The following is a 72089-nucleotide window of genomic DNA, read 5'->3' on the forward strand; positions in this document are numbered from 1 at the left end:
TAAGAGTAACCCGTCCTTACTGTACAGGTCACATCTTCCCCAAAAAAGGTCCCAGTTATCCAGAAACTTGAAACCCTGCCCCTTACTCCACCCCTTCAGCCACATGTTAATCCTCCACCTCATTCTATTTCTATTCTCACAGTCACGTGGCACAGGGAGTAATACAGAGATTACCCCCTTTGCGGTCCTTCTTTTTAACTCCCTACCTAACTGCCTGTACTCACTTTTTAGGGAAATAGCAAATATAGAAAAAGAATTAGCAATGAAGGAAGACACAACTAAAAGAAGAGAATTGGCAGATAAAAAAAAATAAAATATGAAACACTACAAACATATAAGGTGGAGAAGAACATAATGAAGACAAAACAGAAATATTATGAACTAGGAGAAAAAACGCACAAAATTCTAGCGTGGAAGCTTAATACAGAACAAACAAAGAGAATGGTATTGGCATCAAGGAAAAAAGACAAACAAATCACATATAATCCAACGGAGATTAATGAAAACTTCAGAGAATTCTACGAACAATTATACCAAACGGAAAACGAAGGGAAAGAAGACAAAATAGATGAATTTTTAACTAAAATTCAACTACCAAAATTACAAACAGAGGAACAAAATAAATTAACAGAATCATTTGAAATAGTAGAAATACAAGAGATAATAAAAAAACTACCGAATAATAAAACACCAGGAGAGGATGGATTCCCAATAGAATTCTATAAAACATTTAAAGATTTATTAATTCCTCCTCTCCTGGAAGTAATCAACCAGATTGATAAAACACAAAGCTTACCAGATTCATGCAAAACAGCAATAATTACAGTAATACCAAAGACAGGGAAAAATCCACTCGCACCAGCGTCATATAGACCAATATCTTTACTTAACACAAATTATAAGATAATAGCTAAACTATTAGCAAACAGATTAGCCGACTATTTACCAAAAATAGTAAATCTAGACCAAACTGGATTTATTAAAAAAAGACGAACAACAGACAATATTTGTAAATTTATTAACTTAATTCATGCAGTAGAAGGAAATAAAGGTCCAACAGTAGTGGTTGCTTTAGACGCAGAGAAGGCCTTTGACAGAGTAGAATGGAATTATTTATTCAAAGTACTACAAAAATTCAGCTTACCAGAGAAATATATTAATTGGATTAAAGCATTATATTAGGAGCCATTGGCGAAAGTGACAGTAAACGGATATATATCAAAACAATTTAACTTAAGCAGATCAACAAGGCAGGGATGCCCACTATCGCCCTTATTTTTCGCATTAGCTATAGAACCACTAGCAGAACTGATAAGAACAGAAAATAAAATAAAAGGGATAAAAATAAAAGACAAGGAATGTAAAATCAGTTTATTTGCAGATGACGTTATAGTATACTTAACAGAACCAGAAATATCAATAAAAGAATTACATAAGAAATTGAAGGAATATGGAGAAGTGTCGGGATACAAGATTAACGCAAATAAAAGTGAAGCAATGCCAATGAATAATGCGGATTTCTCAAAATTTAAGAAAGAATCACCATTCAGAAGGCAAATGCAAGCAATACGATATCGAGGTATACAAATATCTATATCTATATAAACTCAATTATTATCCACTAATGAAAAAATTACAGGACGACTTAGAACATTGGAAAGACTTACCACTAACACTAATAGGAAGGATAAACTGTATTAAAATGAACATTTTTCCAAGGATATTATACCTATTTCAGGCATTGCCAAAACACTTGACGGAGAAATTCTTCAAGGAGTTAAAGAAAATAATAAGGACATTTTTATGGAAAGGGGGGAAACCAAGGATAGCACTAGATAAATTAACAGAATGGTATAAACAAGGAGGCTTACAACTGCCAAACTTTAAAAATTATTATAGAGCCGCACAATTAAGATACCTATCAGATTTTTATCAAACAAGGGAAAAGCCAGATTGGACTAGATTAGAACTAGATAAAATAGGGGAGAAGATACCTGAACATATATAAATGGGATGAAAAATTGGTACAATGTAGGAATTTTCCAGCGTTACATCATCTGCTCAATATTTGGAAGAAGATTCATGTAGAAAGGAATAAAACAAATTACCAACTACCAAAACTAATACTGACGCAAAATCAGCTAATCCCTTTTACAATAGATAACCTTTCCTTTAGAGAATGGGAGAAAAAAGGGATCAAAAGAATAGAAAATTGCTTTTCGGGAAATAAGTTATTATCCTTTGAACAAATGAAGGATAAATATAATATAACTCACGATACAGTGTTGGCATACTATCAACTGAAATCCTTCTTGAAGGACAAATTGGGAAGCAGTTCTGAGGTTACCAGAGGGAAGTAATTTTGAATATGTGATTACAGACACAAAGATAATCAAAAAATTTATAACAAACATGTATATTAAACTACAAGAAAAGGAGAATGAGGAAACAAATGGTAAAACTAAACAAAAATGGGAACAAGATCTAAACATAAAGATAAAGAAGGAAACATGGGAGAAGTTATGCTCTGGAACTATGAGAAATACAATAATTATGAGGTTACATAATGATACAATATAACTGGATATACAGGCTATATATTACACCTCAAAAGTTAAATAAATGGGACCCAACAGTATCTGACAAATATTTTCGCTGTAAAAAGGAAATGGGAACAACAATTCATGCAATCTGGACATGTGAGAAAGTGAAAAAATGTTGGGAAGATCTAAACCAGATATTAAATAAAATCACAAAAAGCAATATCCCAAAAAACCCAGAGATCTACCTCCTAAGTAACATAAAAAACAAAGAATTTGGACTTGATTTGGATGGTGCACATCAAAGATTTATTATGATAGCCCTAGATGTAGTAAAATAATGTATTATGTCAGCCTGGAAATTAGAAGATAACTTGAGAATACAACAATGGTATATAGAAATGAATAAATGTATTCCATTAGAAAAAATAACATATAATTTAAGAAATAATATTACAATATTTGAACAAATATGGGAGCCATACATGAAACATAATAGAGAAAACCTACCGGGAACATCTACCACCTAAAATGACAGAAGGAGAAGAGAATGAAAAGAACTGACTCAGTGGAATTTCTTGTTTATTTTTATTGAGTGACAACATTGTTCGACGGGTTTAATGTATCTTAGATTCTGAACTTTAAATGAATGGGAGGGGAGGTAGGGAGGGTGGGATGGGAAGAGGGGGGGGGAAACGACACTGTATATATTTGAAAAGAAATATGTATGTATCTTGATCAATGTGGTTTATAGTGTGAAAAATAAAAATTAAAAAAAAAAACCAGAATGATAAAACACAAAGCATACCAGATTCATGCAAAATAGCAATAATTACAGTAATATCTGAATGGCAACTAAAGCGGCATCATCTGCAAAGAGTAGTTCACAGACAAGTTGCTCTTGTGTCTTGGTGTGAGCTTGCAGGCGCCTCAGATTGAAGAGACTGCCATCCGTGCGGTACCGGATGTAAACAGCATCATGCTGAAGAAGATTGAAAAGAGGGTTGGTGCGAGAACACAGCCTTGCTTCACGCCATTGTTAATGGAGAAGGGTTCAGAGAGCTCATTGCTGTATCTGACCCGACCTTTTTGGTTTTCGTGCAGTTGGATAACCATGTTGAGGAACTTTGGGGGGCATCCGAGGCGCTCCAGTATTTGCGCTTGACATCCTGTTTTGCGGAAACTGCCAAAATGTTTGGCTTGGAAGTCAGCCTGAAGAAAATTGAGGTCCTCCATCAGCCAGTTCCCCACCATGACTACCAGCCCCCCCACATCTCCATCAGGCACACAAAACTCAAAACGGTCAACCAGTTCACCTATCTTGGCTGCACCATTTCATCGGATGCAAGGATCGACAATGAGATAGACAACAGACTCGCCAAGGCAAATAGCGCCTTTGGAAGACTACACAAAAGAGTCTTGAAAAACAACCAACTGAAAAACCTCACAAAGATTAGCGTATACAGAGTCGTTGTCATACCCACACTCCTGTTCGGCTCCGAATCATGGGTCCTCTACTGGCATCACCTACGGCTCCTAGAACGCTTCCACCAGCATTGTCTCCGCTCCATCCTCAACATTCATTGGAGCGACTTCATCCCTTACATCAAAGTACTCGAGATGACAGAGCCCGACAGCATCGAATCCACACTGCTGAAGATCCAACTGCACTGGGTAGGTCACGTCTCCAGAATGGAGGACCATCGCCTTCCCAAGATCGTGTTATATGGCGAGATCTCCACTGGCCACCGTGACAGAGGTGCACCAAAGAAGAGGTACAAGGACTGCCTAAAGAAATCTCTTGGTGCCTGCCACATTGACCACCGCCATTGGGCTGATATGTGCGGCTCAATAATAATTTTTAAAGTTGGGCAGTTGTAAGCCTCTTTGTTTATACCATTCTGTTAATTTATCTATTGCTATCCTCAGTTTCGCCCCTTTCCATAAAAATTTCCTTATTATTTTCTTTAACTCCTTGAAGAATTTCTCTGTCAAGTGTATTGGCAATGCCTGAAATAGGTATTGTATCCTTGGGAAAATGTTAATTTTAATACAGTTTATCCTTCCTATTAGTGTTAGTGGTAAGTCTTTCCAATGCTCTAAGTCGTCCTGTAATTTTTTCATTAGTGGATAATAATTGAGTCTATATAGATGGCCGAGGTTTTTATTTATTTGTATACCTAGGTATCTTATTGCTTGCATTTGCCATCTGAATGGTGATTCTTTCTTAAATTTTGAGAAATCCGCATTATTCATTGGCATTGCTTCACTTTTATATGCGTTTATCTTGTATCTCAACACTTCTCCATATTCCTTCAATTTCTTATGTAATTCTTTTATTGATGTTTCTGGTTCTCTTAAGTATACTATAACGTCATCTGCAAATAAACTGAGTTTATATTCCTTGTCTTTTATTTTTATCCCTTTTATTTTATTTTCTGTTCTTATCAATTCTGCTAGTGGTTCTATAGCTAACGCGAACAATAAGGACGATAGTGGCCTTGTTGATCTGCTTAATTTAAATTGCTTTGATATATATCCATTTACTGTCACTTTCGCCAATGGCCCCTAATATAATGCTTTAATCCAATTAATATATTTCTCTGGTAAACTGAATTTTTGTAGTACTTTGAATAAATAATTCCATTCTACTCTGTCAAAGGCCTTCTCTGCGTCTAAACAACCGCTACTGTTGGAGTTTTATTTCCTTCTACTCCATGAATTAAGTTAATAAATTTACAAATATTGTCTGTTGTTCGTCTTTTTTTAATAAATCCAGTTTGGTCTAGATTTACTATTTTTAGTAAATAGTCGGCTAATCTGTTTGCTAATAGTTTAGCTATTATCTTATAATCTGTGTTAAGTAAAGATATTGGTCTATATGACGCTGGTGCGAGTGGATCTTTCCCTGTCTTTGGTATTACTGTAATTATTGCTGTTTTGCATTAATCTGGTAAGTTTTGTGTTTTATCAATCTGGTTGATTACTTCCAGGAGGGGAGGAATTAATAAATCTTTGAATGTTTTATAGAATTCTATTGGGAATTCATCCTCTCTTGGTGTTTTATTGTTTGGTAGCTTTTTTAATATCTCCTGCAATTCTTCTATTGCAAATGGTTTTATTAATTTATTTTGCTCCTCTGTTTGTAATTTCGGTAGTTCAATTTTAGTTAGAAATTCATCTATTTTGTCTTCTTTCCCTTCGTTTTCATTTTTATATAATTGTTCGTAGAATTCTCTGAAGTTTTCATTAATCTCTGTTGGATTATATGTGATTTGTTTGTCTTTTTTCCTTGATGCCAAATCCATTCTCTTAGTTTGTTCTGTCTTAAGCTGCCATGCTAGAATTTTGTGCATTTTTTCTCCTAGTTCATAATATTTCTGTTTTGTCTTCATTATGTTCTTCTCCACCTTATAAGTGTGTAGTGTTTCATATTTTATTTTTTTATCTGCCAATTCTCTTCTTTTAGTTGTGTCTTCCTTCATTGCTAATTCTTTTTCTATATTTACTATTTCCCTTTCCAACTGCTCTGTTTCCTGATTGTAGTCCTTCTTCATCTTGGTTACATAACTTATTATTTGCCCTCTGATGAACGCTTTCATTGCGTCCCATAGTAAAAACTTATCTTTCACTGATTCCGTATTTATTTCAAAGTACATTTTAATTTGTCTTTCAATTAATTCTCTAAAATCCTGCCTTTTAAGTAGCATGGATTTAAATCTCCATCTATACATTCTTGGAGAGATGTCCTCTAACTATTGTCAATATCAGGGGTGAGTGGTCCGATAATATTCTAGCTTTATATTCTGTTTTTCTTACTCTATCTTGCATGCGAGCTGATAACAGGAATAGGTCTATTCTTGAGTATGTTTTATGTCTACCCGAATAATATGAATATTCCTTTTCCTTTGGGTGTTGTTTCCTCCATTTATCCAAAAGTTGCATTTCTTGCATCGATTTAATATTAAATTTGGTTACTTTGTTCTTTCTGTTAATTTTTTTCCCAGTTATATTCATGTTTGAATCCAAATTAAGGTTGAAATCCCCTCCTATTAGTATTTTCCCTTGCGTGTCTGCTATCTTCAAAAAAATATCTTGCATAAATTTTTGATCTTCTTCGTTAGGTGAATATACATTGAGTAAATTCCAAAACTCCGAATATATCTGACATTTTATCATTACATATCTCCCTGCTGGATCTATTATTTCCTCTTCTATTTTAATTGGTACATTTTTACTGATTAATATAGCTACTCCTCAAGCTTTTGAAGTATATAACGCTGCTGTTACATGTCCAACCCAATCTCTCTTTAATTTCTTGTGCTCCATTTCAGTTAAATATGTTTCTTGCACGAATGCTATATCAATTTTTTCTTTTTTTCAGTAAATTTAGCAGTTTCTTCCTTTTGATTTGGTTATGCATTCCGTTAATATTTAAAGTCATATAGTTCAACGTAGCCATTTCATACTTTGTTTATCTTTCCTTTCCGTTTAATCTTCATCACCTTTCCTTCTTATCCATTTCTGCTTTCTTGTTTTGAACACTTTATAAGACAACATTTCTAAAACCTCAAACATTTCCCTTATTCTCCTATCTAAAATTTCTTTAATCCCACTATCCCCTCCCCTTCCTGAGTTGCCCTTTGTCCCTTGTCTGGCAACCACATCTCCCCTCTCCATTTGGATTTGCGAATTCACTCGCAAGCGTCAACTGATTTCGCAGTGACCGTAACTCCTCCCCACCCAGCCCCCCCAGAAAAGATTTTAATTTTCATATTTAACAAAGGTCACTCTCTTAATTCCCTCCTTACTTCCTCTCTTCCCTTTCTTTCCCTTATTCATTCTTATCTATACTCTATATATTTTCGTTTAAATACGGATACACTCATGTGCACACATATATACATACACACACATATATCTGTATATATACCCATATACACACATACATATAGTTCGTGGTCATTTTTGCTCTCGATACATGTCTTCATCTCTCTGTCTGTCTTGTAGTTGTTCTGCAAATTTTCGTGCTTCCTCCAGATCCTAGAATAGTCTGTTTTGCTGCCCTGGAATAACTATTTTAAGTACCGCTAGGTACTTTAGCATAAATTTATATCTTTTTTTCATAGGATCGCTTTTGCTGTATTAAGCTCCTTTCTCTTCTTCAGGAGTTCAAAACTTATGTCTGGATACAAAAAATTTTTTTGACCTTTGTATTCCAGTGGCTTTTTGTCTTCTCTTATTTTCTTCATTGCTTTCTCCAATATATTTTTTCTTGTTGTATATCTTAAGAATTTTACTAAAATGAATCTTGGTTTTTGTTGTGGCTGTGGTTTCGGGGCTAATGTTCTATGTGCCCTTTCTATTTCCATTTCTTCCTGTAATTCTGGTCTTCCTAGGACCCTGGGGATCCAATCTTTTATAAATTCTCTCATATTCTTGCCTTCTTCATCTTCCTTAAGGCCCACTATCTTTATATTATTTCTTCTATTATTCTTCTATTATAATTTTCCATTATATCTATCTTCTGAGCTAACAGCTCTTGTGTCTCTTTAACTTTTTTATTAGATTCTTCTAATTTCTTTTTTAAGTCCTCTACTTCCATTTCTACGGCTATTTCTCGTTCTTCCACCTTGTCCACTCTTTTTCCTATATCTGACATGACCATCTCTAATCTATTCATTTTTTCTTCTGTACTTTTAATTCTTCTTTTTATTTCACTAAATTCTTGTGATTGCCATTCTTTTACTGATTCCATATATTATTTTTAAAAAAATTTATTCAGTGTCTTGCCTTTCCCTTCTTCTTCCATTTCTCTATGTTCTTCTTCTTTTTCTTCTTCTTCCTCTTCCTCTGGGTTGGTCATTTGTTGCTTCCTTGTTTTTTTTACTCTCTTCTTTCTTGTTCTCGTTGTTTTCTGTGTTCTCTTCCTGTTGTTGTGTTGTAGCTGTCATTCTCAGCTGTGGAGATTGACTCCTCAGCTGGTCCCCCCTCCCGTCAGTGTTTTTTTTGTCATGCGCGGTTGCGCACTTTTACTTGGCTCCGCGAGCCATTTTTGTAGTCCCGAGCTTGGGACTTCAACTGACCTTAGGGAGCGGGGTTCTCTCTCCGTGGCGGGCCTCCTCGGACAGGTAAGGCCTTCACGTTCTTCTTCCGACGTTCTTTCTTCTTCTCTTCTTCCCGTTGCTTTCGACTTTTCTTTCTTCATTGCCATTTTCTTCCCACCTTTACTTTCATTTTATTTTAATTTTTATGTTTGTGCCTTTGTCTTTTTCTGTGTTTTTTTTTAACTTTTCCGGAGAGGGCTGGAATTCCCCGACCGGCCGCTACTCCATCACGTGACTCCTCTCCCATCAATCTGGTTGGTTACTTCCAGAAGGGGAGGAATTAATAAGTCTTTAAATGTTTTATAGTATTCTATTGGGAATCCATCCTCTCTTGGTGTTTTATTGTTTGGTAGCTTTTTTAATATCTCCTGCAATTCTTCTATTGCAAATGGTTTTATTAATTTATTTTGCTCCTCTGTTTGTAATTTCGGTAGTTCAATTTTAGTTAGAAATTCATCTATTTTGTCTTCTTTCCCTTCGTTTTCATTTTTATATAATTGCTCGTAGAATTCCCTGAAGTTTTCATTGATCTCCGTTGGATTATATGTAATTTGTTTGTCCTTTTTCCTTAATGCCAATACCATTCTTTTAGTTTGTTCTGTCTTAAGCTGCCACGCTAGAATTTTGTGCGTTTTTTCTCCTAGCTCACAATATTTCTGTTTTGTCTTCATTATGTTCTTCTCCACCTTATATGTTTGTAGTGTTTCATATTTTATTTTTTTAATTCCAATTCTCTTCTTTTAGTTGTATCTTCCTTTATTGCTAATTCTTTTTCTATATTTGTTATTTCCCTTTCCAACTGTTCTGTTTCCCGATTGTAGTCCTTCTTCATCTTAGTTACATAATTTATTATTTGCCCTCTGATGAACACTTTCATTGCATCCCATAGTATAAACTTATCTTTCACTGATTCCGTATTTATTTCAAAGTACATTTTAATTTGTCGTTCAATGAATTCTCTAAAATCCTGTCTTTTAAGTAGCATGGGGTTTAATCTCCATCTCTACATTCCTGGTGGGATGTCCTCTAGCTCTATTGCCAATAACAGGGGTGAGTGGTCCGATAATAGTCTAGCTTTATATTCAGTTTTCCTAACTCTCCCTTGAATGTGGGCTGATATCAGGAATAGGTCTATCCTTGAGTATATTTTATATCTACCCGAATAGTATTAATATTCCTTTTCCTTTGGGTGTTGTTTCGTCCATATATCCAAAAGTTGCATTTCTTGCATCGATTTAATTATAAATTTGGTTACTTTGTTCGTTCTGTTAGTTTTTTTTCATTTTATCCATGTTTGAGTCCAAATTAAGGTTAAAATCCCCTCCTATTAGTATGTTCCCTTGCGTATCTGCTATCTTCAAAAAGATATCTTGCATAAATTTTTGATCTTCTTCGTTAGGTGAATATATATTGAGTAAATTCCAAAATTCTGAATATATTTAACATTTTATCATTTCATATCTCCCTGCTGGATCTATTATTTCCTCTTGTATTTTGACTGGTACATTTTTATTGATTAATATAGCTACTCCTCTGGCTTTTGAATTATATGATGGTGCTGTTACATGTCCTATCCAATCTCTCTTTAATTTCTTGTGCTCCATTTCAGTTAAATGTGTTTCTTGCACGAATGCTATATCAATTTTTTCTTTTTTCAGTAAATTTAGCAGTTTCTTCCTTTTGATTTGGTTATGTATTCCGTTAATATTTAAAGTCATATAGTTCAACATAGCCATTTCATACTTTGTTTATCTTTCCTTTCCGTTACCTCATCACCACCTTCCCTTCTTATCCATTTCTGCTTTCTTTTTTTGAACACATTATAAGACAACATTTCTAAAACGTAAAATATTTCCACTATTCTCATATCTAAAATTCCTTTAACCCCAATAGTCCCTCCCCTTTCTGAGTTGCCCTTTGTCCCTTGTCTGGCAACCACATCTCCCCTCTCCATTTGGATTTGCGAATCTGCTCGCAAGTGTCAACTTATTTCGCAGTGATATATATAACAAAGGTCACTCTCTTAATTCCCTCCTTACTTCCTTTCTTCCCTTCTTAGTTCTTACCTATACTCTATTTTTTATATATACACACACATATATATATATATATATATATACATACACACATATACATATATATATATATATATATATACCTACATACACACATACATATAGTTTGTTGTCATTTTTGTTCTTGTTACATCTCTTCATCTCTCTGTCTGTTTTGTAGTTGTTCTGCAAATTTTCGTGCTTCTTCCGGATCCGAGAATAGTTTGTTTTGCTGCCCCGGAATAACTATTTTAAGTACTGCTGGGTATTTTAACATAAATTTATAACCTTTCTTCCATAGGGTCATTTTTGCTGCATTGAACTCCTCAGTTTTTTTTTGTCTTCTCTTATTTTATTCATTGCCTTCTCCAATATATTTTCTCTTGTTGTATATCTTACGAATTTTACTAGAATGGATCTTGGTTTTTGTTGTGGTTGTGGTTTAGGGGCTAATGTTCTGTGTGCCCTTTCTATTTCCATTTCTTCCTGTAATTCTGGTCTTCCTAGGACCCTGGGGATCCATTCTTTTATAAATTCTTTCACATTTTTGCCTTCTTTATCTTCCTTAAGGCCCACTATCTTTATATTTTTTCTTCTATTATAATTTTCCATTATATCTATCTTCTGAGCTAACAGCTCCTGTGAATCTTTAACTTTTTTAAATCAGATTCTTCTAATTTCTTTTTTAAGTCATCTACTTCCATTTCTATGGCTGTTTCTCATTCTTCCACCTCTTTTTCATATATATCTGTCATGATCATCTCTAATCTATTCATTTTTTCTTCTGTACTTTTTCTTTTTCTTTTTATTTCACTGAATTCTTGTGGCTGCCATTCTTTTACTGTTTCCATATATTCTTTAAAAAAAAATATATCCATGTACTTGGCCTTCCCTTCATCTTCCACTTCTCTGTGTTCTTCCTCCTCTTCTTCTGAGTCCACTCCAGGATCTGTGTCCTTTACCTCTGTCTCTTCTGGTTTTCTTGTTGGGTTGTTTGTTTTATTTTGTTGGGTATTTTTGGTCTTCTTATTTTTATTAGAAGTGTCTTGGTGTTGGTCTTCTTCCTCTGGGTTGGTCATCTGTTGTTTCTTTGATTTCTTATTTTTATTCTCTTCCTTCTTGTTCTCGTTATTTTCTATGTTTTCCTCTTGCTGTTGTGTTGTAGTTGCCTGTTTCAGCTGTGGAGATCTACTCCTCAGCTGGTTCCCCCTCTCGTCAGTGTTATTTTTGTCTTGCGCATCACGCATGCGTGAGGATTCGCGCATGCGCGGTTGCGCACTTTTGTTTGGTTCTGTGAGCCATTTTTGTAGTCCCGAGTTCGGGGCTTCGACTGACCTCAGGGAGCGGGCTTCTCTCTCCACGGTGGGGCTCCTCGTACAGGTAAGGCCTTCACCTTCTTCTTCCGACATCCTTCCTTCTTCTTTTCTTCCCGTTGTTTTTGGTTTTTCTTTCTTCGCTGCCATTTTCTCCACACTTTTACTTTCACTTTGTTTTGGTTTTTAAGTTTGTGCCTTTGCTTTTTCTTTATCTTTTTTTAACTTTTCTGGAGAGGGCTGGAGTTCCCCTACCAGCCACTACTCCATCACGTGACTCCTCCGCCTGAGCTCCTCTTCAAGGAAAAGTCAGAGCAGCAGGATATACCAGAAAGTCTCAACAGGGGAGGAATCCAAAGCAACAAAAGGTGTTAACTGAATGTTATAAGGGGTTAGATGAGAAGTGGGCGAAAAGAGACAGGGTGAGGAGAAAAGACGGAGAAAAAGGGGGGGGGGCGGCGGGGGTTTCTAAACGAAAGCTAGAGAATTCAATATTAATGCTATCTGGCTGGGCAATGCCCAGTCAGAAGATGAGGTGTTGTTCCTCCAATTTGTGGGTGGTCTCAGTCTGACAGTGCATTCGACCATGAACAGACATGTCAGCAAGGGAATGAGATGGAGAATTGAAATTGGTGGCGTGACAGTATTTAGAGGTGGTTTGGGAGGAATTATTAGAGCAGCTTGCACACACAAATTTTAAAACACAGAATTTTTGCAACAAAGTTGCAGAATGCAGCTTACCTGGGAGAGCATGTGATTTTTGCAGGCAGTGGTAGAACAGAGAGGGAGGGTGTGAAACAGAGAGATGGAGACACCAGGCACTTTTAGGTGTTCAGAAGATTAGGTACCTGTAGGCGCGGCTAGAGGAGTTCAGCTGACAAGTTTAGGTGGCCACGGAATAGACGGCTTTCTGGCACCTAAACATGCCAGCTGTCTGCTTGCCGGCTAGCAGGAAAAGCCGGCTACTCGGGACAGTTGCTAGTCCTGCCCTCACGTATAACAGTGTGTTGATGTGCTTCCTTCCGAATTTAAGCAGATAATTTTAAGGCTCCCTCTCCAAAAAAAATGTATTAAACAGGTACACCATCCCACCAAATTATATAAACTTTTCACATTTCTCTGCTGCTCTTTTTATTTGTGTCATGTCTCTGAACATCTGAACGTGTCAGTGTTGAGATGCCGTGTTGAAGCACTGCCGACACCGCTTATGTTTCCTTCGTGACTCTGAAGCATGTTGAAAGACAAAAGCCAGCGCCCGCTTGGCAGGCTCAAGGTTATGTAAAAGAAGAGGGAGGGGGGAATACATAAAGCATCTAATTTCTTGTATTGTGAGCGCATATTTCTTTGCTGGAGAGAGCGATCCATCGCAGCCCGCCTCACATCAAGTGAAAACCAGTTCGTCTTTGACGTTCTGCATTGAATGGATGAAAAATCCGCCCCAAGTCGGCTGTCTCCTATCTCCACCTTGGCAAGACGCAGCCCAGAGAAATGGAGCGGAGAGGCAGCTCCAAGAGTGCCATGATGTCAATCCGAGCCCTGGTCAAGTGCACATTGTTAAGTAGGAACTACCAAATACAGCAAATTTTAAAATTCACATTGATACTCACCTCCCACATCAAAATCACTTCCAAGTTCGATCACATGCAAATGCACAATCATAATTGTTAATGTGGAGCAATGTCCTGAACGATGACTGAATGTCAGTGCTATTCTGACATGTCTATTTGTGGAATGGCCTTATCTATTGTGAGTTGGTTTCATATTGAAATGCTTTATTGAATACGAAGTGGAGAGGCTGGAGGACTCGAGTCCCTTCTGTCTGCATAACCTTAGCATTTTGATTTAAGTATCTATGTAAACAGAACTGTTGGGTTAATGTAATAATTTAACCATATCACCATCACATAGGTGTTGCCCCTTTAAATCCCAGTCCTTTGAGCTTCATTCATCGGGCTGTAACTGGGAGGACCATAGTTAGTGAGTTACTCAGTGCCGTTCCTAGCCCATGTTAAAGCCAAAGAGGTCAGCCTGTCTGGTTCACAGAATGAATTCAACCCGAGACAAATAAGGAAGTTAACCTGACCGGGGGAATAAGCCCCAAAGAGGAGCTGTCAAAGGGACTACCGTTTTTAAAAAAAAGGCTTAGGGACACGATGAGTGTTGTAACTTTAAGGCGAGAAGGTCCATCAAATTGCAGTGATCCGCTGTAGCCTGTCCATCGCGGCTTGGGGATGTGTTGCAGCCATCAGTTCTCATCACACTCCCAGTTCTCCTGGAGTCCGGCACAGCTCGGGAAACCTACGCGCCCCACGTCCGTGGTGCACAATGTCGAATGGCGCACAAGTGCGGTGCCAGCAGGAGGAGTGGGGCTGGGTGACGGCTGCTGAACCAGGGCCGTCCAGGGGTGCTGTGATCAGAGTTGCCCTCCCTAACCGGAAGTGGTTGATGGAAAAAGGGAATTAGTTACCGAGCGCATCAAACCACAATCCCGCTTCCTCTTCAGATAGCTGTAGGTGCCGGGCAATGAAGCTCACATCGATGGCTGATGACATCATCAGCCTACCTCCTGGAGGAGGGTTTGGTAAGTAGATCTCCTGGCCGGCTTTTCCGGTTTCAGATGGCCACCTGACAGCTGCAATGTTGCGGTTTTACAGTCGGGTATTGTAGCCATCTGAAAGCGGCTACAGAAATCAGATCCAGAGGGACAAGCTGGCAAATTTTGGAAGTCTGCCTGGTCAAAAGAGAAGACTGGCTGTCTGAAAGGTGACCTGAAAGAAAGAGGATCATCTGGAGAACCCTGAAGGGGGCAAGTTTCATCAGCAAGACTGATTGAGAAGGAATCAGTTGCTGATATCCTGGAAGAGGAATCTATCTCTCAAAACCAGCAAGAACCCTCCTGAGTGGAACCATTTGCCTGGTTGAACTTTATTAATGCTAACTTCTGTGCACAGTACAAGAATTGCCTGCAACCAGTGAGATTGGACTGTGATCCAAAGAACTTTTTTCATCTTAAATATACATTACACACACCTGTGCTTAGTATTGGGGGGGGGGGGGGGGGATTAAGTAGGTTAAGTATTAAGTTAAAATTTAATTCTGTTTTCTTGTTCAAATATAATTTAAAACTACTTTTGTTTAAATAACCCTGTGTTGTGGTGCATATCTATTGCTGCTGTGGCCTCCATAACAGTGACCACTGGAAGATCAACGCTATGGCAGCAGACAGAACTGAGGTGCTCAATAAAGCAATATCCCAGTCTGTGTCCTAGTGTCTCCAATGTAGAGGAATTGGTGGGTGTGTGTTTTTTTTTGGAGGAGGGCAGTGTTTGGCTGTGTGAAAGCAGAACTGAGGGGAAGGGAGACAGGGCTAGATGCAATCTCCCTTGTGGTCTCCTCTACATCAGAAAGTGGGGGAAGACTGGGAAATCACATCTTTTGGAGTGCCTCAGTCTGCCACCCGTGGCCATCCATTTCAATTCTCACCCCACCCCTTTCCTTGCTGACATATCTGTTCATGGTCTCATGTACTGCGAGACTGGAGACCACCTGCAAGTTGGGAAACCCTCCAACCAAATGGCATTAGCATTGATTTCTCCAGTTCTCATACCACCCCCCCCCCCCAGCTTTCCCAATGTATCCTTTCCTCTAATTCCATCTTTTCTCCTGCACATTCTTCCCTTCTACTGAGCCTTTTAATTCAGGCACCTGTCTGCTTTTTACTCAGGATATCTATTTTTGGTTCGATATCTTTTCCTCATTATGGCGGCTGCATGACCTTCTAAATTCCTCCAACATTTTGAAAAAATTTGCAATTGAACTCAATCATATAAACAATGAGAAAGATGTGTCAGTATTTCACAGGCAGAAGGGGAGTTACAGTGGCTTGAGAGGGGCCACTAATTGGGAGGACGGTAGAGAAGCAATGGATGGGAGTTCTGTAAGAAGGCGCAGAATGGAAAGAGACCAAAAAAGAAATATTTGAATTGAAAAATGTCACAACTGTGGCTGACAAGGGAAGTTTAAGCTGATGTAAAAGCAAAAGAGAGGGCTTACAAGGAAGCAAAAATTAATATGAAGAGGATTGGGAAGTTTTTAAAAACATGAAGGAAGAGATTTAGCATGCAAGTAGGTCAGCAAAAAATATCAAAAAGCTTCAAGCTTATAAAGAGTAAAAGAGAGGTGAGAGTAGATGTGGGACCATTAGAAAATGGCACCAAGAAAATAATGGGAGATAAGGTAGAGGGACTAAATAAGTATTTTTATCAGAGGTAAAACACAGGATTCTGTTGACACTGTGGTTAAGTGAAAACACACATGCTGGAGAAACCCAGCAGGTCAAACAATGCCTTGAGGTAGCAACGGTAAAGATGCATCACCAATGTTTCAGGCTTGAGCCCTTCTGTTTCTCCACACCTTGATGAAGGACTCAAGCTTGAAACATTGGCGATGTATCTTTACCGTTGCTACATAAAGGCACTGTTTGACCTGCTGAGTTTCTCCAGCATGTGTGGTTTTTTTTCAGTATTTACATTAAGGGAAAAAAAAATGAGCAGCGTGCCAAAAATTGAAGGGTAGGAAGGCTCTCAGAAAGCTGAATGGGTCGAGTTTATATCTCCCTGATGAGATGGATTGCACCCTTGGGCTCTCAAAGATGTGGCTGTAGAGATTGTGGAGGCATTGGTAATGATCTTTCAGGAATCAATACATTCTGGCATGGACCTGAAGGACTGAAGGGGGGTGGGGGGGAAATCACAATCGTCACTCCAGGCAGCAGAAAGAAAATTATAGGCCAGTTAGCCTGAAGTTAGTGTTTGGGAAGATGTTGGAAGTCAATTGTCAAGGATGAGGTGATGACAAGATGGATCAAACCCAGTATGGTTTCCTTAAGGGAAAATCTTGTCTGACAAATCTACTGCATTTGTTTTTAAAAAAGGAAAAAAAAACCAAGCAGGCTAGACAAGAGATGCAGTGGATGTTGCACCAGTATGTTAACAAGGTTTCCAACGTCATACCAAACCCCCGCAAACTCTTGATGAAGTAGAGGCGCTGACATGCTTTTTTTCCACGATCACATTAGTATGGTGGATCGAGGAAAGTTATTGAGATACGAACTCCCAAGAATTTAAACGTGCTTATCCTCTCCACCTCTGATCCCCCAATGATCATTGAATTGTACTCCCTTGATTTTCACTTCCTGAAGTCTACAATCAGCTCCTTGGTTAGAATTGAGCCCACATTTATCACTTCAGCTGACAGCTCATCAAACACTCCCACCACTCTGTGAAGAAGTTCCCCCTAATCTTACCCCCTTTCACCCTTAACCTAGATCCTCTGGTTTGTATCTCACCTCATTTTATTAGGAAAAAAAGCCTAGTATAATTTTGTAGACCTGTCAAATCTCCCCTCATTCTTCTACACTCCAGAGAATTAAATTCTAACCTGCTTAACCTTTCCCTGTAACTTAGTTATTGAAGTCCCAACATTGTTGTAAATCTCTGCAATCTTATTGATAGTTTTTCTATAGTTATGTGATCTATACACGATACTCCCCATTTGTACATCTTTACCATAACATCCTGACTCCTATACTCAATAATTGAATGAAAGCCAATATGCCAAAAGCTCTTTACAATCCTATCTTCCTGTGAATTATGTATTTGCATTCCCAGATCCCTCTATTCTACTGCACTCAGTGCCCGACCATTTACTGTGCATGACCAACCTTGGTTTGTCCTTCCAAAATTCAACACCTCAACCAAGTTTTCAATCTCCCTGAATGCAGATTCGAAGCCTCTTTTTGTACAGCTCACCACTGTGGTATTATCAGCAAATTGGTAGATGGTTCATATGTGTAAAGTAGGTAGAGCAGGGGGCTAAGTACACAGCCTTTACAGATGTCACCAAAACTCAAGGAGCCAACTGTAGACTTTTGGAAGGGAAAACCAGAGGTGTACAATCCAGTGATCATTGGGAGAAAATCAAAGGGGGAGTGGGTGAGCAAATTTACATCTTTGATCTGTTGCAGCTCTACAATACTCTGGCTGGTCCATGCTGGGAGTATGGTGTTCAGTTCTGGTCACCTCATTACAGGAAGGACAAAGATGCTTTAGAGACAGTGCATGTCTGAATTGTAGAATATGCCTTATGAAGCAAGGTTCAGAGAGCCGGGGATATTCTCTTTGGAGCAATAAAGGATGACAGAAGACTGCACAGTTAGTGCAACACCTTTACAGCACCAATGATGGGGTCCAGGGTTCAAATCCCATGCCGTGAGGAGTTTGTACCTTCTCCCTCGGGGATCACATTTCCTCCCACCGTTCGAAAATTATCAAGGGCATAGGTTAATTGGGTATACATTTGGTAGCAGACTCATGGACTGAAATAGCCTGTTACTGTGCTGTATGTCTAAATTTATAATTTTTAAGTTTAGAGGCATACAGATTGTGAGGGGCTGAGATTGGATGGACAACCAGCACCATTTTCTCCATTGCAGCTGTGGCCAATACCAAAGGACATCTATTTGAAGTGAACATAGCAACATTTAGGGGAGACAACTGGGGCAAATCTATTGATTTATCATTTTATTTATCTGAGCATCCATTTATTTTGACAGAGACCGTGGTGGGCAGATAAATGTTAGAAAAATAGAGTGTTATGGGCGAGGGAGGAAGGGGTTAGATTGTCATTAAGTTTACATTATTCAGCACATGGGCTGAAGGGGCTGTACTGTTCCATGTTCCTCACTGTATAGGCCCACATAGCAAAAAGATTCAAGGGATTTTGGAGATAAAGCAGGAATGGGGCACTGAAGTCGATGAATGGTACTGCAGACTTGAAGGACCATAAGCCTCTTGCTGCAACTGTGGAGGTCTGAACCTCACAATAACCTGTTAGATCTCTAGAACCTGGTCTGGCCATTGTCCTGCAGTAAACTAACTTACCTGCACCCTCTGGCCCAACCTTCACTTTGCCAGGAAGACACAACAAAATTTGCGACAACCTTTATTGAATACAGCCCTTACAAAAGAGAACCCTCAAAGCCTTGTGGATTCAAACATAGCCTTGATCCAAAATTCAGAACCGAGAAAAATTGTCCCCAAATCATAAAAAGGCTCAAATATTCCAACATTTCTTTTTAAATATACAGGCTACACACACAAAAAAGAACATATTAATGATGCAAAAAAAAACTAAAGTTTAGAATGCGTGACTACAAGCTGGTTGAAGGTTGGTAGGTGCGGAATGGAAACTGAAAGGAACATATCATCACCATGACAACTTTGAACTGGGATGATCAGCAGGACTGGGGCCTCAGATCCATGGTCCAACATTTGGGCAGGAGGGGGACCTCTTGCTCCCTCTCGTCCAGCCACGCAAAGACAACCTCCAGGTGGCTTTCGGTGGCAGTGCTGGAGTGGGACTGGCTGGGAATGAACCATGTTCCACGAGGAATAAACTATGCACCCCCGGGCATCCTGCCTTTCTCTGGAAGCCGACGTCTCTGTGATATCCTGTGGCCAGACACACTGAACATTAAGATCCACCCCGGCCCATGGCAACCACTCATCTATTCTGCTGAACTGGGAAGGCTGGGAGGGGGGGGGGGGGGGGGGTGGTGGTGAGCAGCCCACTGCAAGTCAGAGTAAGGGACAGGCAGGGCACACAGGAAAAGTCTCAAGGTCCTTCTGATTTGCTGCCATATGTCCCCTTTAATCTGGTCAGAATAATAGCACCTGTAGTTCAAAGCTTGAAAACAAAATGGTTAAAAAATGAAAGGCAATGTCCATGACCAACAGATGAGAAAAAGGGCAGAGAGTAATTTCTGGTCTGCCATGCTCAGGACGGACTCATTAATGGGGCCGGATCTTGCATTTTGTGGTACATTTGGATGAGTTTTTGCCAACTACTCTTGACCACTCCTGGGTGCCATAGGTAGGGAAATGAGCAAGATGGGAGTAAATGAAGAAATCCAAGAAGATAGGACAGAAGGGATGGTGGGGGAAAACAGATTCCTGCATGAAATGGAAGCCAAATGTGAGAGCTGGGTAAAAATGAATTTTGTCACAAGCAGGTTGGCAGGGGTTCAGATTGCACAGTCCTCGGTGGAGAACGGAAGACTGGTGTCCAGGTATATGGAAGCCAAACTAAATTCTGCTTGCCACACTAGTGGCCCATGCACCTCTCCCCATCCCAGGTCTCATGGGTCACCTCGGGGCTTCAATGAGGCAGGAGACCCAGCCATCAAAATCACAGCAGGGAACTCCACTGAAATTGCCTTGAAAGAAAAAGGCACAAATCTACACTGACTACATCACAAGTGATTTTATTTTGGAATTTGCTCATCTGTTCTTGGCTTGTGCATTTCTGGAGCCCTATTCAAACACTAACCCAAAAAAAGAAATTACACAAATTGGGGCCTGAGCATAAAATATTCCTGAATCCTCTGACCGAACATACTTCCACCGCAGAACCACCAGCACATCATCCAGGACTGAATTAAGACAGAAATTGTGATAAAGGGACAATTACTTCTCTTTATTTGACTTCATATAAAGTTATTAGCTTAAAATTTACTGTTGTCTGTGATCTTGGCTCCAGATACTCTTCGCTCATGGAGAAATATTTTGAAGGAGGATCCGCCTGCCTTCTTCATAATCATCTTCATCCACATTCACGAGCAGTCTGATCACCTCCTGCCCTACGGCTTGTTTCAGCGAGTCAGTAATAAACACACCTTTCAGTGCCTCCAGCAGCGAGCCATTGATGTAGTCATTCCAGAAGGCATCCAGGTATGAGAGCTCAGAAAACTTAATGTCACAGATAATAGATCCCAAGTCGCGGGATTTCAGGATGGTGTTTGCCTGCCCAAAGAGGTCAAAACAGCGATCCAGGGGGTCCTGTTTCACAGAGACTACATTCCCTCGCAGTACGGATCTCTGATCAGAAAATACAGCCCGCACCCTCAGCCTGATGTCTGCATTGGGAAAGAAAAGAGCAAAGGTTCTGGATTAGTGCTCCTGCTCCATACAGGTCACTGAACGCTCGCTGAAAGGATACAGCCATCAGGAACACCAGAAGCTACAAAACTGCAACAAAGGTTCAACCATCTAAAGGGAAACAGGAATAACCAGCTGTTGTGGGGTTAAAAGGTGGAAGTGGCATGCCTGAATGAGCCCCTTAACTGTCAAACACTGGGTTCCTGATAACTCCATCCCATCAACTGACTGACAGACGCCAACCCAAGAACCACCCCCTCCACCCTCCCACATCCATGCAATGAGTAGACCTGGCATTTTGTTGGCACTAACCCTAACGACTCCCCCTCTAGTCAAGGCCGGAGGTGGCAACAGTGACCCTCTGATGAGGGGACTAGACTCCTGCAGAAACAGGTGGTTTCTTGGGTTTTTGGAGATGTGACACGATCACTTCTGCCAACAAATGGGCGGTTGTAGGGGAGCAGAGAAAGGGTTCTGCTTAGACGGATACAGGGGAAAGATACAAAAGTGGAGGCCGGAACTGTTGAGAAGTTTCTCCCAGCAACTAATAACATGGCACACGACCAAAAGGAAGATCATCATTTTGGATGCAAGTGGGTGAATGTGGCTTTTGTGCAGGAGGCTGTGAAGCGATGGATATATTTCACAACAACATCCTCAATGTATTTTTGACACATGGACATCTTCAGCCTTCAACAAGCTGCCTGTAAAGGGGGGGGGAAGGGGAAAAGAGAGCAACGTGCCCACCGTGCACCCACCGGGGTGCCTGTCTTACTTTTGTGATTCAGTGTTGGGCAGGATGTCACATTGAGTTGGTTTCAATACCCTGTGTGCAACACTCACATCAAGTACACCATTTAGACCTGATCCAATCAGTTTCAAGTTCAATAACCAATGAGAGGGTAGATCCTTTCCTTCAGAGGTTATTTACATTATCCAAACTTCACTGGGCTGACCCACATTAATCAGCTGCACTGTTAGGGCACAGAGAACACTGAAGTATACTTCAAGCCATGAATAATTTCATCTGCACCACAAGGAAACATTAACACAAGAACATGTTAAACACTGAAATTGGAAATGTCATTTGCAAATGATTGGTTCCTCCACTGTACTCAGGACCGAACCCTGAAGCTTTTGTGCACTGAATGGAAACTTGGGTGTGCTCCAGAACTGAATCTATTCTTTGAGTCTGTGTCAGGTAGGGCAAGGAGGGAGTTAGAAACAAGGGCTGGTACACTTCACATCAAATCCAATCAGAGACCAGAACAGTCTCTGTTCAATGGGGTAGCGTAATCATTACTAAACTGGGATGACGCAACATGACTTCCTTGGCTGGGGTTGAGAGAAACTGGGTTTTTATTGTGGTATTAGAGATAAATCGGAAACCCCATTTCAAATATTTTGATTTTGCAGACTGAAATCTTTATGCCAGGGATTCCTTTTTGAGGGAGGCTGCTGTTGACCACACCCGAACTCTCAGCCAACATTGGAGTTGTATCAGTATCTTCAAAACGTCAATACTTTTGGCCCATTATTACACAGGGGCTCCCATTTCTCATTAAACACTGAAGAACGATGAGCAAAGTTTATACCATCTAGTAACAGAAATGCAGGTGGATTGAAGGAATTTACATACGCTGAGCACCATGAACTGTCTTTACATCACTTTCCCTTCATGGACGGACACCTGTGAAAGCAGCAACTCGTATAATCACATCGCTGACCCCCTCCCGCCAGGGAGAAACTGGATGCAGCAGTACGGACATTCATCACATCAAATTTACCGTTGACAAGTTTTCAAAACAAATCAGGATTATACGGTGGTCTTCAATTTACAGCAGATTGACATTGTGACATAATAGCATACGAGAGGCCAGTACCCAGCTCTGGGCCTTGCATTGATACAGGGAATTGGGACTGCTCCCCACATTAGTAATGTACAGAACCAAAATTATAACAGAACCCTTGGAGCAGTCTCCAAAACACAAAACAAGAATCTTTTTTTTAAAACATGGAAAGAGAACATTAAGGCCAATTTAATTAAAAACACATTGCCTTTCAAATAAAAAGGTTAAGACATGCCAAACACGGTATTCTAAGGATTGAGTGGTGGGCATCATATCTACAGATCAGCCAAATAGAACAGGATAGATGGCACCTTTAATTACAAGTGTCAGATTAATTTGAGAATTTTTTTTAAAAAAGAGAAACTCTGAGGAATGAACATGCTGGCAGAGAGTCAGTCGCAAAATTCATTCCATATTAATCTATACAATTTTAGGGTTCTTTGGTCAGAAATTCAACAGCCTGTCTTAATTTCTGTGGGATACATTTCATTGAAATTGGTTAAACCAGCATAGAGGGATTCAGGTTTGGCAGGAAAGCAGGGAGGTGACCTTTGCAGGCGCCCACATGCTGGTGAAGGCTGTTCAGAGATCTCACGCGCTCTCTTGTGCCATATCATCTAGGCTTTCTGTCCAACTCCCCCTTTAGAAAGAGCAGGGACATGAAGATACAGTTTCTGTGATGGCATGCTCTATTTTCAGGGAGATTTACATTTAATTTGATCTCAGACTGTTCAATTATTAAAAAAAAAAGCTTTGAAATCTTGTGGACTCTGCACTCCACGACCATACAAGACAGTTTAACATGGAAGGAAACCGCAAGCAAGGTCGAACCTCCATGAGCTAGTTGCATAGCACACTGCAAGTGCCCGCTTTCACCTCTCTTCCACATTCGTGGAATTAGACACAGTGAGTACCCAAAGGAAATATCTGTACGCATCTGAAGCATCAACTCTTTCCAGCCCATTTCCCTGCCAAGGGCACGGCGATTGAGAATTGTGCCGGTATATCAGCAGACTGTAAGCTCCTGGTGGGGGAGGAAGAGCTCCGAATATTTGAGGGTCTTTCCAGATACCTGGCCCTCAAACCACATTGGATTACACGAGCTGGACACTTTTAATCATGGATTGGATGTGCTCATGAGTCATTTCCTTGTACTGCTTTTTGACCTTAAAATGGTTGAACTGGACCAAAAATTAGAGTTAACTCCTGTGAATTTGACTTGAGAACTCTGGAAAGCAGCTGTGTAACTGGGCAGGAAAACGTTGCCAGAATTATTTTTACAATCCAACCTTTTTTTGTGTCCAGAGTACTCGTATAATCTTGAGGTACACAGCATCATTAATTCAGTTTAACTTCACATCCTGTCACAAGCTCGTTCTCCCTACTGGAAGGTAACCGAACAGCACCATGTAGATGTATCCTCGACAAACACACTTGCAGACGGACACACAAGTTGAATTCACTGACAACACCTCTGTTGAGCATTTTTTCCAACCTCTGGTTATGGCGGGGATAAAGAACATCCCCAATTTCACCTCGGAATCTCAAGCTTCATTTTGTGAGAAGATGTGCACTTTAGTCCAAAAGACCCCGTGGAGACAGGAGAGCAGATTGCTTTGAATGTAAATCCTAAGTTGATTTCCTTGAGGCTGAGGGGACCCCCGTTTGTTTTAATTCCTGCGTTTTGGTGGTGATAATTAGCCCACCAGCTCTTTCTTTGCGTCTAGTTTATCATCTTGCTGTAGAGTGTTAACTGTGAACTGAGAGAGACAGGTTTTGACTTTTAAAACATTTCTGCCACTTGATAAATGTTTAATTTAACAGAACAGATACTGTATCAGACCACAGAAAAATCAGCAACACATGCAGGCCTCACTTTCACCGCACTCAGCCAGATCGAATTCGCAGTGAACTGTGGCAGGTATGCCACTCGCTACGCATATGCACGTTGGAGAGCAGACAACTAGCCACTGTACAATATAAAACCTTTCTACCTTAGGGACCTGTTCAGCCACAAGTTTGCAGCTGTTCACTGAAGTGCGGGAAAACAAAGTGGTAAACACCACAATCGGTGCAAAGGGGAAATGGTGATATGGGAGAGCGTAAAGGAAGCCCTATTATGAAGTTTCACCCAAGGATTGTTGGGCACTGAACCAATGAGCACTCCTGGCCAAAAATATTAAAATCACAAACTTAGACTTCACAAGCTCTAGCGAGAAGGCCAGAAAAGGGTTGTGGGTCTTCATGTTGTTTTTACACACCATGCTTCCATGGAGAGAGCACTTCTCTACAGATTTGTTGTTGAACAAGAAAGTCTGCAGATGCTGTGTAGTTTAGACACCAAAATGGTGGTGATACTCTCAAGGTCACTCTGCATTCTTTCGGGCAAAGATACATAACCGACATTTCAGGACAGAGCTCTTCGTCAAGGTACAAGCGCAAAAAGCATACAGGTGCCTGAATAAAACAGTAAGGTGGAGGACAACTGGGGAAGAAGCACAGGTCCACAGTTATGAAGTAATTGGTGGATATGGGTGGGAATGCAAAAGAGGAAAAAAAATGCTAGGAAGTGATAGGACGGGAGAGCTCTATGAATGGAGATAGTGTATTCTAAGTGGATCTAGACCCTGGATTCAGTTATACCCCCAAATAAAATACATTTCTTTTGGTTTAAAGGTGAAATGACATTAGAAGGCTGAGGTAGAATGACTAATAATCATTGAATCTGCTCCATAAATTGAGCCTGAACTTACTTCTCAATATGTACATGAAAAGGAGCAGATGAGAATTTAAACCTCCCTCCCCTGAACAGTCAGGTAATTGAAAATTGTCATGTCATCTGTCTCAGACAGCAATCTCATAAGTGTCAGGACTGCTGTCAATATACTGGATATTGTGCTTCTGAATTGGAGCAAGCTTTAGCCCATAATTGCAGGCAGATGACTGGAATGGTGAAACATCCTACACTTGTTTCAAAGTGTGTGCTGCAACTAGTTTGCTGACAGCAGGAGACCTTGCTTCAACAATAAGCAACTCTAAACATCGAGAGACTCATTCATCAGGATGGAAATCTGCCTCCTGTTGACCTCACATGTTCTCCCTTGCATGCCAGGTATTCAAGAATATGACAGTCAAAATTTCAGTCTAGTTACCAGGCAAGTTTTCACCAATTTTTTTCCCCACCCGGGCACTCACAATATTTGGAGGGGAGTTATGAACTAATCACCCAGCCCTTCTTGTTGAAATGAAAAATAATGCAAGGATCAAGGCAAATACAGTTACCACTCCATATTAACAGCAAAGCCCAGAACTGGGATTGAGACCAGCTGCCAAAACAAACGAGATTGAGATGAAGACTCATTGTTCATTCGGATTGAGAGATTGGATTTTTATTTTTGATCAGATTGAGGACAGTTAGCAAATCCAAGAATCCTTGCCTTTAGTTTGAAGCAATTCTGGTGCTTCAAGCAGAAACTGAGGCCACAGTTCAGAACTTGCTTCTCACGAGAACGGAACTCGTGTTCCATGGACAGGGACTAGTCTGGCCGACATCTTCGGCACTCTGGCCACTCTTTTAGTCTAGCAAGTGCTCAACTCCCCTCAACAAGTTTAAAGGTTTACCTTGTGCTATTCTCGTGTCAGAACATTTCCTTAAGGATGAATCTTTGTCAGACAGACAGACTCTCTTATCACCAACCTGTGAGTGGTACACCTGCAATTAAATGTTTGATCACAAAAATCCACGGGAAAAAAAAACAGATCTCACGACAGAATCTGAAGTGTGTTCAAGTATAAAACAAGTTACACTACTTTTCAATGAAATGCAGTTAGATTCTATGTTATATTATTGTATGTACATAAAACAAGAGTCCTTGGACTGCTTTTAAAGAATTAAGTTTTTTTTTTGCGAATAATATTTGAAGAAAATCACGTACTGCTTTTTTGTCGTTGATGCTGAGCTTGGACCTACCAGAAACTTCTGTGGCCACATCATGAAGGAAGTTGGAGTACAAGAGAGCCAACCTATGTTTTTTTGAAAGAACGTGTGCATAGAGAGACTCTTCTTTAGAACACATATCCTGCAGATCGCTCAGAGGGCAGAGGGTTTGCTGTCACGTAGGCAACATGGACACAAAGAGGATCAACACATTTTACCAGACTTTTGCAAAGTAATGTTTTGTTTCACAAAAATTCCTCACACCATTTATCTATTTTACTTCTCAAGTGTGAAAACGCGAGGAAAAAAAACTTTGAGGGAGGGGGTCACCATTATACACGAAAGGATCAGTGCACAAATTGACAGGAGGCCTTGTTGTAGGGTTACAAACCTCAGTTCACTAGCAGTGACAAAAGTACTGCAAAATTACAGCTGAACTCGAGACCAATATATTGCCACGATCCGGGTTCCTTCGGAACACAGCGCACAACTACAATATGCTCACAGACTGGTGCACACTTACTTTGAACGAGTAATGGAACAATCCCCTGTCACTGCCCTGGTTGTTAAGAGGTTTTGCTGCTTAACTGTCAAAGGTTAGGTTCTGTCGCTCAAGAGAGTGGATCGGACAAACCAATAGCTGAAGACTTGAACATCAACGTGGAAATTTGACACTGCTACTCACAAAGTGCCTGGGACTCATTTTCAGTAGGAGGTCAGCCGTTAGTCGACTCACATTTTAAGAGCATTATGAAAAGAGAGTACGGAGGGTAAAATTCATGCACCAGGAAATTAAGCAGATTCATGGAAACACTAAAATTCTCATCTTTAGTCCCTTGAAACCTCTTCAGTACGTGGGATATAGTTTGGAAATACAGTAAAATCATTGGTATCTGGAATTCAACCAAATGGCAAAAAAACAGGAAAATAAATTTAACAAAATTAAAATAAGTAAAAGTAAAATAATAGGTAAAAAAATATGCAAGTTGAGAATTGTAAAATAAATCTTCTCTGAAGTAACACATAAACCTTTGGTGAAGATGGAAGCAAAGATTCAGCCAGTGGAGGGAGGGCCCTGGTTGTACTTTGCTCTTAGCAGCTGTTTGAATAAAGTTGTCTGAAACAGCGATGGCGTCACCCAGAATGAAGAGCTGGTTGATGCACTCACTGTTGGGGTGACTCTCTTAAAGTGTCTCCTTAGTAAGAGTTGTCCCAGTCAGCAGCTTTATCTAGAGGGGGTTAATTAGCTATAATGTTATTGTTTGTCTTTCAGGTGACTAAAAATAAAGTAAAATGCATTAAAGTTTATGTATTCATGCAAGTGAAGTTTGTTCAGTGTATGTCTTTAAACTACTTATTCTTAAAGCAGGTTTATTACTTAGGCATTGTAAGAGCAAGTCTCAAGCAACCAGAAAATGGACTTATATGGCATCTACCAAATCGCATAGGTGCCAGATACCAGGAGTTTTACTGAACTCTTTAGTTAGAGTTTGATTAAACAACAGTACCTGTGACTTCTATTGCTAAGCAATGAAGTACATTGGAGCAGACATCTTGCACCCAGAGATACATTTAGCCACAGCAGATCAAATAGGAGACAGGACAGTAATCATGTCCACTTCATGAGTGCAAGCTGGGTCTGCACCTTTTCTATGCTGAGTCCTTCAGTGACCTACCAGGGAAGCCAATTGACAGTTCAATGCATGCTGTTATGTGACTGACCCTCTTGAACTTTGAGACAATGCACCTGGTGGTTAGATGAAGTCACGCCAAAGCAGTCAGGTCACTGCAAGCTTCGCATTGTTGAGGAACTTTTGGTATTAAACATCAGTAGGTGTACAGGGTTAGTATGGGATCATTCACGAAATTCTAACAAAGACCAGTCTGTGAGCATTTGAGTATACAGTTACTGATGGGTAACCTAGAGGCATGCAGAGATGGCTTGATTTTTTTTCAAGTGTAAGCTCTACTTGAGCGGTTGTTTACAGATTGCAATCTCACAATGGTGCTTGAAGTGGACTGAGGAACATTATGGATTTAAGGACCAAAAACCCCACCCAATTATTCCAATATACAAGTATTGACTTGTGGGGATACACACAGCAAATGCAGTGAGATGCAGCAAATTGTACCTTCCCAATCCCAACTATCGAGGAAAAATTACACCATAGGGATTCAATAGGAAAAACGGTCCATCAAGACCACACCATTGCCTCAGAGTAATTCGTTATTAGTGTCACTCTCACTGAGCCACATTGAGCATTCACACTCCATGGACACAAAACCAATAAAAATGGAACTTTATCGACTGGATAAAGAATTGCCCGATTCACAAAGGTTCTTCCCCAAAGGTAAATCAAATTCCATATGATGAACAGCCAAGCACAATTTTGTACTGACTGATCTTATTGGAGGCAGGGTGGGTTTTTTTTTAAATGGTGTGGTCGAGGAGCTTGTTAGAAAGTTCATTGTCAGGACATATTCTTGCTGACCTTCATACCAATCCCATTCACAGTGACCCATAAGTAGCTTCCAACCCCGATCTTTCAATTTTGCCATTATTACTTGATGAGAGGGTAATTGCAGTTAAGGAACAAGCAATACACTCAATTTGATTGATGAATGGAGTTGAGCAGACAGCCACAAAAAAAAAACTTTCCACTTAAAACAGCGGGGCTGAAAACTAGGTGTAAATTCAAGACAAGCAATGGGCAGCAAGAAAATACTCACCACAAGTTGCTTTTTGTAACAGGGGAGCCTGCTTGGTCACTTCGCGGTTAGAGGGGCCATTGCTCCTGCGCCCCCTTCGCTTACCAGCAGCTCGACCTTTCCTGCGACCTACACTGTGTTGCTTGCTTGAAGGCGCAGCTGTCAACAAAACATGCATTTCCAGTCAGATAGAACTCAGACGTGGTTAAGGCTGATTCACTCTGACTGGCAGCAAACTTAATGACTCAGATTGCAGATTTATTGTCAGAGTACATATATAGAATCACATACAACCCTGAGATTCTTTTTCCTCTGGGTGAGACAGAATTACCACGTTAGTAGTGCGAAAAAACTATACTCCATGTACATATGTAAACAAATAAATGTAAACAAACTGACTGTAATAGAGAAAAAAATAAAAACCAATAAAAGTCCTTAAATGGGTCTCTGGTTGAGTTTGTTGTTGAGGAATCTGATGGCAGAGGGGTAGTAGGTGTTCCTGAACCTGGAGTGCAAGTCTTTTGGCTTCTATACCCTTTCCTGATGGTAGAAGAGACTGTAACAGAGTGTGTGCTGGGTGGTGTGGAAGCTTGACAATTGCTGCTGCTCTCTGACGTCAGCGTTCCCTGTAGATATTCTCTATGGTGGGGAAGGTTTTCCTGAGATGTCCTAGGCTGTCCCCATTTCCTTGTGCAGGACTTTTACTCAGGGGTATTGGTGTCCCCATACTAGGGCGTGATGCAGCCAGTCAGCCCTTTCCATTGCACATCAGTAGAAATTTGCCAGGGCTTCCGATGTCATAGCAAGCCTCTGCAAACTCCTGAGGAAGTAGAGGCACTGACTGGCTTTCTTCGTAGCGCCATTTTTGTGTTGGATCCAGGAATGTTCCTTGGAAATGGTGACAGAATATAAATGATGGGAGAATGGATCAGCTTATGATTGAAAAGACTCACCACCTCCGATCCCCAAAAATTCAATGAATCGCATACCTCTGGCTTTCTTTCCTGAAGTCAACAATCAGCTCCCTGGTTTTGGGGTCATTCAGTTGTTGGTTCACCATTCAGCCAAGTTTTCACCTCCCTCCTGTCGGCCGACTCATCATCCCCTTTTTATACAACCCACTACCATGGTATCGTCAGCAAGTTGGCATTGTTGTCAAAATGTGCCACACAGTCACACAGGTGCATAGCGGGTAGAGCAGGGCACATCGAGTTTCTGCTCCCACACCCACTTATCAGTCCTTCATCGTTTCAAGGTACCAAATACAAAACACAGCTTATGTTCTACTGGGTAACTTGCGATCCAATGGTATGAGCAATGAATTTTCTGTGGGGTCCCCACCCACTGGCATATCCATCCGCTCACTTCCCCCATCCCTTTCGCAATCATTTGCTCCCCATTCCGTTCCTCCATCTCCCCCTACCATGTGCTGCATTCTGACAATTTTGCCTTTCTCTAGACCTGATGCATCATCTCAACGCAAAACATTAAATTACACCATTCTCTCCTATTCACTGCTCAGTCCGCAGGATGCTGCTAACGTTGCTTTGATTTTCCGCAGAATTGTACAGCACACGGGGAATCTTTTCAGCCCACTGCAACTATGAAGGAGATGTGGACTTGTTCATTCCCCAAAGCTCAAAGCTTTTCCTGTGAGTACTTCCCTTCCATTCATTTGAATCCACTTGGTATCTCTCACTTTCACCACCTTTTCAGAGTGAATCATGGATGTATTGGGGATCTTATCAGGTCAAAATTGTTGGCTAATGCACATGAAGACTTAATTTTCACGAAGGAAGTGAAATGTGAAGGTTACAGGAGGCAATAGATTATAAAAGCTGACCAAAGTAGTAAGTCTAAACATTATCCTGTATACATCAACCAGTTTCCTCAGAAACTTTTGTTGGAAAACTCAGAGGTAGCTGCACAATATCCTTCCTAAAACAGATGCACACTCCATTGTTTTACTGCAACATCCCCAATTTTATTTTAATGCAATACCTCTCTTAACAAAACATAGCATCTGAAATGCTTCACTAAATACTCTCCTAGCACATTGTGCCATCACTTACCAAAGATTTACATACAAATGCATGCAGATTCCCACATTCCTAAACAATATTTAAAACACCAACTTGGTACACTCATGTCTTGAGCCAAAATAATTGCAACAGCCACTTTTCCACCAACTTCATTGCCAAGCTCCCTCACAGCCATGCAGTGAAACACCAATAATCTACCACCCAACTATTGTAAAATCCCAATGGTTTAGCCTCTGGCTTTCCATATACACTTGAAATTCAGAACCTCTGCTTTCGCACTCCCTGAAAGTTTCCTAGTTTTATAAAATTATAATGGCATGCAATATCTAAAAATTGTAAATTAAGTGCATTGACTTAAGACCACAAGATAGAGGAACCATTTAGCCCATCAAGGCCACTCCATTCTCCCATTCAGCCTCACTCATCTGCCTTCTCCCCAAAACCTTTTATACCCTGATTATTCAGATACTATCAATCTCTGCCTCAAATACACCCAGTGACTTGGCCTCCACAGCCACCTGTGGTAGCAAATTCCAGGTTCACCATTCTCTGGCTAAATAAACTTCATTGCATCTGTTTGAAATGGGCACCCTTCAAACTTGAAATTGTGTCCTAGTCTCCCCTACCATGGGAAACAACTTTGCTATATCTACTCTGTCCAGGCCTTTCAACATTTGAAATGCCTCAATGAGACCCCCCCCCCCCCAATCTGTATAATAACTTTCCATACTTCATAAAATATGACAGTATCTTGGGAGCTAGATTATCAGTTTCGCTATTCTATTTACCAGCAAATCCAGCATTGCCTGCAGATACCAACACTTTAGTCTGCTCAGATCAAGTCATTAGAGAGCCATGGTCTTCACAATGACACCAAGGCAAGAACTTTGTTTATCAACTCCTAATCTGAAACCACTTATCTAACTTCCTTGGTCCTCCATAGAATAATCCTGTTACTTGCGAAATGCCAAAATGGATTGCCCACAGGTAATCACCCCTGATCACATTCATACATTATAAATGGACTTCAGCAAGGACTCCTGTTGCCATAGTAGAGACTTGTTAACATAGAACTCATACCACCAGGTTGAGGAATAGAGTCCTCCACCATCAGACTTCAAAACAACAAACTTAGATTAAGTTAAGGACTTTTACTTTGCAGATTATTATTGAATATTTATTTTCAGTATTGCACAATTTGTTTACATTCTCTCTTTTGTATATGCATCTTTCTTGGGTGCAGTTTTTTTTGCACTACCAATACGCAGAAATTCTGCTTGGCTCACAGCAATAAGAATCTCAGGGTTGTATGCGATATGTACTCTGGAAAATAAATCTGAACTTTAGAAAGCAGCATGACAGATACAGATGTGGCTCAGTGAAATCAAGCATGAGGTTGAATGGATTGGACAAGGTGGTTTACAGAAGGGGCCCAAAAAAGGATCGGGCTTTGCTTTTCCATTTAAAAAAAAGCAATCTGGGCTTGCTCGGTATGGGCAACTTTTGGATGGTATGAAATACACAGGGCAGTGGAAAGATCCGAGGGGGCGATGAGGAAAAGGGAGCGTGCCTTGTCATAGCCCTTGGCCACCAGTGCCTCCTCGAGGGGGGCCAGCGAGAGGCCACAACCCTCATTGGCAGCGGCATCCGCTGACAGTATGCGCTCAGTCACCGTGGGGCCCTTTGCTTCCTTGTGGCTCCGCTGCTACTTTCTCTTGGTCACTTTGTCCACTTCACTCCCCCCACCCCCCCCAACACCGATTTCTTCAGCCCTGGGGTTCTCAGCCATGGCGAATCCTTCTGTCGGTCTCCTCCTCGATTGCTCTTCCTACCGCTGCAGCCGAAAGCTGGGAAGCAAACGGAAAGAAAAAACTCTTCCACCACCCTACCCTCGCACCTTGGCCACCCAACTCATTTTGTGTTTCTCACCTCTGCCAAATCCCCAGAACACTGGCACACCCTCCCTCCCCGACCCACCAAACCTGCTGCATGCTGACCCTTCATCTGATTATCAGAATCCCCTCGCCTCTCCAACTGCATTTGCCTGAACTCGCCCCAAACTCCGTCCAGTTCCAAAAATTCTTCAGGTGCCTTAACACTTTACCCATTTCTTGGCAGAAATTGTGTATTGTACTCAACGCTTGTGAAATACATATGCTTATTTATAGTATTAAATTAGTTGTTGTTTTAAATTTGCAGTAGACCCAACACCAAGAAAGAGTGTGTTTATTGTATGTGTAAGGGGGGGGGGAGAAAAATAAGAAAATAAGGCACCAGGGATGTGGCCTGGGAGCCAAGGGGGTGGCAGCCCGAAAAACCCAAAGCCTTCAGGCAATCTTCAGAGTACATAACATCACATATAACCCCGAGATTCATTTTCCTGCAGGTGAGGCGGAATTACCATGTATTGATAGTGCAAAAAAAAACTAACATGCATGCAAATCAATAAATGTAAACACACTATGCAATACAGAGAGAGGAAAAATATGATCAAGTAAGAGACCTTTAATGAGTCCCCAGCCCTTTTTCCACTGGCAGCTTATCCCAGGAATTAATTGGGTCAGGGACCAGTGGAAAAAGAAAACTGTGGGCACTCTGACGTCAAATGATGTCATTTCACACCAGGGATTAACCAGCTCGACCCCTACTCTCATCTCAGTGTCATAGATGCAGGGCCACACCTGGATCATTGGGCACTTTGGGATAGTAGAAATGCGTCCCAAACAGAGGACATAACCAGCAAAATTTGCCCATTTAATTGTGTTGATGGCTTCTAAAAGCAGTTCTCTTCCATTGTACTCTGGACTCTAAATAGGGGAATCTCTTAAAACATTTCAAATCTTGAAAGGTATGGACAGAGTAGACATAGACAGGTCGCTTCTCATGGTGGGAGAGTAGAGGACAAGCAGGCACAACTTCATGATTGAAGAGCATCTGCTTAGAACAGAGATGCGTAAAAGTTTCTTCAGCCAGAGGGTGGTAAATCTGTAAAATTTGTTGCCACAGGTGGTTGTGGAGGCCAGGTCATTGGGTGTATTTAAGGCAGAGATTGATAGATTCTTGATTAGCCAGGGCATCAAAAGTTATGGGGAGAAGGCCAGGCAGAGGGGCCAAATGGGAAAATGGATCAGCTCATGATTAAATGGCAGGACAGTACCAATGGGCTGAATAGCCTATTTCTGCTCCTGTCTGATGGTCTTATCCCTTTTTCTTCCCCTCCCTTGTTTAAAAGGAGTTCAACATGACCTCACTCACCTCAGCCTCCCCTTTCATTCTTTACAACTTCAGAATTCGAAACCAGTTTATGTTTAATACCCACTATAACCGCAGAATCTGTAGGCCGCAGAATCTGTAGGCCGCAGAATCTGTAGGCCGCAGAATCTGTAGGCCGCAGAATCTGTAGGCCGCAGAATCCGTAGGCCGCAGAATCCGTAGGCCGCAGAATCCGTAGGCCGCAGAATCCGTAGGCCGCAGAATCCGTAGGCCGCAGAATCTGTAGGCCGCAGAATCTGTAGGCCGCAGAATCTGTAGGCCGCAGAATCTGTAGGCCGCAGAATCTGTAGGCCGCAGAATCTGTAGGCCGCAGAATCTGTAGGCCGCAGAATCTGTAGGCCGCAGAATCTGTAGGCCGCAGAATCTGTAGGCCGCAGAATCTGTAGGCCGCAGAATCTGTAGGCCGCAGAATCTGTAGGCCGCAGAATCTGTAGGCCGCAGAATCTGTAGGCCGCAGAATCTGTAGGCCGCAGAATCTGTAGGCCGCAGAATCTGTAGGCCGCAGAATCTGTAGGCCGCAGAATCTGTAGGCCGCAGAATCTGTAGGCCGCAGAATCTGTAGGCCGCAGAATCTGTAGGCCGCAGAATCTGTAGGCCGCAGAATCTGTAGGCCGCAGAATCTGTAGGCCGCAGAATCTGTAGGCCGCAGAATCTGTAGGCCGCAGAATCTGTAGGCCGCAGAATCTGTAGGCCGCAGAATCTGTAGGCCGCAGAATCTGTAGGCCGCAGAATCTGTAGGCCGCAGAATCTGTAGGCCGCAGAATCTGTAGGCCGCAGAATCTGTAGGCCGCAGAATCTGTAGGCCGCAGAATCTGTAGGCCGCAGAATCTGTAGGCCGCAGAATCTGTAGGCCGCAGAATCTGTAGGCCGCAGAATCTGTAGGCCGCAGAATCTGTAGGCCGCAGAATCTGTAGGCCGCAGAATCTGTAGGCCGCAGAATCTGTAGGCTGCAGAGGGTAAAACTGGGGATTACCTGATTCCCAACTCCTTCGTGCTGAATCAGTGTGGCCAGAATTTAAACAGCTCTCCATCTGGTTTCCAATTCCTGATGCAGGTCTTCCATAAGTGCACCTCTCGGGAGACACTGGAATGGAGAGAAATTAAAAACGCTAAGCTGTGTCATGAGATGAACCTTAGCTTTTAAACCAATTTGCCTCAGAACAAATGATCACTAATGGAGGATTAGCTCTGGAATCACCCAAATAACCCAGCAAAAATCAGAATTTAGTCACTGTTATTATGGGATAGAGTAAATATTGTCAGCAATCCTATCAAAGCTTTGGCTTCGCTATATTCAATTCCAACTATTAAACGGTGTCAAGGAAATAAAATGAGAAAGAAAGCAGTGGAGTTAATGTACAAAAACAATCAATAGCTTAACTGGCAAACTTCCTTGGCACCACTCCCATTGTATCAGGAAGTGCTGCAATATGGAAAAGAATGAAAGAAAACGTTCCTCGAAGATGACAACATCCGACTGATTTATATTTAGCAGATTAAAAGATGTTCACCTCTTATCACCCTGACATCATGACTGTTGGAAGGGACATCTTTGTTTCCTATTTATTTACTGCAGAGTGTGAGGCTTTAATGTGGTCATGGAATACACAGATTAAAGTTAAAAAAAAAACAAAATGGTGGAGGTCAGCAGCTCAAACAGTGCCCTTTATGTATCAAAGATAAAAATACATAATTGATGTTTTGAGTTTCAGCCCTTCATCAAAGAATGAGAAAATGGCAGCAGGTGTCCGAACAAAAGAGTGGGGGGGCGGGGAGAGAAAGAGAAGGGGTGTGGCAAAGGCAGGAGTGGAGAAAGGAGGGAAGGGACAGCAGCAATGAGAGGGAGGAGGGATGGCTGAGTGGATGGAAGAATTGGAAGGACATGAAAGGGGGAGGGGAAAGAAAAGGTGAGCAGGTTTAGAGGAAAGCAGTAAAGTCAACGTTAAGGACATCTGGCTGGAGAATGCCAGATGGAAAATGAGATGTTGTTCCTCCAATCTGGGGGTGGTCTGAGTGGAATAGTACACAAGACCATGGACAGACATGTGAGCTTGGGAGAGTGACTCGGAATGGAAATGGTAGGCCACTGTGGTTGCTAACAGAGAGGAGGTGCTAAACAAGGCGATCTCCCAATCTGCGACTGGTCTCTCCAATGTAGACACCAAGGACATAAATAAGTCCTCTGGATGTACATGAAAGGCCTGCTTGGGCCCCAGATCATGGTATGTGAGGAGGTGTGGCCGCAAGTGTTGTATCTTCTGCAGGCACAAGAAAAGGCGCAGGGGTCCATGGCCTTGTGAACTTTTTATTCATCCAGAGCTGGTTCTCAAAATGCTTATATTCTGCAGATTTTTAGTCTATTACCTTCCCTTATTAGCTCTTGATGTATCATTTTGCCTCAGAATACGCGCAGGTAATTCATACCTTATAATTGTGTAAGTGACTTTGAAACAAGCTCAATTCATTTCCAGCTTAATTAGCCTCTCCCATAATCTATAACATTCCATCATTTTGTTTCTTTGAATTTTAATTTAGATACAGTATGGTAACAGACCCTTCCAGCCCACGAGTCTATGGCGCCAAAATACACTAATTAACATACAAACCAGGTGGAAGGAAACAGAAGCACCCAGAGGAAGCGCTTGCAGACAGTGCCAGATTTGAACCAGAGTTGCTAGCACTATAATAATATGGCACTCACTGCTGTGCTCACCATACTGGACTAAGATGATTAAGTTTCATCTCATTAGAAAAGGCAAGATCTAAAAGATTATTCTGGGTTTGTCCACATGAACTACTTCAAGAAGCTGTCTCAAGCGATGTCTTACGAACTAGTCTTTCACATTATTTCTGCCAGTAAATGGGTACAGTCTGTGGAAAGATTTAAATCTAATGATTATTACTTTCCAATGTCCTCACTTTCTCTGTTTCTTATTGATACCATCATCAACTTCTTTAGAGTGTCTGCAAGCACTGTGATTGCAGTAAAAACACAAATGTTGGAGGAACTAGCAGTTCTCGCAGAGCCCATAGGAGGTAAAGTTTTGGGCCTGAACCCTTCCTCAAGGGAAAAGAAAAAAAACAGGAAGTTATTTGAAAAGACTGGTGAGAGAAAGTGGTATAGTCCAGACCAACAGCCAAAAGATGTAAATATGATATAATAAAAGGAAAGGTCACAACTTAGAACTTCTTTAACCCAGGCGGTTTTCAACTTTGTAACAATCATTCCATTTCAAAAGTTTCTCTGAGCAGGATCCAAACACCTGACCAGAAGCTTCATATTTTATTTTCATTCCAGGAAAACAGATTCTCAAATACTTTATTAAACCTTGTAGAATTTACAAATACTGTCCAATTTTAGAAAGGTTTTGTATTCCTCATCTCTTTCCATTCTTGTTTGATATAGCAATTATTCCAATGTTTTCACATGATGTCAAGGTAATTAAATCTGCAGTTTTCACAATGACGTGCATCTTTCTTTTAGAAGGCAGATAATTAATTAATAAAAGCTCTTACCTGCAAGACTGGGTGCTTATTCTTGGCAAGTGACACTTTTCTTGCATCATGGTTTAATTGTAAAACCTGCTTTTAGGTTTACCAAAGTCAAGACAAATATTCCCAGTCTATTTTAGGTGGATCAGTTACAGTTTAGTGGAGACACTAAATATCGGAAGGGGGGGAAAAAAAAGCAATCTGCTGGAGGAACTCAGCGTCAAGCACCATCAGGGTGGGTGGGAGGGGAACATGAACTGTTGATTCTGCGGGTCAAAATTCTTGATCACTGCCCCAGTTGATCTTGATCCTGATCCAATCTCGGACAACCTTCTTCACTGTCCACTATACCACCAATGCGAGTGTCATCATTAACAATATTAATTCCATTCCCATCCATATCATTATTATCGATGACAAACAGCAGCACACCAAGCACTGATCCCACAGGCCTTTCACTATCAACCTCCCTCCATCCACCAAGCCGTTCACCCTGATCCCCACATCACAGGGAAACATGGTCTTTCATACAAACTACTTCCACTGCCCTGCCATCATCTGTACTCTTCATCACTATTTTAAAAAACTCAATTTGCTAGATCTGACTTTCCATGCCCAAAGCCATGCTGACTTTCCCTCGTCAGACCTTGCCTTTCCAAAGGCTGATTGATCCCATCGCTTAGAATCCCTTCCAGGAACTCTCCCACCACTGGCCCTGCAGTTCCTGACTTCTCCTGGCAGCCTGAAAGAAAGGCATATCAACCACTCTCGAGTGTTCCGGTACCTTTAAAGTAAATTGGAAGAATACAAAAGTCTCTCCCATAGCAAGGGATGATAGAAGAAGGGTTGGTGAAAATTTGTGGAGAGATCAGGAAGAAGAGGTTTAGATCATTGATTTGGTTTAGAGCAGTGATTTTCAAACTTTTTTTCTTTCCACTCACATTCTACTTTAAATATAATCACCTTTACCTTATACCATAGTTAAGATGGTTAAGAACCTCTACTCTGGATCCAATTGTTATCAAAATTTTTGCTTGAGTAAAATTGTCTATGCCTATTTTCTTTGGAGTTATGAAACCATGCACATAATGAGTCAATTAGGGATAATTGAAAGTGGTTTTCGAACATTTCCTTTCCACTCAAATACCACTTTACGTAATCCCTTACTAATCATAGAGTACCTATGGCATAGGGATTGTGTAAGATATTATGTGAGTGGAAAGAAAAGTTTGAAAACCACTGGTGTAGGCTAACAGCAATGGCGGCTTGAGAAGATGGTGGCTGCAGGGGCTGGGTGCTCTGACCTTTTCTCAGTTCAGAAGGAGGTAATAACTTCAGACCTGATGAACTTCAAACTATATATCCTTTATTCGCAAGCTTGCATTATTCAATTGATATACAGTCTCGCACATAAAGATTAGATATCTATAACCACCTGAGCCTCAAGCAAGGTTCGAGGCTGCTTCTTATACATCAGTTGTCAGGTACATTTGCATATTGTTGTCAGACACCACGAATTAGGGAAGGGGTGGCCAACATTTTAATTTAGACTTACAGCATGGTAATGGGTTATTTCAGCCCACAAGTGCGAGCCGCCCAATCAACCTACAGTCTGCCATGTACTCATGGGCCAAAATGGCCTGTTACTGTGCTGAATGTCTAAATTAAAATTAAGAGTTGACCCGGTGCTGTGCACCTCAGCCTTGATCAGCTCAGCAGGCAGTAATCTAGACAGCTTGATCAGTTCCTCTGCAGCCATTGTACACACAAATCAGAACCATTGTGCACATAATAGTTCATTAAGATGGTAAGAGATAGTTAAACCATATCTTAATTCTTCCTGCTCTTTTACAACATTGCTCATAATGACAATCAATCACATTTGAATTTAGAGAACCTAAATGATAGCATAGGTTATTTGAAGTTCCTGATTTAGACTTTCCTTTTCATTTCAGTTATGATTTGTAAGTTTTCTAGATAATAGTAACATAGAAACAGGAGTAGGAAACCCACTCCACAAGTCCAGTCCTTTAGTACCTTGTGATCTCGTGATATGGTGTGACCTGAGGCTGTCTCAGTGTGGACAAGATAAAAATGATGATCGTAACTAGCCCTGTGACCGTAGGAGATGCTCGACTTGCACCCACAGCTCTTTCCTCACCACCATCCAGGGCCACAAACAGTCCTTCCAAGTGAAACAGTACTTATGCATCTACAGGGGTTATTTACTGTATCCGGTGTTCCCATTGTGGTCTTCTCTACCTCAGCAAGACTGGGAGATCTCTCTCGAGCACCTCGCCACTGTCTGCAGCAATCTCCCAGTGGCCACCCATTTCAATTCCCTGTCCCATTCCCTTACTGACATGTCAGTCCATGGTTTCATGCACTGCCAGACTGAGACCACCCACAAATTGAAGAAACAATACCTCATCTTCTGTCTGGGCACCCTCCAACTGGAAGCATTAACTGCTCCAGTTTCCATTAAACTCCCCCCACCTCCATCTTAGTCTCAGTCTCTTTTCCTCTCGTTCAATCGCTCTCTTCCCAAAAATCAATTTTTACCGTTTCTCTCATCATATCCAATTAACACCTTTTGTTTGTTAGTCTTTTCCCCCATGGATACTGTGATACCCGGTGAGTGCCTCCAGCATTTACTGTGTTTTTACTGAAATGATGACTGACCATTTCTACCCATGGATGTTGCCTGACCAGTAGTTCATTGTTTGCTTAACATTCAACATTTTTTGAGGCAAAGAATTCTAAATAAGCTGTTTTTTTTGGTCCAGATTTCACCTATTTCAGGATTGAATCTTTCCACCCCCCCCCCCCCCTCCCCATGACCTTGTTCTAAATTTAAGACTGTGACTCCCTAACCTTGAAGTATGGCACTAGAAATGTCATGCCTCTTTGTTAACAAAGATGATTCAGGCCAGGCTCACAATTCTGGTGTCACCCACCCTGAATATGACCTGACTCTCTGGTCTACAAGCTTTTTCCATGAACACTCAAAGTTAGACATTCAGAACTGCTGGAAAACCATCGACTTGGTGACAGACACACTTTGGCCTGCCTGAAACCTTTTTGTTCTTTTAGAACATGAAAATGTTGGTGAGGGAATGCTGCCGACTGGCACATTCTAAGCTGCAGGAATATGTACAAAGAAATGCAATGAAACTTGGTGTAGCCAACATGAGGGCACTGTGGGGAAAGACCACAGTCTAGAGTCCTCCCATTACCAGGCACTAAGGGACTGAGATTGAAGGGAAGCCCTTCAAACAACTGGGGGGGGGGGGGGGGGGGGGGGGGGGAGAGAGAAATGGCAAGGTGTCACGCTGACAGTAATGGTGTAAATGGAATTGAATGTAACAAGACAGTGAAGGTAATGTATGGATCTGAATGGTTTTACCTTCCTACATAATTTGTTGTGATAAAGTCTATTATTGCAAAAATAATGTGACCTCAACACAGCCACATTAAGGCAACCCAATTTCATGTGATGGTGCCACCTACTCTTACATTAAAACCCACAGATGCCTTTTGTTTTCCTTTGACCACTATCGAAAAGTCACAACTTGGAAAATTGAGGATCTTTAGAAAATTCTGAACAGCATATTTGAAATTTTATGTGTTACAGAATATGTCGTGTTTTATATTGCATACAGATATGTTTTTGGGAGATAAATTGTGGCATTTTTTTTTTAAGTGTCAGTCACATACAAATACTTCAAAACAGATCCCACTTAAAACATTGGAGCGCTGCTAAAGCCAGACAGTCCGGCTCCGAATGCCTATGCAAAAGCTGTGGGGAGTGCCTATAGAGACTTCACTAATGGATTGTGGTTTTGAAAAGCAACAGATGAAAGAACTCATTGGAGCTGCAGGCTGTTTGAGTACAGTGTGCTGTTCTAGGAGTGTCATATGGTTTTGCAAGTAGAGAGAGTCAAACAGGCTTTTCTCAGAGAGAGAGAACGAGAGAGAGCACATTCAGTTCAGTAGCAGCAGCCATTTTGAAGACAGGTTGTGAATGCTTAGTTCAACCTGGTTAAAGCCTTTGTGGTCCATACAAGAGGAGAGGACTGGCTACCTAATGTTTCACTTGAAATACCTGAAAGAGGTATCATCTCGAAAACCCTGATGGGGCAAGTTTCTTCAGCAAGACATTTATGTGGCTGATTACAAAGGATCAGTATGTGTCCAGCGATTAACAAATCTCTCTCTAAAAACTGACAAGAACCTTCCTGAGCAGTAATCATTTATTTTTCAAGCGCCAAAGCCTGGTGAACTTCATAAATGTTAAATTCTGTGCACAGTATAAGAATTGCCTGCAACCAGTGAACTTGGACAAATGAGAAGTGAGATTGGACTGTGAATTAAAATTTTTTTCTAAACTTACACACAAATTACATACACGTGCGCTTAGAATTAGAAGGGGGTTAAGTTAGTTAATAGTGATAATTTAAAGTTTGATCCTATTTTTACGTTTAAAGATAATTAAAAGCAACTTTTGTTTAACCATTTGTCTTGGTGAATATCTTTTGCTGCTGGGTTTTGGGGTCCTCTGGGCTTGTAACACTGTCTCCCTCAAAAGAAATATCATGTGCTGCAGATCTGTCAATTTTAATTATTTTCACCATTAACAAGTTTGAATTTAGAAACTTCCTTCCTGTGACTATTTTTGGATTATCTTGAACTGATGGCAATGTTTTCTTCCTGTGAAAATGAATACTAAAAAAACCCAACTAAATCACAACTTCTGAGAGTGAGGCGTTACAATTAAATCTTACAAATGTGTGTCAGTTTGAAAATAAAATACAATTAGACAAAGAACAGCAGCTTTCTGGGGAAGATTCTAATCCTGCACCTTGCAGCTTCAGGAGTCTAACTCAGCCTTGACTTTGGGCACTGCCTGTGCAGCATTTGTAGGTTTTCCAGACCCCACTGATAGATATCCTTCTGATGCTCTCACACTCAGAAGAAAGGCTACTGTAAAGACACAGAAATGCTGGAGGAACTCAGCCACTCTCGCAGTGTAAAGTCACATTAACATTGTTAATGTTATTCAAGATACAAGTAAAAAGAAGGCAGGCATCTGAATTAAAGACTGGGGAGAGAAAGAAGGGGAGATAAGAGGGGGAGGAGTCCAGACCCAACAGAAAAAAACTGTTTATTGGAAAAGAAGAATGGTGAGAAAATGGAAAAGTCAATGTTAACCCCACCTGGTTGGAGGCGACTAGATGAAGACCACCTGCAAATTAGAGGGTGAGGTGTTGTTCCTCCAATTTGCAGGTGGTCTCAGTCTGGCAGTGCATGAGACCATGGACAGACATGCTAGCAAGGGAATGCAATGGTGAATTAAAATGGATGACCACTGGGAGATCCTCTTTATTGCACAGACAGAGCTGATATGCTCAACAAAGCAATCTCCCACTCTGCATTCAGCCTCTTCAACGTAGAGGAGACCACAATGGAAGCACTGGATGCAGATGACCCCTGCAGACGACTGTACACTAGTGTAGGCTCAGAACCAAAGGGATCATGAGGAATTCAAGGCATTAGAGAATACAAGGTATAGGAGCAGAAATAGGCAATTCAGGCCACCAAGTCTGCTATTTAATCATGAGCTAATCTATTTTCCCCACTCAGCCCCACTGCCCAACCTTCTCTGTAACCTTTGATACCCTGGCTAATGAAGAACCTATCAATCTTTGCCTGAAATATACCGAACAACCTGGCCTCCACAACTACCTATGGCAACAAATTCCACAGATTTACCACTCAGGCAGAAAAATAATTCCTCCGCATATCTGCTCTAAGCAGATTCCCTTCAATCGGACGTTGTGCCCTCTTGTCCTAGACTCTCCCACCGTGGGAAACAACCTTTCTACATCTACTCTCTTCATGCCTTTCAACATTCAAAATGTTTCAATATTTCCCCCCCACCTTAATTCATGAGTACAGGCCTGGAGTTGTCAAACGGTCCTCATATGATAACCCAAACAACCCCCGTGAACCTCCTTTGAACCCTCTCCAACTGCAGCACATCCTTTCTTAAATGAGGAGCCCAAACCTGCTCACAATACTAGCAAGTCTCACTAATTAATGCCTTATAAAGCTTCTTCTATTTAAAAGGCTTTTTATGGAGCTGATCCCTCAAATGTTTTCTTTGTGCCATCAGATTTAAGCAACCAGAAAAAAAATAGCAGAAAATAAATAGGTGAAAAAGTAGGGTAGTTTAAAATTGGTGCACCTCACTGTTAGCTCTCCATTCAGGCAACATACAGTCTCAAAAACCAGAAAACACACTCATCTGGCATCTGCCAACCCCTTGTTGGTACCAAACACCAGGGGTTTTACTGTACAGCTGAAATGGCAGAAAGCAAAGACACATTCACTACTATTGAAGGCTATTTTTATAATACAGGTACACAATCCTTTTTTATCCGGAACCCTTGGGGGACAGTGTGTTCCGAATTTCGGATTTTTCTGGATTTCGGAAAGGCCGCCCGAATTGTGCTGCAGTATCCACCCCCACCAGTCACCGGCCCGCCTCCACTGACCGCTAGTTAGAGGGCATATAAGAATCAATTACATTAGCAGCACAGTAGCTGCACTTTGGCCATGTCAGTGAAGCCAACTGGTTACTTATTCAGTGAACCAAATTGAGTCGTGTGACAATCCAGTTGGCAAATCTACTAGGCTGTTGTAATGCCATTTCTAGCTACAAATGCGATCAAATGCCACTGCTTGGGAAACCTCGCCTCAGCATTCACTCTGTCAAAACATCCTCAAAAATTGATTAAATCAGCTTGTCCTTTTGAAAAATCACACTAGCCTCAATTCCAGGGAAAAACTTCTCTGAACTGCTTTCGGTGGACTTTCTGTTCCCACTCCCTTCTCCCCAAGTTGCTCGCTTTAAGAACAAACAGGATGACCTCAGTCATCTCACCGCTCCTCATCCCAGACTGGCCCCAGTCGTCCCCACCACCCCCCCCCCACCGCAGACTGGCCCCAGTCGCCCCCCCCCCCCGACCGCAGACTGGCCCCAGTCGTCCCCGCCCCCCCCCTACCGCAGACTGGCCCCAGTCGCCCCCCCCCCCGACCGCAGACTGGCCCCAGTCGTCCCCGCCCCCCCCCCCCCGACCGCAGACTGGCCCCAGTCGCCCCCCCCCCCGACCGCAGACTGGCCCCAGTCGCCCCCCCCCCGACCGCAGACTGGCCCCAGTCGCACCCCCCCCCGACCGCAGACTGGCCCCAGTCGCCCCCCCCCCCGACCGCAGACTGGCCCCAGTCGCCCCCCCCCCGACCGCAGACTGGCCCCAGTCGCCCCCCTCCCCCGACCAGACTGGCCCCAGTCGTCCCCCCCCCCGACCAGACTGGCCCCAGTCGTCCCCCCCCCCCGACCAGACTGGCCCCAGTCGTCCCCCCCCCGACCAGACTGGCCCCAGTCGTTCCCCCCCCCCCCCCAACACCGCAGAGCCTGCCCTAGATCCGCAAGACTTGGCCCCAGCCCCAGACCATCCCACCATACCTGCTCTGCCCCGCTTCTGACAGACGTAGGACAGCAGGTCGTGCCGGGTGATCACCCGGAGCAACTGCAGCAGATTCCCGAAGTTGGCTTCGTCGCACAGGCCTCTCCGCTCTAGCTCGTAGAGCAGTCGTTCGCCGCTCTTGGGCCGATGAAGGCGGATGGTGTCCCAGGCGGAGTTCTCGGCCTTCTCTTCTTCCTCCTCCTCGTCCTTCCTGCCGGCCGCCGCCCAAGCGGCCTGCCTCAGCGGGTACGCCTCGTCCAGCAGGAAGGTCAGGGCCTCGACGTCAGCCTGGCTCAGCTGCGAGCCCACCAGCTCGAACATCTGGTGCAGGGACAGCATGCGGTGGCAGGCCAACGCCTCGTCCTCCTCCCACCACCCTCGCTTGACGGTCGCCATTTTCCCGGGGCCTGCTCGTCGAACGGTGTTTACCTGCTGCGGGCCGCCGCGCATGCGCTGAACCTCCGCCCTGGGGCACGATTGCGCGCCTGGGACCTGGCGGCGTCACTCGGCCTTTGTGACGCAACCCCAACCGCCTCGCACCGGCTTGCCTGCTCCCGCTCAAAAGAAACGGCCCTTAACGACCAGGGGGCGGCGGCAGTGCGTGGTCTACGCTCCTTTGCGGTGGAGCACGGAAAAAAAAAGAGGTTTGCCCACTTCACCGTTCGAAATACGAGGCAGTTTTCAAATAATGTTGTTCCCCGCGACAGAGAGTGGCGGATTAATGAGGCACCGGACCCCGTTTCTAATTTCCCCACGTCAAAGCTCGGCCGATACGTCTGCGCAGCAGTCCCGACTGCTATCGATTGATGACGTAGGGGGCGGGCGTACGGGGACCCATCGGAAGGCCGGCGTCACCTGATTTGCATATGATTATTTTCCGTCGGAGTCCCTGGGGGAGGTGGTGATTGACGGCGCGTTGCCCGGCGACGCCAGGCAGAGGCGGGCTCGTGCGCCTGCCGCTACTGAATGGAGTCAGCGCCTACCGATGGAAGCGCAGGTAATGTGCACTCTCTCTATCTTCTTAATTTTTTGCATATTAATAGCTGCTCTTTGCATAATTTAGGACTCCTTTTATTGATTGCAAAACAAAGAGGCTAATGCAGTAACTGCAGCTCTCTTCCTGCTGCTAAATAGAGATTGTGCCAGCGTCTGAATGTTTTATTCCAAACTACAAATTGATGTTTAAAAAAAAACAAATTAACTGTTTGCAAAAGATGGTTACGGTGCTTTAGTGTGGAATGCAAAATAGATCATGCGAGCAGTCTATTGTGCAAAAAAGAGATAGTGTAAATTTGCAGTTATTGTGTTGGTTAGAATAATTTAAAAAAGGAATTGCATCAAAAGTAATCCATTGAAATTTTTTATTTTTATTGCAAACTTTTGCCATTTCAATTGGGGTGGATATTAATAAGGATTGGGCAATTAATTGGATGGAACATGCATACATTTGTGCAATTTATTGGGTTGCCAATAGTAAGTATTCTTTCGGTGGAAGAAGGACGCGTGGAGGTTTCGTTTATAAATATTTTTCTTTTTACGGAAGAAAATCAATGGAAAGGCACGGAAATTAATGCCTTGTATATTACCCCCAAAAATCAATTAAAAGGTGTGGAGTTGGGGTTGTGAGATTTCAACTGCTGTGTAGATCAGAGGAAGAAAGGCAGACAGGGAGAGAGAGAGAGAGAGAAAGGAGAGCGGTGAATCCCAGGCTCGTCATTTAGCGGAAAATCGAGAGAGAAAAACATTTTATAATTGCTGCAAAACCCTGCCTCGATCGGAGACGAATAGATCCTTTTGCTCTTATAACCTGTTTTTCTTTTAAAATTTGCATTTAATCCGAGGAATCCCACATTTGCCAGATGCATTATTCTGCCAGAGCCGGTGATATTTTGGCTGCAAAACCCCGATTTATATCTTGATTTCTGCAGGTGGATTCCCCCCCCCCTCTTCCCCCCCCCCTCCCCTCTCTCTCTCTCTCTCTCTTTCTCTATTCCTTGCATTCGGCGTCCCGTTTCATTGTTCATTGTTCGCGCTGGACATCGTCACGGGGGAATGAATGCCTATTTGAACAGCGCATCCCCGTTGAACCTTGGTGGACCACAGTGGCAATGTTTAAACAGCCTCTTTAGCAATTACGCATTGCATAATCCAGGATCCCCCACCCACCCCCCTAAAGGGGATGCTTGGTTGCATTTGTCGGGGTGGGGATGGTTTGATTTGGGGGTGTCATTTGAAGCGAGCCGGAAGCCTCTGATTTTTAAGGGTGTTGCCATTGACAATGGAACCCCCCCCACCCCAGCCCCAGGAAGCAGTCTGGGATTAAATGGTTGGGGATGGCCCTGAACGAGGTGGATTTTAGATCGACTGTCCTCACCTACACAGTGCCCTAATGTACATTCGGTCCCCCCACCCAGGGCTTGCCAGCAATTCCTACCTCCTCATCAGCACATTGGTGCAAAGCTTGCGTCGAATCAGAATCGGGTTTATTGTCATGAACGTGTCACAAAATTGGCAGGAGTATGGTGCATTTCAGGGACAAATTTGCTTAAAAAAATTACAGTTCAGTAAATTAAATAAATAATCAGACTTTTTTTTTAATCGTATAGTCCGTTCAGAAATCGTGTGGCGGAGGGGAAGAATCTGTTTTTGTGCCATTGGGTGTGCGTCTTCAGGTTCCTGTACTTCCTTCCGGACGATAGCAGTGAGAAAATCCGGCGCTGTCTGTCAGGAGTTTGTACCTTCTCCCCATGTCTCCGTGCATTTCCTCCCGAGTGCTCTGGTTTCCTCCCACCCACCAAAGCATACCGGGGTTTTAGGTCAATTGGGTGGCACGGGCTTGTGGGCTGAATGGGGCTGTTAAGGTACTCTATCTCTAAAAGGGCATGGCCTGGGTGGTGAGGGTCCTCAAGGAGCTTTTCTGAGACACTGCCTCTTGTCGTTGTCCTTGAGTGAAGACTGGTGCCCATGATGGCGCTGGCCAAGTTCACAACTTCTGTGGTCTTTTCCTGTCCTGTGTATTAGGACCTCCATACCAGACAGTGAGGCAACCAGTCAGAATGCTCTCCATGGTACACCTTTAGATATCTGCAAGTCTTTGGTGAGAAATGTAAACAAGAAGGCAGTCCCAACAAAATGTGCAATACAGAAAATAAATATTCAGTGCAGCCCAATTAAATGACTTACCCCATACATTTTGGGAAGGAAACCAGAGCACCCAGAAAAAACCCACACAGGTCATGGGGGTGCAAACTCCTTCTAGATAGCAGCGGATTTGAACTTTGGTCGCCAGTGCTTAATAATGTTTACACTAATCTTGCCATATTTGGTTGAAGGGCCTTTCAATTCAACCTCAAGAACAAGAAAGAACCATATAGCTATAAATAAGATTAGGATCAGCCCTCATCAAGGGATTAGTGGTGGAAATGGTTAAGAACTTCAAATTCCTGGGTGATAAAATCGCTGAAGATCTGTCCTGGGTCCTCCATGTCGATGCAATCATGAAGAAGGCTTGTCAGTGGCTTTACCAAAGACTCTTGCAAATATCTAAAGATATACCGTGGAGAGAATTTTGACTGGTTGCATCACTTTCTGGTATGGAGGTGGCAAGGCACAGACCAGGAAAAGATCAGAGAGGGCTGTAAACTCAACCAGCTCCATTTTGGGCATCAGTCTCCCCATCGAGGGACAGCTACCACCCTGGCCATGCCCTCTTCTCACTGCTACCATCAGGAGGGAGGTATAGGAACCTGAAGATGAACACTCAACGGCACAGAAACGGCTTCTTCCCCTCTCCCATTTTGGAATGGATAATAACCAACAGCCACAACCTCACTTTATCTTCTTTTTGCACAAATTTATGTATTCCTTAAATGTAGTTCTTAGCTTTAACATTTGGACTTGTGATGCTGCAAATTTTGTGACATGTTCATGTCAATAAATTCTGATTCTGTTTCTGAAAGTTGGTAGTGTTTAATTGGGGAAAGGCTAATTGTGATGGGATCAGGCAGGAACATGGGAGAGTAAATTGGGAACAGGTTCTTGGGAAAATGTATAGAAGTAATGTGGAGGATGTTAAGGGACAACTTGTACAGGTTTCTGGATAGTAATCCCACTAAGGGATAACTATAGGACAATGGAACCATTGTTTACAAAAGTGGTGAGGCAGCTAATTAATAGGAAGAAGGAAGCATACATTAGGCATAGGAAGCAAATGTCAAGAAGGATTCAGGAGAATTGTATGGTAGCCAGGAAGGAAAGACCTGGGAGAACTAGAAGGGAGCATAAGAAGGCCTTGACAAGGAGGATTAACCAAAATACTATGGTGTTCTTTGCATACGTGAAGAACAAAAGAATGACTAGAACATGGATAATGGAGGGAACATTTGCTTGGAGGTTGGGGAGGACTTAAGTGAATACTTTGCTTCAGTATTCACCTGAGCTCTCTGACCTTGGTCAATGTGAGGTCAGTGTTGAACAGGCTTGGGTACTGGCGCATGTTGAGGTTAAGAAAGAGGATGTGCTGGATCTTCTTAAAAACAATATGATTGGCCGAACAAGAATATTCTTCAGGTTATTAAAGGAAGCAAGGGAAGAGATTGCTGGGGCATTGACAATGACCTTTGTTTTCCCTGGTCACAGGGAAGGTACCAGAGGATTGGAGAATGACCTTTTAAAAAGGTAATTGGGAGAATCCTGGGAATTATAGACCAGTGAGTGTTGAGTCATTGGTGGGCAAACTATTGGAGAGGATTCTTGGGGACAGGATTTGTGAGCATTTAGAGAAGTGTAGTCTTTTCAGGATTGTCAGCATGACTTTGTGAGGGGCAGGTCATGCCTCTGAAGTCTAATTGAACTTTTTGAGGAAGTGACAAAATAAATTGATGAGGGTAGGTCAGTAGTTGTGGTGTCCATGGATTTTAGAAGGCATTTCACAAAGTCCCCGATGGTAGATCGGCAGTGCTGCCATTTTTTAAAATGGGCTACTTAAAAATGGGCAACGGACCATAATTGGCCTGGGGCCATAGTTTGGCCTTCCCTGATGTAGGTTGTCATAGGTTACAAGAGAGGATATAGATGCAGATTTGGACAGAGAAGTGGCAGATGGAATTCAATCTGGTTAAGTGTGAGGTTATGTATTTTGGAAGGTCGAGTACATGGTTAAAGGTAGGATTCTTAACAGTGTGGAGGAACAGAGGGACCTTGGGGTCCAAATCCATTGATCTCTCAAGGTTGCTGTGCAGTTTGGATAGGGTAGCTAAGAAGGCGTGGGATACTGCCCTTCATTAGTTGGGAGATTGAGCTTAAGAGTCATGAGGTCGTGTTGCAGCTTGACAAAACTCTGATTGGGCCACACTTGGAATTTGGGTTCAATTGTGGTTGCCTCATGACAGGAAGGACATGGCAGCTATGGAGAGGAAATTTACCAGGATGTTGCCTGGATTGGAGAATGTGTCTTATGTGGCAAGGCTAACAGAGCGAGGGCTTTTTTCTTTCGAGCAAAGAAAGATGAGAGGTGACAATAGATTTTGAAAAAATTATGAGAGGATGGTGGTGAAGGGACATTTAAAAGACTTTGATATATGGATGCAAGAAATGTCGAGGGTTATGTCTGTGAGGTAGGGAAAGTTTACATTGTTGAGTGAGTTTATATGGGTCAGCACAATATCGTTGGCCAATGGGCCTGTACTGTGCTGTAATGTTCTGTGTTCAGTGGTGTGCTTCTTGCAATATCGTTGGTGAATGGGGCTGTACTGTGCTGTAATGTTCTATGTTCAGTGGTGTGCTTCTTGCAATATCGTTGGTGAATGGGCCTGTACTGTGCTGTAATGTTCTGTGTTCAGTGGTGTGCTTCTTGCAATATCGTTGGTGAATGGGGCTGTACTGTGCTGTAATGTTCTATGTTCAGTGGTGTGCTTCTTGCAATATCGTTGGTGAATGGGCCTGTACTGTGCTGTAATGTTCTGTGTTCAGTGGTGTGCTTCTTGCAATATCGTTGGTGAATGGGGCTGTACTGTGCTGTAATGTTCTATGTTCAGTGGTGTGCCTCTTGCAATATCGTTGGCCAATGGGCCTGTACTGCGCTGTAATGTTCTATGTTCAGTGGTGTGTCTCTTGCAATATCGTTGGCCAATGGGCCTGTACTGTGCTGTAATGTTCTATGTTCAATGGTGTGTCTTGCAATATCGTTGGCCAATGGACCTGTACTGTGCTGTAATGTTCTATGTTCAGTGGTGTTCCTCTTGCAATATCGTTGGCGAATGGGGCTGTACTGTGCTGTAATGTTCTATGTTCAGTGGTGTACCTCTTGCAATATCGTTGGCCAATGGGCCTGTACTGTGCTGTAATGTTCTATGTTCAGTGGTGTTCCTCTTGCAATATCGTTGGCGAATGGGGCTGTACTGTGCTGTAATGTTCTATGTTCAGTGGTGTGCCTCTTGCAATATCGTTGGCCAATGGGCCTGTACTGTGCTGTAATGTTCTATGTTCAGTGGTGTGTCTCTTGCAATATCGTTGGCCAATGGGCCTGTACTGTGCTGTAATGTTCTATGTTCATTGGTGTGCCTCTTGCAATATCGTTGGCCAATGGGCCTGTACTGTGCTGTAATGTTCTATGTTCAGTGGTGTGCCTCTTGCAATATTGATGTTCCAAAAACCAGCGGCCAAACAGGAACCATGTCCACAGAAGTAGCTTTCCAGGCTGCAAGGAAAACTTGGAATGATCAGGCTCTACAACAGCAGACACCTCACTGACCTGGTTAGAAAGAGCCTCTTAAAATATGATCCAATTTGTTCATGCTGTTTTGGTCCTCTCTAATAAATGTGAGGGGCTTACAACTTTGGAAGTCTAACACAGTGATTTATTGAGCAAAGGGATCTAGGAGTACAGGTAAGCGCACTTTGAAAGTAGTGTCACAGGTCGATGGGATGGTCAAAAAGGCATTTGACACATTGGCCTTCATTGATCAAAGTATGGAATCCAGAGGTTGGGAGGTCAAGTTGTAATTTTCTAAGATGTTAGTGTGGCCCCATTTAGAAGATTATGTTCAGTTTCGGTCACTGTCCCACAGAAAAGATGTTGTCAAGCTGGAGAGGGTGATGAGAAGATTGATGAGAATGTTGCCAGAACTTGGTGGGGGGAGGGGGCATGTGGCAATGTAGAGAGAGATTCAGCAGGCTGGGGCTTATTCCTTGGAGCGCAGGAGGATGAGGTGATTTCATGGAGATGTACAAAATCAGGAGAAGGTTATTGTGGGTCAAGGATGAAGGGGAAAAGTTTAAGGGAACATTAGGGGAATCTTCTTCACACCGAGAGTAGTGGTAGTGTGGAACAAGCTGCCAGCTAAAGTGATGAATGCAGGCTCAATTTTCACATTTAAGAAAAATTTGTAATGGTACTTGGATGGGAGGGATATGAAGGGCTATGGACTGGGTGTAGGTCAGTGGGATAAAGTGAAATAATAGTTTGGCATTGTTACATACTGAACCAGCAGCAATGGGAATTCACCAAGGCAATGGTATCTTCAAAACAATATTTAAAAAAAATTATTAATAACATAACACTTCTTACTTAACTCTAATTTAACCCTGTTATGTGCAAATGTATATATGTATGTTGGAGGGGGTGGGGTGGGTGGGGGGGGGGGAACGAAAACCATTGTAGTTCAGGCATAATTCTGAAGAAATGATTTTAAAGTTCAGTCAGTTTTGTTTCGAAACTCAGATTTTTCAAGTGGTTGCTCAAAAGCAATTATGGAATATTGAGAAACCGCTTTAAAACTTACAAATTTCTTGATGAGTTATTTTCAAAGCATACAAGGGATTTTTCACAAATCCGTCTCTTTTGCATGGAAGTTTCAGAATATGTGTTTCCCACAATGATTTCACAAACCCAGGCGAGGGTTAGAATAAGTGCCATGTAGAAATGGACACAGCAGGACTGCCCTCTCTCTCTTAAAGAGACAGTCAGAAATGGTCATCCCCTTTTGAAAGCCATTTATTCTGTGTTTTTCTTTGACTAGGAGTAATAGGTAATATCTAACTTATCTAGTTATTGTATTTCAAACCTGTGTGACTTACAGGATGGCCAAGCAACTGCTTCAATCCTGTGTTACCTGCAGGATGTTGAGGCGCCATCTTCTGGTTTCAAAAATGTCTTTAATCATGTAACATGACATCATTACAGTCTTAGAAGTTTAAATTCCAAACATTTATGAATGGATATGACTCTAATCCTTCTGCTGAGCACAGCCAGCAGAATGGCAGTGCGTATACACAGCTGTTCCTGAGCAAACATCTATTTTTTGAGTTCTCAATGGAGAACAGTTTTTTGTGACTGTTTACAGCTTTGAATGAGCAGACACCCAGTCTTTTTAAGCAAACAAGCTTACAGCAGGACAATGACTAAGCAGACCTTTCGACTTCCAAATTGGTCTATCTCTGAGTGTAATTGTGTGTTTGTGTGTGAACCTGTGTCCAAACCCACGAAATAACTCTATTAAAAATATATACTCCATAACTAAAGATTAATATTAACACAATTCTGTTACACCACTTTCCAACAAAGAAAGTTTTGAACTTTTTAAAGGTCAAAATTTTAAAGTGCAATCTACCATTTATCTGGCAGATTTTACATTCTTAGCTTATACAATATACAAGATAATACAAACAAATATTGCAGAAACAACATGAAAATTCAACATCCTGAAAGGTGATCAGCAATAACATTATCCTTGCCTTTAATATGAGTTATCATTAAATCATATTCTTGCAAAATTATGTTTTTATGTTTCATTTTTCTCAAAAACAGTAATCGAACCTATAGTATTGCAAATATAAACCTCAAAATGCTGCAAAGCCCATACAAGGGGCAATAATTCTTTTTCTTTTGATGTTGATTGAATTTCTTAGATACATAAGCCACTGGATGTTCAATAATATCACAGTCTTTTTTTCGTAATGAAACAGCTCCTGTTCCTTCATCACTAGCATCTACTGCTAAAGAAAATGGCTTTTCAAAGTCCGGTGATTTAAGCACAGGTTTGTGTAACATAAAATGACTTTTAGTTTGTCGAATGTTTCCTGACAAATGTTTGTCCAAATAAACTTTTCACCCTTTTTCAAAAGGTTAGTCAGGGGAATTGGAATCTCAAAATATTTTTAACAGAACTTTCTATAATACCTTACCATTGCTAAAACTCTCTTAGTAGGTATCTTAAACTCAGAAAGAGTCTGAACTTTCTTCTGAACAGGTGCCAGTTTTCCTTGACTAACAACATAACCAAGATATGTATCTGTGGCATGTCCAAATTCACTTTTGGCTAAATTAACAATAAGGTTTGCTAATTTCTCTAATACTAACATGTGGTTCCAAAGTATAATTTCCCCATGACCAAATCATCACTCGAAGCATCTGTGTGCTGTAAATCATGAATCAGAGTTTACCATCCTTTGAAATCCTCCTGAAGCATTCTTCATTCCAAATGCCCAAAACATTGTATTCAAATAAACCTGACAGGGTTACAAATGTGAAAATTTCTCTCTCTGTTAAGGGAACACACCAGTATAACCTTTTAATAAGTCCATCTTCATAAGAAATTTAGCTTTTCCAACCTTATCCACATAATCATCCACCCTAGGGATAAGATAAGCATGAACTTTTCTATAATCAGTGCAAAATCTAATCATTCCATCTGATTTAGGCACCAGGACACAAGGTGAACTCCAATCTGAAATGGAACATCTAATAATGTAATTCTTTAACATGTATTCAATTTCTTAATCTACCAGATTACACTTTTCAACATTCATTCTTTATGGATGCTGTTTGATAGGTTTTGCATCTCCAATGTCAACATCATGACAAGCTATTGAAGTTTTCTGTGGCACATCTGGAAACAACTTTCTAAATTTAACATTAACTGTTTCATTTGTTCCTTTTCCTGGGGTTACAAATGAGCCAACTTCTCATCTAAATTTTTCAAAATACTTGAATTAGATAGACAAACTGGAACAATGGTTTCTTTTAAGTGACCCTCACTAGAATCAGCTTATCATGTTTCACGAACCTCAAACCCTTCAGTTTTATCCACAGAAGCAGAAGGCTGCTTCTGGCTAACATCCAATTTCTCAAAATAAGGTTTTAACATGTTGAAGTGGCAACTCTGTGTTTTATGTCTCCTATCAGGTTTTAAAATATGTCGTTAACTTCATTTACTTTGGATTCTATCTCATACTGTCCTGAATCTGCAGGGGTCATTTACTGTGTGTGGCCTCCTCTACGTCAGGGAATCTAGACGCCAACTGGGTGATCATTTCATTAAGCACCTTTGCACTGTCTGCTGCAACAGCAAGGACCTTTCATTGGCCGGCTATTTCAGTTCCACACCCCATTCCCACACCAAAATGTCTGTCCATGGCCTCATGCACTGCCAAATATTAGTTGTTGCCTCCCATTTCTAACCATGATGTCAATCCATCATTTTCATTCTCCGTCGGCCTCTGCTTTTTTTCTTCCAGCTTTCCAGTTGTAACTCAGTGTTTTAATGGATCTCTTTACATGATGTGTCCAAAAAATCTTGATTCTTGTTTTCTGATTCTTTTCAGTAATGTGCATTTTGTTCTTGTTCTTCATAGAACTTCTTTGTTTGTTATCCTTTCTGTTGCATTTGTGATGGTCCATGACTCACAGCCATACATCGATATAAAAACAGTAGACGCCCAAATAAAAAGGTGGAGGAGGGAGAAAGGGGAAGGGGGAAAAGGGAAAGGGTGTGGGGGGGGGGTGAAGACCACAGGCTAACAGGCATGAGGTGCACAAAGGTGGGAGGGTAAGATAGAAATAAGCTGAGGTGATGGGGGGTGGGTGGAGGCAAACGGCTCACAAGAATAGGAGTGGGAAGGAAAGAAGGTGGGAAGCCAGAGACCATAATGAATGAAGAGACATGATCGCCCTTGCCAAATGACAAGGCACCTGAGCAACAACAGCCTGTTTTTCCAGTTACCTGATGAAGGGCTCAGGCCTGAAACGTCACATGCCTTTTACGCTAGCATCTGCATCTTGTTTAACTCCAAGAAAGTATACGGATAATTTTGTCCCACACCTCAATGTAATCAGAATGATGTTGCTGATTGGAGAAAGATACATAGAAGAGATGGAATCCAGAAGAAAGAAAACTCATCAAATTTGGCAGGGCAGCTCTCCTTGTTACCTGTGAGAATCAGAAAGTCAGCCAGAATGCAGAGAAAGGGAACTTGAAGCAAGAGGGTTTGAGAGGCAATTATGAGTTGGCATCATTGTCTGGTAAGGGGTCACTAATACCCCTGAGCATAAAACCCTGGAAAAGGTAGTGGACACACCCCAGGACATCACAGGTAAAATCCTCCTCATCATCGAGAACATCTGGAGGGAACGGTGCAGCAATCATCAAGAGTCCACACCACCCAGCATTCACTAATACCATCAGGAAAGAGGAATCGGTGCCACGAGACTCGCCCCACCAGGTTCAGGAACAGTTGCTACCCCTCCACCATCAGACTCCTCAACAACAATCTCAATCAGTGACTCATTTAAGGACTCTTACTTGTGCACTTCATTGATTTTCCTTTTCTCTGTATTGCACAGTCAGTTTGTTTACAATTCTTTATTTGTTTGCATGAGTTTGCTGAGTACAGGTTTTTTGAACTACCAATAAGTGGTAATTCTGCTGCACCCACAGGGAAAAAAATCTTGGTTGTATGTGATGTCATGTATGTACTCTGACAATAAATCTGAATAGTGTCGGTGCCAACGGTTCCTGTGGGAGTTGCCCCCCAAGCGTGGTGCTACGCCCCCCCCCCCCCCGTGCAACTATCACGCCGTAAGACCCACCCCGCCCGCGTCACTAACGTGCGTTAGGTATCCCTGGCAGTTAATGACGCTTGATGCCATAAAAGCAGCTACAACAGAACGGTAACACCACCCCCTCCTCTGCTAAGCGAGTTTGAGTTTTGCACCATGCCCCCCCCGACACGCTAATCCCCCCCCTCCAACATTCGTTCTGGTACAAACTCTGAATCTGAAGATTTGATCATAGTTTGCTGGTTTGATAGAATCTTTTTGGTGTTCTGTCGGGCATATTTAAGCATATCTGATGCTTTGCAGCTACTGTACCAGAAATCAATATAGATGATCATCAAAACTGCCGAAAAGAATTCCCTTTCCTCCATTGATGACATTCATTGGAGCATTGCTTAAATATGCTTAAAGAATTATTGAGGACCTATTCAATCTATCACAAAGTATCTTTGACCCTTTGCCATCAGGAAGGAGCCATAGGGGGATCAAAATCAGGACTGCCAGGCTGGGAAATAGCTTCTTCCCGCAGTCTGTGAGATTTATGAATGGTATCCTGTAACCAAGTAAATATTCCAAAATATTTATTTTAAATTATATCTTCATGTATGTATGTGATTATTGTATCCGTGCATGCATGCATTCACACCATAATCCAGGGAAACGCTGTTTCGTCTGGTCGTAGCTGTGCAGTCAGATGATAATAAACTTGTATGATTACATTTTGGCATGTACCAGGAGACAAACATAAAGGGATGGTTGCACCTGGTTAGGGTCTTAAGAGATTGGGTAAATGTTTGCAGAAATGTTAATGAGTGAAAGAGGGGGATTATGAGGATAGTGGCCAATTTGTTGGAAACTGAGCTTGGAGCATGTTGGTGAAGGGAAAATTACAAGATGTAAAACATTTAATATGTGAGAGGGAAGGAAGGACTGCCTGAGTGATATGTCAGAGGAGGACGTTGGAACCATGGGACTCAGAAACAATGAATATCCAGAGCTGTATGGCCCGCAGTACTGGATTTTGGTAGTGCGGAGCCTGTAGTATACATTTTAAAGGAACCCTAAATTGTGCTGGCTGCATGCGCGATCCTAAATAGTGCCGGCTGGCGCATGTGTAATGAGGGGGAAGTGTGACTACAGCGCCCACCCCCCCACCATCCCCGGAGAGAGTTTCTGACGCTGACCCTGCATGTTTATTTTGGTAAGTTTGAAATAGTCTTATTTATTCTTAACAAAATGATACTAGCTCTCTCAGGTCACTAAATATTCACTGATTACCAGTGGTGTATCTGGGGAACATAGTGCCTATGGGAAGCACTGAAATTGGCACCCCCCCCCCCCACACTCCTGTTAAAACTTACTTACACATTTTGCACTTTCACTGAAATTGCACATCTACCCCCCCTTCCCTTCCCCTCCCATCCCCTCCCCTGTTAAAACTTACTTACACATTTTGTTAAAACAAAACTTGCATATGGCAGCGGCAGGCTGGCTCAATTCAAGATCAATGGCTGTCTTCATAATCCTCCATGCAGCTGGAACTGGTCTACATTTCCCTGGCGCTGGGAGAGCGGTTCCACCTGCATGGGAGATTATGGGTAATGAAGATGGCCATTGCTCCTGCATTGAGCTGTTGCCGTGAGCTGCTAGAGTGAATGCCGACAGCACTGCACCCCTACCGCTGTGTTGGGAGTTATATGGAGGGGGGGGTGCTGGTGGATGGATGATTGCGGGAGGGAGGGGGGAACGGTCTGGGCTAGGAGCGAGGCAGTCGGGTGAGGTGAGGAAAATGGCGCACCCCTCCCTTAAGGTTAGTGATTTTAGCCAATTATCACCTTTAATCAGGTTTATTAACACAGACTATCAGCGGGGTATCTCATAACCACTGCACAAAGATGAAAACTTGATTGAATTCATGGGTGTCAGCTTACCAGAGGATGTGTCATAAATGGTGATTTTTGAGATGTACTGGCAAGCAGTTGGAATTGGCAACCAAATATTCCAGCATATAAATAAGATTGGGATCCAGAATAATTAACTTGTCAAGAAAGATGAAATGATTCAATGCCATAGTGAGTGAAGCTAGCAGGGGAGAATTTATGGTTAAAATTTACAAAAAAAGGGATTTTTAACTGCAATATATTATCTCTATGCTGCTACTATGAATGCAGAGATTAGAAAAACAGAGCAATGGTCAATTGTTGCTTGAAATGTTATAGCACCAGTCACCCGTGTTCAAATCTGGTACTGTCTGCAAGGAGTTTATACTTTCTCCCCATCTCTGGCTTCCTCTCACCCTTTAAAACGTGCAGGTTGTAGGTTAATTTGGGTGTTATTGGGCAGCATGGCTTTTTTTTTAATGGCCTGAACCTGCTTCTACTATGCTACAAATAACATTTAACTCCAGGAAAGATCGGAGTAAGCAGGCAAATTCGTATCATAACTTGTTATGTTCAGGATAGTTTTTGCATCATGTCTGAAAACTAACCTGGGGCAAGATGATATCAGCTTCAGTGTTAATGTCCAAGAATGCAATCATAATGTGTTCTATTTAGAAGAGAGAAATCAGTATTAGTTCCGATTAGGTTGACTTCAATAAGGTGACAGTAAACAGGAACATTGATGAATGGGTTGAGTAAAAAAATAAATTAATGTGATATGGAATAAGAGGCCAGAGCTTTGCTTTGCGAAAGACGATAGCCATGGAAGAAATGAAGTAGGTGTCAGCACTGAAGTAATACCAGGCAAAGGACGAGAAAGAGCACGGCTCTTGTCATCTAGGTGAAACACACGCAAAACGGGCATTAAAGAGAGAGGGTCAGAAGAAGCTGGTAAAGGGATACAAAGATCAACCTGATCTTCAATGGTCTGGAGGAGTCAGACCAGCGAGGCCTCCGGGAAGACTGATAAAAGTGGTTCCTTTTACAGAAAAGCCTAACACACAGAATTCTGTAGAATTTTGGCCCATCAAGTCTCCTCCACCTTTGAAATACTGTCTGATAGCTTTGTCTTTTCAACTCCATTCTCCTGTCTTCTCCCCATAACCTTTGACACATTTACTGAACAAGAATATACAAGGAAGCCAAAATTAGTGGGACGATGGAGAACTGGGAAGCTTTTAAAAGCATACAGAAGGAAGGAAAGCATGAACTTTGAAAGGAAGCAAGCAAATAATATCAAAAGAATACAAAAAGCTTTTTTAAGTGTGGAAAAAAAGAGGTGAGATTAGATGCATACAGGACTGATAGAAAATTACGCTGGTGAAATTGTAATGGGAGACAAGGAGATGGTATAGTAACTGAATGAGTATTTTGCATCATTGTGGAGGACATAAGCCATATACTGGACTTTCAAGGGTGTCAGGGAAGAAGGAAGCACAGTCACAATCACCAGAGGTCTAAGGGACTCTTGGACCAGATGGAATGCACCCTCGGGTTCTGAAAGAAATAGCTATCAAGATTATGGAGGCATTGGTAATGATCTTCCAAGAATCAATAGATTCTAGCATGTTTCTGGAGTACTGGAAAATTGCAAAGCTATTTAAAAAGAGAGGGCGGCATGAGAAAGGAAATTATAGACCTGTCAGCCTAACATCAATTGTGGGGAAGTTCGAGGATGAGGTTAAGTACAAAGCACCTGGAGGTGCATGACAAGAAAATGGCCAAAGTCAGCATGGTTTCCTTCAGGGTAAATCTTGCCTGACAAACCTCCTGCAATTTTTTAAGGAAACCACAAGCAGGCTCAACAAAGGAGATATTGGATTTTCCAAATGCCTTCAACAAGGTGCTGCAGATGGGGCTGTTTAACAAGATGAGAGCTAATAGAATTACAGGAAAGATACGAGCATGGCTAGAGTGTTGGCTGATCAACAGGAAATAAAGGGATCCTATTCTGGTTGGCTACCGGTTACAAGTGGTGTTCCTCAGGGGTCAGTGTTAGGGCCACTTCTTGGATTGGAGAATAAATGACCTTGTGGCTAAGTTTTCAGATGATACAATAAAAGGTGGAGGGGCAGGTCGTGAGGAGGAAACTGTGGGTCGCACTGGGGCCAGGGTACCCAGTCTTTTCCTGAGCTTCTCCAGGGTTGCTGCAGGTGGCTCGTCCAGGTCTTTGGCAGTGGGTACGAATTCCCCAAGAATGACCAAAGGTATGCCATACCCTAGCTCTGTTGCTGAGGTGTTTAGGTCTTATTTCGGGGCTGTAGAGATCCCCAGCAGTTCTCACGGAAGCTCATCGCTTTTAGGTGTCTGTGGAACTGCTCCACCAGCCCACTTACCTGGGGGTGTTATATTGTGGTGTGGTGGAGCTGCATCCCCAGTAGGTTTGCCAGGGCTGTCCACAGGCTTGAGGTGAACTGTGCGCCTCTGTCTGAAGTCATGTATTCTGGGACTCTGAACCTTCCCATTGTACAGGCATCAAGGACAAGAGGGCACAACTTTAAGATGGAGGGGTGCCCATTTAAAACCAAGATGCAGGTGAATTTCTTGAGCCAGAGAGTGGTAACCCTCTGGAATTTACTCCTACAGATGGCTGTGTAGGCCAAGTCATTGGGTGTATTTAAGACCGGGATTTATAAGTATCTGAATAGTCAGGCTATCAAAGGTTATTACCCTGCCTTATCCCTGAGTGAAAGATGGCTTAAGATAGAATGGTGGAATAGACTCAATGGGACAAATGGCCTACTTCTGCTCCTATATCTAATGGTCATGGTTGAACCACCTTATTAGTCAGGAAGGCGCAGCAGTGCCTACACTTCTTAATGAGGTTGAGGAGGACAAGACTGCTGGCCCCCATCTTGACAAAATTTTACAAGAACACAACTAGGAGTGTCTTGTTTGGCTGCATCGATGTGTGGTATCTTCTCCAAATCTTGCAAGCCAACTTCCCATCCTCCCCCATCCCTCTTGTCTTTCTTCCAGCTCTACATCCCCCTCCCTCTCCATTCACAGAGCCATCCCCCCTCTTTTTTGCTGGTGTGCCCTCTCTCCCTTATCCATCTACTACCTGTGGGACTGTGTTCCTCCCTCCTCCCCTTCACCCCCCCCCCCCCCCCCAACATTTTGTTTTGGCATCTGCTGACATTTTTCCATACCTTGATGAAAGGCTCAAACCCAAAATCACAGACTGGATCGGAACTCGGATTCTGGCAAAGAGAGAAGTGGAGGTCTGTGCTTCTCCATTAATACTGGGTGATGCACAGACATTGGGGCTATGCTGACCTCCTGCTCTACTGCCTTAGAGAAAATCACGATTAAATGCAGACCCTTCCATCCATCCCGAGAGTTCTCTTCCGTGATTCTCACTGGAATTTTAGCCCTTCCAATGGTGATTACAAAAGTGCACTTCCAGAGTTGCATAATGTGGTCAGTAAACAAGAGACAGCTCAGTCTGACGCACTGCAAATCTTAATCAGAAGTTTTAACCAGGCCTTTGTCAAGAAAACCCTGCCCAACTATCACCAGCATGTAACCAGCTATACTAGAGGTCCCAGCACACAATCACTGCTACACAAAAATAAAGAAGGCCTACTGTTCTTTCATGAGACCATTGGATCATCTGGTTATACTCCTACCTTTACACAGAGGGTGCCGTAAAAGAGAGGGTCTGGAGATCAGGACAGCAAGAAGATGGTTGCAGGATGCTGAAGAAGGATTACAGGACTTCCTTGATTCATCAGATTGGGTGGTGTTTAAGGACTTAGCTGAGGGCTGTCACAAACGTTATCAAAACAGCTGTGGATGCATGTGCGCCACCAAATCATTCAAGGCTTTCCCCAAACAGAAGCCCTAGATGAACAATGAAATCCAGAACCTGCTGAGAGCCAAATCACTACAGAAGGAGCATGTATGACCTACAGAAAGCCATCTCCCAGGCAGTGTTTCTAGATGAAAATGGAAGCAACAAAAGATACCCAACAGCTGTGGTAGGGCTAAATGACATAACCTGCTACAAAACTAAATCTGAGGAGACGGCAAAGCTTCACTCCCAGATGAACTTAATGCCATCTATGCCCGATTCGACTATAAGAACAAGAAAGAACCATCACTTTGCATCCCACTGCCTCCTGATCATCCTCTCCTGCCCATATCTGAAGATAACATGTGGGCTGCCTTCAGGAGAGTGAATCTGAGGAAAGCATCTGGTCTGGATGGAGTACCTAACCAAGTATTAAAAACCTGTGCTGACCAACTTACCAATGTATTCACGGATATCTTCAACATCTCACTCTGGCAGGGTGCGGTAACCACCTGTTAAAAACAGGCATCAGTTGTACTGGTTTCCAAGAAGAGTGTGCTAACCTGCCTAAATAACTGTAGACCAGTGGCACCCACATGAAGTGTGTGGTAGATGCCATCTCAGTGGTTCTACACAAAGCCCTGGAACACAAGGATAGCCAAGATACATACATCAGGATGCTTTTTATTGACGACAGTTCAGCATTCAACATCATCATCTCCTCAAAATTGATCAGCAAACTCTAAGTCCTGGGAGCCAACACTCCACAGTGTAATTGGATCCTGGATTTCTTCACCTCCAGGCCACAATCAGTGAGGATTGGTAAGAACATCTCCTATACAATTTCCATCAGTATGGGAGCACCACAGGGCTGTGCTCTTAGCCCCCTGCTCAACTCACTTTACACCTATGATGGTGTGGCTTGGTACGACAACTACACCATCCAAAAATTCACTGATGCCACGATAGTGGGTTGTATAAAGGAAGGGGATGAGTCAGATTATAAACGTGGCTGAATGGTGCACCAAAAACCTTGCCCTTAATGTCACCAAAACCATGGAGCTGATTGTTGACTTCATGAAGGGAAAACCAGAGGTGGATGATCTAGTGATCATTGGGGGATCAAAGGTGGAGAGGGTGAGCAAATTTAAATTCTTAGGAGTCACTATCTCAGTGGATCTTTCCTGGACCCAATACACTAATGGCATCGTAAAGCAAGCACATCAGCACCTTTACTTACTCAGGAGTTTGTGGAGGTTTGGCATGGCATTGGAAATCCTGGCAAAGTTCCACAGGTGTGTGGTGGAAAATGTGCTGACCAACTGCATTGTGGTCTGGTATGGGGACACCAATGCACCTGAGCATAAAGCCTTGCAATATGTCGTGGTCACAGCCTAGGAGGCAAAACCCTCCCCACTATCGAGAACATCTACGGGGAACACTGTCATCAGAAAGCAACAGCACACCCTCTGTTCTTGTTGCTGTCATTAGGAAAGTGGTATAGGTGCCACAAGACTCACACCACCAGGTTCAGGTACAGCTGCTACCCCTCCAGCATCAGCCTCCTCAACAACAAACGCAATAAGGATTCTTACTTGTTCAGTTTATTGATTTTTTTTTCCTCTCTGTATTGCAGTCAGTTTGTTCACATTTCTTTACAGGTGGTCATCTACTTCTGACCTATGCAACTTATGATCATCCATACATATGGCTGAAAAAAAACTATATAAATTTTAAAAATAAGGAAAAAAAAATGTGAATATAAAAATTATACGTCAGGTCCCAGGGATCCAGGGGCTGTTTATTTTGATGGACCAACATGGCAGTGTCACGAGTTGGGATGGCACTGAGACACCGCTGCTGCCGAATGTGTTCTATTTCAGGACATGAAGGTGGTGATCGAGGTGGGGAAGGTGAGTGCAGGCCATACGTCTGACTTGTGTCCATTTTGAGATTCGACCAATCACTCAGAAAGGAACTCGGGCGTATGATGGGGGCCACCTGTATTTGTTTACATGTTCATTGTGTAGAGTTTTTTTTTGTATAGTATTACCAATAAATGGTAATTCTGCCTCGCCTGCAGGAAAATGAATCGTTGGGATGTATGTGATGTCATATATCTGACAGTAAATCTGAAATCTGAAGATCACTGGGGTTTTCCTTTCTTCTGTTGGTGACATTGACCAGGAGTGTTTGCTTAGAAAGGACTCAAAGAATTATTAGGGATCCCTATCATCCATCACACAGGATCTTTGACCAACTACCATCAGGAAGGAGGTACAGGGGTAAAATCAAAATTATGACTGTCAGGCTGGGAAATGGCTTCTTCCCACAGGCTGTGAGATTGATGAACAGTATCCTCTAACTTTGAGTCTAATAGAAATGAATGTCCCAAAATATTCTTGTATAAATTTTGTATATCTATGCGTATATGTAACTATTATGTGTTGTGTATTGTATGTGGGTGCAATGTGTTTTGTCTTGTTGTATTTTGTACTGTCAGATTATAATAAAGTTGAATTTGAACAAATGGGATTAAAAGGATAGTAAATCAGCCACAGTGAAATGGTGGTGGACTGGATGGGCCAAATGGCCTTATTCCATTCTTGCGTCTTTTGTTAAGGGACTTGAGTTTTAAGTGCGAAAGAAAAGGATGAGTAGGGATAGGAAGAGCAGAAAGAGAACAAGTACATTTGAGTGGAAGAAATCGCTTCATCCCAGACAATAAACTATATTCATGCGGATGAGCGTTTTCACTCTCTTTCTGCCTCCTGTGTGAAGTCAAATTACCTCCAGATCCTCAGAGATTAACCTCTGACTTGCAGTCTGGTGTAAATGAGACAGCAAGGATTGCTTCCTGCTCCAGGCTACCGCAATGAAGGATTGCAGCAAGGATTCTCAGTACGGTGCACAAACACGTCATTAAGCAGGATCTGAACAGAAGCTGGTGTTGGGGAGTATGAAAGAGAGCGGCATGTAACTTGATAAAGCACCATTAACAAATGACATGGCGGCTCCTTCCTCTTGCCTTTAGTGTTTCAGCTTCTCCATCATAGTTGCTCTATGATTCTTGAGGCTATGGGGTTGTATGTGATTCATTTTCTAGTCTGAGCTGAAACCTCGCAGGGTTTGTGCTTGCTCACACTAAGCTCATCAAGCTGATTTATTTTGCTACTCATTCAGCAATGTAGATGATCAAAAATCTTCTAGTAAAATAATTTTTTTCTGCTCATTTCTCTCTCTTTAATTTAGACATAACAGGTCCTTCTACAAGGCCCTCCCAGTAGCCAACCTCTTTAATTCCACACACCATTTCCACACTGACGTGTCTGTCCATGGCCTCATGTACTGCAAGGCTGTCTGCAAATTGGAGGAACAACACCTTATATTTCATCTCCGCATTCTCCAACTGCACACCATCAATATAAATTTCTCCAATTTCTTTTAATCCCTTCCCCCAGTCTCTCCCTTTCCCTATCTCTCTGTCCCCTCAGCTCCCCACCCCTTTCCCTCCCCTCTCCTATCAGAGTTACCCTTCTTAGCACTCTGTTCTCCATCCCATCATTTCTCAGATTCTTTCTCTTCTATCCTCCCACCTATATTATCTCTTACTTGTTACCCTGTACTCCTTCCCTTCCTCTCTCCTCTCCTGTCCACCTTCCCCCTTGCCCCAGCTTTCTATTCAGGTGTCCACCTATTTTACCAGATACCTGACTAGGGAGTTGGGAGGTGGGGAGGGATCATGCTGAAATGTTGACTGCCTTTTATTTCCTATGGCTGCTGAGTTTTTCCAGAACATTTGTGTACTGTGACAGTCCCCAGTATATCTGCAGATTTTCTTGTTTAAAAACCTAGACTACATTTAACCTCACTAATTTTGAGAAAGTTACAACATGAGCACCATGCGGTAGACGAGGTTGGAGGAGCTTCTGTGGAGCTCCATCCTTTTCTCGGTTCAGACCTATGGAATAACCAGACCTAAATTAATTTAAACCACACACTATTTATTTCCAAGCTTGCATCACTTAGTTGATGGTCAATCTTACTAATGAAAGTCAGAAACTTCTATGGGTGTACTGTGGAGAGCATTCTGATTGGTTGCATCACTGGTATGGAGATGCCATTGCTCAGGACAAGAAAAACCTCCAGAGGGTTGTTGACTTGGTTTGTCTTAAGAAAGGAAGGATCCCCACAACCCAGGCCAGGACCAGAGTAGTAGCGAGAATAGCAAATGCTACAGGACCCATAATGTCAAGGGCCCCTGCATTTATGTTTTATGAATTATGAGAAAGATTTTCGTTTTCGTCTTTGTGCAGCGGCGATCAGATTCCACTGATGGTCTGTGTTAATAGCCCCATTTAAAGGAGATAATTGGCTAAAATCGCTAACCTTAAATGTAATCAGAATTATTATCAGGGAGCAATGACCTTCTTGGTTACCCATAATCCCCCCACACAGCTGATATTGCTCTGCCAGTGTCAGCACCAGGAAAACGCAGAACAGCTCCATCTGCATGGGGGATTCTGGGTAATGAAGACTGCTATTGATCCCATATGGGAGGAGAGGGCAGTGGAGCTCCAGGTGTGATAACGCGTCCCAAGAGACTGCATTACCAATCAGCATGGTCCATCACAAATGCTTTGCAGTTTGATTGGATCATGCTCAAATCAGCTGAGGTCGTTTACTAAATTATATCAGTGAGGTAAGTGTACTTCAAAAGTACTTGACTTGCAAAAACTCTTTGGACCTCTTGAATTTGTGAAAGGCTTTACACACATGCTAATTGTTTCCCTTTAAACATGTAGAAGTAAACATGTCTTCTATAGAAGGATGTTTTGTTCACATTTAATGTGGCTTTCATTATTCCAGTAGGAATAACAATTACAGACATTGAACCGTTGACAGGTTCCGCCATTCAAGGGGAAATTGCCGCTGTTATTTTGAATGGGATTCTATTTTCTGCGTATTTCAAGCCACCTCCTTTGTTAATCATTTTGGACTCTGTATCCCAGTTTTCAGGGACCGATTTTATACCCAACCACCAGCTGATTTGTACTGGTATTCATACTGTACTTTACCCATGGACCCAGTCCAGAGTATATATTATAAAAAGTTAAAAATGGCCGGTCCAAATTGGCTGGCAGCATACAGGATCAATGGCTGTCTTCATTATCCATAATCCCCCATTCAGCTGGAACCACTCTGCTGGCACCAGGGAAACTCAGAGCAGTTTCAGGTGCATGAGGGATTATGGGTAATTAAGATGGTCATTGATCCAGTATGCCGCCAGCCATCAGCGCCCCTGCCGTGTTTTTTTTTAACAAAATGTGTAAGTAAGTTTTAGGAGGGGGAGAGGAGGGGGAAGGGGATGGGATTTCAGTGTAAGGGCAATTTCAGAGAAAGTGCTTCCCACCTCCCCACCCCCTCTCACCACTATGCGCCTGCCTGCACTATTTAGGGCCCTTTTAAAATATTTGCGACAGGCCCCACAATACCATAATTCAGCACTGACCCAGGCCATGCCCTTTTCACTCAGCTACCATCGGGGCAAAGGTACAGGAGCCTGAAGATGAGGACTCAGCGGCAGAAGGTCAGCTTCTTCCCCCCTCTACTATCAGATTCCTGAGTGACCAATGAACCATATACATTACCTGACTATGTCTTTTTCTTTGCACTATGTTTATTTATTTTGTAAGGTGGTTTATATATAAATGTTCGCCCTGTGATGCTGCAGTAAAACAACAAATTTGTGACGTTCATGACAATAAATTCTTATTCTGCTTAGATATGAGCACCAAACAAGGTCTGAAGCTGTTTATACATTTGTTATCAAGTACACCTGCATGGCTCTGCCAGAAAGCCTTGATTAGGGGTTAACAGCTACCTCATGGTGCAGGCATTTCCTATATTGGTCTTGAACACCTCAGCTTTGATCACCTCAGCGGGTGGTAATGAACCTGGCGCCATGTTCCTCTGCAACCATTGTACACAAAACACAGCCAGTATAAATTTGGTAAGGCTCATTAAGCCGTTAACAGGTAATTTAAGACCGTGAATATGTTTATACATTTTCCAATTCTTATTCTTTTTGTGGAATGGTAAGGTGTCTAGAGTCTCCTGGAAACGTTGACATGGGAATATAAATTGAGGGGTTTAAAACTGCCAGATTAAAAAAAAATACTACTGGGTGTTCCAGGTGAGGTTTATTGCCTGATTTTTCAAGGGAAGGGGTCACCCTTCTTGGGCACAAATTGGGCTACAATTGATAGGGGAAAAGATAGCAGGAGAATTTATGTACAAATGGGACATTAAATTAATTAAAAAAAACAGATAACCCCATAATAAAGCATATGCCAGATGTGGCATAGTAAATTGATGTATTGGATTGAATGTGAGGATATCTACTAAAATGCCCTTGACCTAGAACAATTTAATAACCATGACTCTGGGCAATAAGAGCCTTGTGCCAGAAAGGGATCAGGTGTATCGAGGATTGTTACCATCAAGGGCAGCTCATGTCATTCGAGCAGTTGAGAATAAAATATGAGTTATCGAACAGAACTGATTTCTGCAATTAAGATCTTTCCTAAGGGACAAACTGGGGACCAACAATGACCCTGCCTGATTATAGTGACATTGAAATTTTAATTTGACAGGGGAATGTGTGTAAATTTATATCTAAGATGTATTCTACATTCCAAAGTGATAGCCTGAAGTCGGGCTTACATCGGTCAAGGGAAAGATGGGAGTCGGACTTGGGCATAACAATTGATCATTGGTGGGAAGATCTGTGTCTGAGTAAGCATGATGGGAATTGTCAATTGCTTGTGCAATATAATTTCTTGCATCAGTTCTATCTCACACTGCAAAAGTTGCACGTCAAAGCCAGAAATTTCGGGAATGTGCTTTCGGTGTGGTGTGGTGTGGAGGTTGAAACCTTTGTTCACTCCACTTGGGTGTGTACAAGGGTGAGACCTTTCTGGGAAGACCTGAAAAAAATTACAAAAGTGGATTCTACACAAGATCCGGAGTTGTACCTTCTGGGGGACTTTCGAGGAAGTACAGTTTAAACTTTAGAAACACTAAATTCAGTTCGTGAAGGTCGCCTTGTCAGTATCCAGGAAGTATATCATGGTTACGTAGAAGTCTGACTCCCAGCTAAATATCACACGAAGGAATACAGAAATACATTGTTTGCATTCACCTAGAGAAAATCACGTACAATTTAAGGAAGAGATATAACACATTGGTTGAAATGTGGCAACCTTATCTGAAGCAGATTATAATTTACACTTCCCACCCCTACAACTCCTCCCCTGGAATAAGAGAAAAGAAACAATGCATCCCAGCAAGTAAATGACTAAGAGTATGAATTGGAAAATGTGATGCAGGCGACATGTTTTTGCCACCACCCATTTTTATTTAACATCCAGGGTTCTCTAGCCTTGAGGGGGATTGTTAATTTTACTAGTATTTATATGGTTTTTGTATTTCTGTATTCTTATATTTTTATAAGATCATTTAAGGCAGGGGTGTCAAACTCAAATTCACGGAGGGCCAAAATTAAAAACTTGGACTAAGTCGAGGGCCGAACTAAATATTTATTGAAAATTTTCAACAACATCTGCATGTTTTCTCTTCTTTCAACATTTGTAATGTTAAACTTTTTCTTATTAAAATAAATGTTTAATAATAGTTTTGGATAAACTCTTTCCAGAAGCATTAACAAATGAGAAATAAAATATTCAATAAATAATATTTCTCTATAGAGGATTTGTCAAATGTTGCTAATGTGCTGTGGAATAGTAAAATCTGAGGGCTATTGAGAATGTGGGAGAATAACATGATTCCTGAAACAATCAAATGGCTGACTGATTGTGGGCATGAACTCTAGCAGGGTTATTTGCCATGCCCTTTTTCCATTGGTACAGATATCCTTTGATTTACACACTTTTCAAGTTTTATGCCTAATGAGCTTGTATCCAGGTGCAGGACCATTTTTAACCAGGAATATATTTATCACTGTGACATGAAACTATTGGAAGATCGTTTTATCCTGAGATTAAAGTTCATAATCCTTACTCAGGCCTGTGTGCGGGAGGGCGGGGTTTGCGGGCAATCGGGTTGAACAACGACAGTGCGGGGGAATTGGATCTCGCTGCAGGGTGGCATCTCGGCGGATCAGCAGCCCTGTCACCGTGAGTCGCGGGTCGGCCTGCGGCAGGGAGGGGGAGTGGGCAACGGTACTGGCGAAGTCAGGCCCGAGGCCTCCGGTTCCGGGCGCTGGGAAGCGAGCTTGGCTTCCCCTGACACCGGCCAGGCCCCAAAACCAGAGTCCACGGTGAGACCCTGCAACGTAAACAGAGGAGGTGGGGGCGATTAGCAGGCTGACGCCAATGCATTCTGGGATTTGTTGTATTACTGTGCATGCGCTATACTGGCGCGGCGGCCAGCGGGCCACCTCTAATACATTTTTGAAATGATCTTGCGGGCCAAATTTGGCCCGCGGGCCAGAGTTTGATATGTGTGACTTAAGGGATGGAGAAGGGAGGGAGAAAGAGGGGGGAATGGACTCTAAATCATATTGTGTGAGAAAAGAATGTAATGTATTGTTTGTTGAATTTACATGAGTCTGAAAACCAAAAATAAAATATTCCAAAAAAAAGAGTGGGCAAGGT

The 72089-nt window shown here is 42.2% G+C and overlaps 1 protein-coding gene across 6 annotated transcripts; it reads right to left on the reverse strand.

Moving 5' to 3' along the window:
* Nucleotides 1-20528: 20528 nt before the first annotated feature.
* dedd1 (death effector domain-containing 1) lies at nucleotides 20529-46662 on the reverse strand. Of its 6 annotated transcripts, none has more exons than XR_011358123.1 (6): nucleotides 45842-46662; nucleotides 35795-35905; nucleotides 29528-29665; nucleotides 26831-26883; nucleotides 23692-26572; nucleotides 20904-20988 (listed from the first exon to the last, which is right to left on the reverse strand). XR_011358123.1 is itself a non-coding variant. In XM_069940117.1 (6 exons), the coding sequence occupies exons 1-6, from the start codon at nucleotides 46290-46292 to the stop codon at nucleotides 24610-24612; spliced, it is 855 nt and encodes a 284-aa protein (XP_069796218.1). In that variant the 5' UTR covers nucleotides 46293-46661; the 3' UTR covers nucleotides 22775-24609. The 6 variants fall into 6 exon arrangements, 4 of the variants coding, with proteins under 4 accessions (XP_069796215.1, XP_069796218.1, XP_069796217.1 ...); XM_069940117.1 differs by lacking the exon at nucleotides 20904-20988 and having other exon boundaries at nucleotides 22775-24620; nucleotides 26482-26572; nucleotides 45842-46661; XR_011358124.1 differs by lacking the exon at nucleotides 20904-20988 and having other exon boundaries at nucleotides 24538-24620; nucleotides 26298-26572.
* Nucleotides 46663-72089: the final 25427 nt, after the last annotated feature.

The sequence above is a fragment of the Narcine bancroftii genome, chromosome 5 (assembly GCF_036971445.1).
Source record: "Narcine bancroftii isolate sNarBan1 chromosome 5, sNarBan1.hap1, whole genome shotgun sequence".
In the NCBI taxonomy this organism is placed as follows: domain Eukaryota; kingdom Metazoa; phylum Chordata; class Chondrichthyes; order Torpediniformes; family Narcinidae; genus Narcine; species Narcine bancroftii.

Excerpts from the sequence above, each read along its gene's own strand:
- dedd1 (XM_069940114.1), bottom strand. The coding sequence starts at position 46,292 with ATGCGCGGCGGCCCGCAGCAGGTAAACACCGTTCGACGAGCAGGCCCC. Across the intron at positions 35,906-45,841 it reads TCAGAAGCGGGGCAGAGCAG|TGTCTCCCGAGAGGTGCACT; the intron begins GTATGGTGGGAT and ends TCTCCATTCCAG. Across the intron at positions 29,666-35,794 it reads ACGAAGGAGTTGGGAATCAG|CTGCGCCTTCAAGCAAGCAA; the intron begins GTAATCCCCAGT and ends TTTTGTTGACAG.